Source organism: Solea solea, chromosome 2 (assembly GCF_958295425.1).
Source record: "Solea solea chromosome 2, fSolSol10.1, whole genome shotgun sequence".
NCBI classification, from domain to species: Eukaryota; Metazoa; Chordata; class Actinopteri; order Pleuronectiformes; family Soleidae; genus Solea; species Solea solea.
Window position 1 is genome coordinate 33,139,769 of NC_081135.1, and position 60,398 is coordinate 33,200,166.

Genomic DNA, 60,398 nt, shown 5'->3' on the forward strand with positions numbered 1-60,398 from the left:
ATTCCAATACATCTGTAGCCTCGCCACATAATATGCTATAATTTACACATAAATATAACGTAAACTTAAAAATAAACCTTTTTTTTGTGCCTTCAAAGTAGAACGTTTTTTATTTACTTAAGCCCCCAGGTGATGTGCGTACCTTCTCTGTTTGTTCAACAGGAAGCTTAATGAATGCAGTCACAGACCGAAATGAGGTGGACTTACATGATTTTTCAAAAGAAGAGTGACCTTTAATAGCAGTTATTGATAAAAATGTCCATTTTACTTTTTCCCAATAACACATAATCCCTTTCCACCAACAACCTCCAAAGAAAATGTCATCGAAATCAATTATTTTTCGTTATACTGCTCCCAGACAAGTTTTATACTAAACTGAATCAATACTCTGTGCTATCACATGATTTAAGACACAGAGCTATATTAGAGTTGATTTAATTCACTTAAGTCATTAGCTTTCTGGCTGTAGAGCAGCATCTTTGCCAATCTCACGGTGCTGCAGCCAATGTCAGCTGCCCCCATGTGGAAAGAATTTGAACTGAACAGTTGCCTATTGTGGTATATAATGTGTGCAGTTTTTTTAATGATATATATCATTTACCTTTCTTTTTTCTTCTAATAACTCAGCAAATATTCGCAATATTCAAAAAGTCTCCTTTAAAGAACTTAGCACTCAAATATCTTACTAATGTTTTTAGTGCTCCTCCATTTACAAATTAAACGTCATATTCCATTTTACCGGCTACTTGGAAACTGTGCTCGTTGTTGCTGGGTTGTGAATATCAAGAGTTTGTCAGTGCAACAACAAGCGAAAAGATATAGATTTTTAGTTTTGTATGAAGTTTATTTGACCTTATTCTGCACTTGCAATGCACAAAAGACTAATGGGAAAAAAAGAATATGCAACATAAGAAAGACTGAGGGGAATACAATGAAACTTTATTGTATACAATCTGACAAATGTAGTTCTTTTACAGTCGTAAAAACGAGACAAAAAAGCAAATACACTCCCAGACGAGCCTGTGCTGAAAATTAGACCTTAGACAACACTGTCCCCTTCTGTTTGTCCTCCTCCACAACAACACCATAAACATAATGGCAATGATGTATTATATAAAGCTGCACATATTGAGTTCAAAGGCAAACGCGGAAAGTCCATCACGCCCAATTAGTCGTAATTTGGCACAACTAAAGTGGTCGTTACCTTGTTCGCATTGATTAACAGACGCGAGGACACGATGCCTCTTGATAGATGTGTTTGTTTGAGAGCAACTCGCCGCTGTTGTCATTGATTCCACAACAAGAACCAATCCACCACTTTAATCTGCTCATGCTGCCCCTCTCACGCTGATGAACAATCGTGGCGTTTAAACAAAAACCACTGCGGCAGAACAAAAATCATCGTTTAACGTTGGTATTTTTTTTCTTAAAAGTCAGCTGTGCAACTGTAAAAATGAATATAGACATAAGATATTTGTACAAAATAGTAAATGGTAGATATGCAAAACATGCGTGTGGAGAGCTGCTATAACATGAGACAATCAGCAAAACATAATTATGTTTTTTGTCAGTGGGATATTGAAACGGTGTGGCTTATGATTTAGTCACTACAGAGTAATTAAAGTAATTCCACACACACACACGATACAGTTGCACTGTAAAAAAAACCACAACACACACACACACACACACACATAAGTAAAGCTGGAAATAAAATATGGACATAAATACAGTGACTCCACAGTACAGTGCAGGGATCTGTGTTCAGAAGGAGCGGTGGACAATGTTGCCGATGTTTTTCCGCCTTATTCGGATCATCATTTTCCCATGAGCTGCAACAGAGCAGAGCAACAAAGATCAATGACTTTTCCCACTTCTCAACGTAAATCACAATAATTGCGCCATTTACCAGAGACAGAGACAGAGACACAGTCATGTAAAACAAACGCACCCTTCCTCCTCCTGATGCACTTTCTGATGCAGTGCTTCCGGGATGTGAAGTTATTCTCGTTTCCCCCGCATCCACTGTAGTGAAACATCTGGCACCGCTTGGTCACAGGGTTGTACGCGAACCTCTTGTCCGCACCGTGACACGTTCCTCTGTCCACGACACTGAAGCACTCTCCTTTAGGCTTCAACTCTGAAACTGACAAGGTGTTAAACTGGAATTAAGCAAAGTTTGGAGTGAGACAAAACCCACAATATGTATAATTAATTAGTTAATTCAGACTCACTCTGCACTAAGATATTTATCAAACTCATCACTGTACAATCATATTGGATCACATTGGGGTTATTTTTACAGTATACAGTTTTGATTGCAAACTACAACAACTGTTAGACTTCTTATTAGTCCTGCTCATCCAACTGTCTTTTATTTTATTGCAAGTTCTTTCTGAATTTCAAAATACTACTTTCTCACGGCTGAAACAAAACAATTTTTCTGATGTTTGAATATTCTCTGGTTTCTTTGCTCCATATAACAAAGAAATCATTAAACCTGAGTCATTTTGGTTTGTGGGAAAAACAAGACATTTTAGCGTATCATCATTTCCAGGTTTGAAAAACACTGATCGACATTTTATGGACCAAACAATTACTAGATTAGATTAAGGTTAGGTTAATGGTTAAGGTTGGGTTTTAGTTGTGATAGTTAAGGTAAGAGTAAGGGTAAGTTTCCTCACTAAGAAAGCTTGTGTGAGGGGAGTTTTCCCAGCATGATGGCTTTGTCGATGAACATTTACCAAATGCTGCTGCTGCTGCTGCTGCTGTTGCCAGGAAACCAGACTGTAGAGTACACAATAGTGTGCTTGACTCAGAGTTGGTTATACAACGGGGAGTTATCTATGATATAAAGAGTCGAGGCATGTAGAGAAGACAGCAAGCATGTAAATAATGTCCCTGTGGTTTACACTCCAGCTGCTAAGCTGAAACAAACCGAATTTTGACCATTTTTAACTTTTATAATCCTCTGGTTTGGTATATATGAGAGGTCATGAAGGACATAGAGGATGCAGATGATGCTTTAATTTTTCCTGGTTCAAAACGACCTTCATGGGTTCACACACAAATCCAGCTTCAGTCTGTGTCAGGACAGATCAGGTCCAGAATCTCTAAGTGCTCAGTGTGATGTCGACGTATTTTAAAAGAAAAAGTATCTGACTGTGGCTTCCCATGGAGCTTTTCTTCTCATATTCCAAATTGACTTGTTGTTAGCACCTGTAAGTGCTCTTTCACAAAAGGGATGGACATTGATTTTTTTTTTTTTTTTTTAAATTCAAAGACCTCACCTCACCGTTGACTCTATTAAGCTTAGAAGGAATCAAATCGATGGGGTTTAAATTAGTCAATACATAGTGATAATATTACATAACTCATATCACCAATAAGATGGTGAGATACTGTTTTTATGGAGTTTATACAATATTAGTATCCCATAAATTAGTTCCCGTAAACTGCAAAAAAAATACATAACTGCATCCTGAAAAATGAATCAAAGATATTATGAACATGCATAATCCAAAAACAAAAAGATTCTGTATTAGATTATAAATTATAACAGGAACAGTATAAGACTTTACTGCCAAGGTGTTAATCTGCATGGAATATGGGTTAGTGTTTTCTTGCATCAGTCACAAGACAATAGGAGATTAAAGACGGCTAAGGATCAATAAAGATTAAAGTAGATTAAAATAAATAAGAACATCATTGTCATATTCTGGAAACGTGCTGAATGTTTTCAGCATTTCTGACATTAAGCTGATTTATTGGAGTTTTTTAATGTTACAGCCACAGGGTCACTCAAAGTGTCATTCTTCATATAACCACAAGATGTCACTGTATGCTAACAGTCAATAATAACATGCTGAAATGCAGCTGGAATTCAAAAACACTTTCAGCACAACTGATATTTATTAGTTGCAGCAATCATTACCAAATGTTATTTACTCATCATGACTTATTTAATCTCCAGAAGATCTTTGTTTCTTTAAAGGGATAGTACAGGTTATTGTTAGTGTAGCTGTACCTGAGACATTCAAGACTGCCCTCACTGAAAACATGGTTGCCAGTAAGGGAGATGGAAAATAGAAATACATGTCTGTTCAAGTCTAGGATATCATAATAATCTTTTCTCTGCTTCATATTGTACTTAGATGTCCTTTTATGATTCCAAACTAAAGTTTGTGCTGCCTCAGTTTGCTGCACCAAAGTCCATAGGGAAAATCAGTGATCTTACATCACAGCACACAGGAGTTGTTGATCCACTATTGCCACCATCGGTAACTTCAACCATGTTATTATGTGACTTTGGTGACAGATTTTCTCTATAGACTTTGGTGTGGGAGAATGAGCAGTTTGCAAACTTCCAGTTTCCGGCCAGAATACGCTGTCAAACAACAAGCTAAAGCAGCGGATGTGTCCTTAAGATATTGTAGACTTAGCAGACAGACATGTTATTAGGTTATTAGGTTTGTTATGTGGCTAATATCAGTTTTTCCTTGAGTGAAAATGTCTATTTTATGGTGGAGAAGGCCAGTAAAGTGTGGGCACTGCTCAGGCAGCCCTGACTTCAATAAAAACTTATTATGATACTTTATTACATAACAGAAATCCCCAGTCACAGAAACACACTACAAAAATAGGTGAGGAGGAGGCAGAAAGTACTGAGGCTAACACATCCTGAATCCTCCCCTCTGCATTTCTGACATTTAGTTTTTGAACACCAGAGTGCAGGAAACACAGGAAACCTCAGAACACGACAGCCATGATGTACATTACGCTCCCTCAGTGTGAACACACCATCATTACTGAGCGGTAATATGTAACAAATGGCCTGTGAGAAGGAGAGGCTGTCACACTTTGGTTCTGTCTGTTGCCTTTTTCTGCCAGCTGTCTACATTTATGCATCAATGCACCTTTTTTTTCTCCTTCTATTCCATAAAAAAGTTACTGACGGCAAACACTGGGTTTATAAATGAACTGGATAAAGGTTTTTAGCATGTTTCATAAATCATCGTGGGCTCTTTGCTACTCACTCTGAAGACACGATGGTTGATTTAATGATGCTTTAGATTAGTTCATTTTGTCCCAAAGGTTTCATGATCAGCAGTTATGTATAACGTACCTAAAAGAGATACTTGAGTAAAAGTATCTTAACAAAAAAATTACTTTTGTTAGAAGTTGAAGTCACCTTTTACAAGATTAGTACAAGTCTTAAGGTATATGACATTTACTTTACTTAAGTCTCAAAAGTAATTTTCTTCTTTTTAAGTTTTACAAGTAAAAGTAAGAAAGGAGTTAGATTTGAGCGACGGTAGAACGAGTTGTCTTTCAACTTGAAGGTTAAGGGTTCGAAAATGTGCTGCACAGCACCATCTGAAATCTGGGACACAAGCTCTACTCATCTATTATTATTATTATTATTATTATTATTATTATTATTATTATTACTATTATGATCATTAATTCAAAAGTTATGCTTTTGCAAACATACGCCATTTGCGAGGAAAATGAGAAGTCAGAATATGAACGTGTGTTATTAGTCTACTTTCAGTCCCATAGAGACAAGTGTCCGCTCAGTAGACATGGGACAGTATGAACATTTAATAATATATAACATAAACATAAAATATTTCTGATTTTACAAAATTGTTGCAATAATTGTAAAGAAAAATGACTATGCTTTCAATCCTAAAGATAAAGTGTAAAGATGCAGGCTCCCCCTTGTGGCACTTTCATATAAATGACTATAGGATTTTATTTTACTAAGCTAAACACAAGTTCCCCCATTTCCAATTATCCCACTAATGAAAATTCAGCTTGTTGTGATTGCACCATTAAATTGTCTATCCTCGTATACTTAGAGTTCAGTTGTGTGTGTTTGTTTTTGAATGATGTGGATGATTGTTTCCCTGAAGTTAAATCATCCCAGAAGTCTATTCTTACCCACTTATGTCTTTTTGGGGTTGACTTAATGTTTACAGGTGCACTATTTTTTTTTAAAATCAATGTTTTAAAAAAAAAAATGTTTCTTACCTCCAGTCGCTTGATGGGTGTTATTCATTTGTTGCATGAGAGGCTGGATTACAACGAGTTCCCCTGAGAAACATGAGAAAGCATTAGAAATCAGTCGTTTTTTGTCTGTAATGTGAAAGAATAAAACATGATTTGATGATAACAAGAGCTGAATCGTGGCTGTGCCTGATCAAAAGAACTGAAAAACAGGCTGCATTGACAAAACCTGCACAGCAACATCTGAAGTCATCTATTATTATTATTATCATAATGATCATTAATTCAAAAGTGATTATGTTTTTTGCAAACATACCATTTCATTTACAAGGAAAAAGAGAAGTCAGAATATGAACATGTTGTATTTTAATAAGTGTCCTTTCAGTCTTACCAGTGATGGTTGGCTGGACAGAAGCTCCTCTAACAGGCTGTGTGAGGAGATCTGGGGCCTCAGTGGTGACGGACACTGCATGGACAATTAGAAAAAAAAATGTGAGATGGTTTGAATGTGTAAATGACATCACCTATTTAATTTAGACCTCATCTCATTACTCCAAGTCCCTGTCATCAGTCATAATTAAAGCTCAATTTCATTAGTAGCAGTCTGGATACAGATAGAGTCATCTATCTGAAAATCCATCAACACAATCACAACCACAACAATAATAATAATGTCATCAGATTTAGCCTCGGTCGAGGAACTTGCCCCTTATTTTCTTTGACAATTTTAAGTATAAATGGCTCCCGAGTCCTGGTAATTGAGTGTGCTTTGGTCACTTAAACATGATTTAAACACTCAATCAATATGCAGTGTGATTTCATGGCTAGCTACAATTCATCAGAAAGTAAATTTTTGTGGTAGAAGTAGTTTTCATTATGTTGCCACAGTGGAAATGAGTTTGCACTTGTTGAGCTGCAGCAGCTGTGATCTGTCGTCCCTGAGCCGTCGTCTGTCAGCGCCGTCCTCGACCAGGACAGACAGAAATGACACCGCCGCGGGGCAAAGGCAGGGAAACTCATTATTTCTGTTTGCTCAAATTTATAGAACTTACAAGGCAAATATGGGCCAGATTACAAATATAAATGCTGTTGGACGCCTGCGTGTGGCGTATAGTGTGGAGCTGAAGATGTGTTCTTTCATAAGCCTCCTTCACACTAAAAGTGGACGATTTACCCATGAGTGATTAACATGGGTTTCACAAAATCGCCAGAACAAAACGACTGACGTCGTAAGATGAAATTAAAAATAATTTGCTAAAAACATCCATGGATAAACGGATATGCGGCATAAATTGTTGTTTTTCTTCATCCCTAAACTGAGCCTTTTATATTTACAGTGCTTAACAAATGTATTAGAGCACCTGTTTTAACCCATTAACACCTAACCCTCAAAATGTCTGGACTTTTTAAGTGTTAAAATAGCGTTTTAACACTTAAAATGAAGAAAACCAAAAAGTTGAATTAAAAAAACACAGTAAAAATGTATGCCAGGTTGTGCATTTTTGAGTGTTCTCAATTTTTTTCATGTATTTTATTCTTTATTTCTAGTCTATTGTAAACAACGTTGACTAAAATACTCACACTAACACACCTACGCACAAAAATGTCCTCATTGAAACCCATTCAAATCACTATCTTTGATGCATCATGACAAAAACTTGGCAATTTAAGGGTTAAAAACTGGTATGTATGAGGACTGTTGCTGTTTTAAAAAAAAAAATTGTATATTTTTATAGCTTTATTTTTTATGAACACAATTGGGTGCTCTGGGTGTGTTAACTTTTTTGAAGGCGCATCTAAGAGTTAACCATTACAGAAACATAAAAAATGATTTTGATAAATACCAATGCTGTTAATTTAGAGCAGCTGTGGCTTTGGGTGGTTTTACTCACACTGGATTTTGGCTTTTATACACTGTACCTTTAAGTGGGCTATTAGACCAGTAAATACAGTCCATTCCCACCAAATGCCAACATCAGTCACAGTGGCTGAACAAAAGAGCCTTTTAAATTTATGTGCTTTTGAACAAGAACTGAACAGTGCCGCCACCACCATGACAGCTCAGATGTTTCCCAGCCTTTTACAGTAAAAAAAAAAAAGTCAATAGTTCAACACGGCCCACCTGGGTTCTGACATTTGGCCTGGCACTCCGCCATGCTCCTGAAGTTGTTGGCGTTTCCAAAGCAGCCGCCATAAAAGAAAGGCTGGCACTGCTGACTCCTGCTGTCAAAGAGGTAGCGCTTCACCAGCCCTCGACAGGGACCAGGAGCCTCTGCTAGATGACACGGGTTCTTGTCATCTAGAGGAAGAAGGAGGTAAAAAAAAAAAAGAGATGTTAGAAGCCAAGAGAAAAAAGGTTCAATGTGTAACATTTAGGAGTACAAGGATGAAGTCGACCTTCTTGTGCTTCCCTGTTTCTACAGGAGCCTAAATGGACAAACTAGCCAGAGCGTGAGTCTTAAAAAGGAAGCTGAACACTCAAATGATAAAGAAGAACATTCTTTCTGGTCTGGAAAGGCCACCGAGTTGTTGAGGAGTCATCTTACTCTATTTCTAAGTGTTTTGAGTAACCATGGCGACAAAAATCGCAAAGAAACTGCGAAAAAAAAATGATCACAAGCCAGCCCACTTTGGAGCCTCACAGTGTTGTCACACTTTAACGCAGAAACGTGGTTGAACCTTTAAACGGGTCACAAGACTTGACACTTCTTTCACCAAATTTAAAGTTTTGATACATGAATACAGTTTAAACAATCACAGTTTAAGTTTTTTCTCTTTTCCTGCCCACAATTTCCAACCTACACAGATTTTTATTTTACATAAAAACATTGCTATGTTGTTATAATATTTTATATAAATATAATAAATATATTGCTATATACCTCCTATTGACTCCCATGTTAAAACTCTAAAAAAAATGAAGACAAGGGTGATTTTAAAACTGTAATTTCTCTGTCAATTCATACCCCTTTTTCACAAATTTAAATGTGGGAGCTCCTGAAAGCCTCCTGATGCTCACAAACCAAAAATTCTGTATCATCAACTGGGGGTCAGAGAGGGGGATGGGAGAGTCAGTCTCTCTCTATACATTTTAAAGGTTCAATCCATCCAAATGTTACTCCACTGATACTCCATTACCAGCTCACATTGGCACCAAGAAGCAGGCACGATAAAAAAATTGCCACAGAATTTTTCTAGTTTGGTCTAAAAATAAGTATAAACCATCAAATCTTGAAATTCCATTCCATATCATTATAATCGCATATTATGTGATTTAACATTTTTAACTTTGCATTTTTCCTTCTTTGTGCACGTGAAATGAATCACGAACAAGTAAAGAAAGGAACTTAAACTGGGGGTTAAATAGGATTTTAGTTATATGAGATGGATTTATTCTGTAAAGCCTGTGTAAAGTGGTGTGTTGTGTTTAGGAGGAGGGGAAGACAAAGCAATCTAAAGCCCGTGGAGCGTATAGACTGCAGTATATGAACACTGTAACCCAAAGGTTACGCTGACATTTTCACTGCAGTCATGTTCTCAGACATTCACTCCCACTCTTCCTCTGGCAGCTGAGAAGTCAACTAGTTCCCAATGTTTTCCCTTTTCCCCAGTGAACCACATCTCCTCCTCCTCCTCCTCCTCCTCTGCCAGTGTTTGTTCTCGTCTTTTCTGTCATGTCTTTCCCACCTCTTACCTCAGCCGCCTCCCCTTGCACGTCACATCACATATGGGTCATCCCTCTGTATTATCCCTCTTACAGACCCTGTTGTGTTTCCTGTGTGTCTGCCCCTCTGTGAATACACTTCTTATCATTTGTCAACATTTGTTGCTATAGAACATTTTTCGACTTAAAAGCTATTTTTGTGCGTGTGTGTAGCGTTCTCTTTGATCAGAGACGAGTTGCTTTGAACGTTGCCACCTTCTGCGTTGTTGTTTGACGGAGCCCCTCCTTTGAAAATCATCACAAGTGCTAAATAGAGCTGAAACAATTACTCGATTAATCGATTCCTATATTAATCATCAACGATTTAGACTTTTTTAATATAGGAGTCGATTAGTAACCGATTAATTTAGAAATTGTTTCAGCTGTATTTATTTATTTTTTTTTACGTTTTCTGATATTTTATGGACCAAACCATTACCTGTCAATTACAATAATCGACAGGTTAATCGATTATGAAAATAATCGTTAGTTGCTGCTCCAGTGCTAAACAAATTACCATTACTCAAGCAACGGGATCACACTTTACTTAAGTCGGTGATGATGCGTTACTTCCTCATTACTTGGTGACCGGCGCTGGTGTGAACACAGTGTGTGTGTGTGTGTGTCCTTAACAAGTAATTTACAGTGTAGAACAAGTTTTAATTACAATTTCTTTTAATAATTCCATAAGTAGACCGAGTCATTGGCCAGTTAATTAATCATGTCCCTTTTCTCGGCTAAATTTTCTCCACCAGTGTCGTCTGATTTTACTTTAATGAATCAGCGGATTATAGCTCATATTTATAAGTTTATGTGTTAACTTGATAAATGCAGCAAAGTCAAAGTTTCTTTCATCCCCTAAAACCTCTTTTACATATAAAATAATTAGTTTATACATCATTTTAGACTTAAAATAAATAAGTGCACCGCAGTGCAGACACAAAGTTAAGTTAAGCAATTTTGTGTCATTTGTTATATTAAACTTATACTGTATATTTTAAAGATTTCTAAAGATCAGTATTAATTGTACTCTCTAACTAAAGTAAAAACTAAAACTAAAACTGATTTAGAGGTTGTTTTATTTTTTTACTTTAACAACAGTAACAGTGCAATGAATAATAACGTAATCAATTAATCTTGATCAAACTGTATTTATATATTGTATAGGGCGTCCTAAACTTTTAACTTTACTTATATATAAGTGTATATATGTATATATATATATATATATATATATATATATATATATATATATATATATACTGTGTATATATATACTGTATATATATATACTGTGTGTATATATATATATATATATATACTGTGTATATATATATATATATATATACTGTGTATATATACTGTGTATATATATATATATACTGTGTATATATATATATATATATATACTATGTATATATATATATATATATATACTGTGTATATATATATATATATATATACTGTGTATATATATATATATATATATATACTGTGTATATATATATATACTGTGTATATATATATATATATATATATATGTTAGTTGGTTAAAACAACTTAACCAACTAAAGCCAACTAAACAAAAAGTTTGAAGGACTTGTGTGTGTGTAGCTGTGTAGGCTGTATATGTGTATATTATGCTGTTTATGTCTGTGACTTTCTATCATATATAATAATATATATGTTCTATGAGATAAATGATATAAAAATATAAACCTCAACAAAAAATGGCAAAAATTAAAAATAACATTTTCATGCTTTTACTTTGAAGGCTATGCAGGCTTTGCTTTGAAAAAAAAGAAGGAAAAAAAGTAATTCCCTGAGCAAATTGCTGCAGTGATGGAGATCAGCACTCATGAATAATTAAATGTAAATATCCAATTATTTTCTGATATTACTGCCGATGGGTCACTTTTGGACCACATCCAACTTTATTTATAAAGCACTTTAAAAACAACAACAACCGCAGCTGAAACAAAGTGCTGTACATCAGAGATAAAGAAAATAAACAAATAAAATATTTAAAAAAAAACGTGCAACCTTATAAACCTAAGAAGAAACAATAAAACACACAATAAAATATAATCAAATGTCACCTTTTACCCGACACTGTTGTAGACATGCAGCATCATCACTGGTTTTCAGTCATAAGACCAGACAGTGTGACTGTGTCACATACACAGTCACACTGTGACGAGAAGCTGAATCAGATATCCCTGTGACGTGTTTGACTAAATGCTGAGGATGTCTTACACCAAATCCACACCCATCCATTTGTTTAGTTACTTTATCTAAACTTGTGAATAATATTGAACGGAGGTGACTTTGACTTAAACACATGGCGGACGGAGGAGCACGTGTGTCAAAGGCTTGGTCCCGCACACACTCTCTCTCTCTCTCTACCAGATCAATGCGGTGATGAATAATTCAGAAACACAATTCTCTGTTAATGCTGTGAAGGTTTTCAGGGGAATTATTGGTCACTCCTCTTTGGCCGTGGCCTCTGTGGTTTTGTGAAAACAGACGTCAATGTTTTCTTTCATGACTGGAGACGTCGGCGTTCACATCTGTGAGTGAAACAAAAATAAACACTCGTACCTGCTGCTTTCACATCACCATCCTAATCATGTTTATCATGAATCTTAAGCCAGTGGGGAAAAGCATTGGAAAGATGGTGTAAAACGGGAGATAAATTCTTTCATTCTTGAACGCAGCAACAAATTCAAGATTCAAGATACGAGTTGACTCGTTGACTTGTTTTTATCAGTTGTTCCCACTCTAGTCTCAGACTATTAAACCATAAAAGAAGCCAGACCATATCATTAAAAGAGCACTACAGTCGGAAAAAATACAAGGGTGGTAAAATTTAAAGGTAATGGTGCTGAAAATATGCCGTTAGGAAGTTTAATGAAATGACACGACTGTGTTCAGACGTTTTTGTAATAACTGTGACGGGCCCAGTTACACCCAGACTCTTTTTGGAAACAACAGTTGTGTTCTCACTGCTTAGTGTCTCACTGCAACGTTCCCCTCCACATGTTTTTGTTGTTCTGCCTGTAAAATGTGCTGATGCAGACTTGGAACGAGATGGAGAAGAAATTGGAAGATAAACAAATAAATAAAAAAAACAAACAACAGCAAGTGGCCACTGGATGGAGACACACATCCAATCCTGTAGATCCAGGCAGACACTGACATCAGAGACGTCACGCCTATTACATGCTTCAAAACAACTGTTTCTACATTTCTGATTACGATGTTATGATGCTAAGTGCTACATAAATCTGCAGTTTGTTGTGGCGTTAAAGCAGCAGGGTCAAAGGTCGATGTTTATAGGCTGATATCTCCAGTGTGCAGAGAGAATATAAGTGAGGAATTGGCTTTATTTAAGGGCCATTTTATCACTTGAAAGATATTTTAAATGTATTGTCACAAAAATAAATAAAAAAGAACCTGGAATGACCGTATGGGGATTGTTTGGTGTTGTTGCTCGAGAAATCACTTTTGGTAATCGATCTTTTGTGCAGCAGCCCAAACCGCAGAGCCGAGGTCAAGGGAAAAAGAATTCATGCATTACAGAGACAAACTTTGTGTCTTTGACCTCTCAGAGCAGAGTTGTGAAAATGGAAACCGGACCCAAAGTTGTAGGAAACATCACAGTCGGAAGGCAAAAAGATGAAAAAGTGTCCGTCGTAGACAAGCCGGCGTACATCATCTCATATTTGGTTTATGACCTTTTTTAAACAGTCTTGTTAAGCTGTCACTTGCTGTCTTTTTTATTGGTAAAAAACTGCGGGAATGGGGGTTCCGTGTCCAAGAGGTAATAATTCTCCTGCAGAGAACATGGCTTGATAAATGCACTCCACTGAGGAGCAAAGTAGAAAGAGATAGTTTGGGATGTTTTGAAGTTAGCACAGTTCCACTTCCCTAAAACTGTTGCAAGTACAACAGACATGTTTGCACTTTCATTGACTTTAGACTGTGACATTGATTTGTCAAAGTATAAATAGTTCAGATTAGGATTCAACATAAGTACAGTATTTATTGTAGAAAAGGTAGGAAATGGTGAGACAAAAGGATGATGCTATAGTTAGAGAACAAAGCTATAAACTAAAATAGTACATGTGTACACAATATATAATATTAATATGTAGTATAATAAAATGAAATCTTAACAACACTATTATGATTTCTTCACTGAAGCGGTTTCAGACTATAGCCATAAAAAAGCCATAAAAAAGATGCTTTACCTTTTGCTTTTGTTTGTTTGTTTGTTTGTTTTTCAGGATGTGACAAACAGACTGTGACTCACAGACCTCAGGGTTTCTACTGCGATCACACTGATACCACACATCCAGTCTGATGAAGGTAAGGAGCTTATAAACATAAACAACTTTCTTCTGAATCAACTCTGAAGTGCACAGGCACATTTAAAAAAACTGTGCGTGTGTGTCTCTGATTTCAGTCCCCACACACACACGAGCAGCTTCAGTCGTGAAGCGGTTGTAGTTGATTTATACTGTGTTTTCTACCCGAGTCCAGGGAGCAGAGCATTAGTCAGTCCTGCGAGATTATAACAACATCTATAACCTGGTTTGACTGTTTGCAATTTTCCACAGATGGTAAAACTCATTCTTAGTCATGTTTTTTTTATTATTATTTTTTTTTTTTACCTCGGTGTTCAAAGAGCTGAGTCAAAGATGACTGCAAGCTTTTCCACTTGTCAGCTGTGGTTTAGTGTTATACTTAAAAATCAGCTCGTGTTCTGTATTTCAAACGTTTCTGCTCACAGAGTTAGTAGCAACAAAGCAAAATAGACCTTATTCTCTTTTTGAAAAACTACATACTTATAATCTGCTTGGATTAAAGTAGGACATGAAGTCACGTGTGATTGGGAACAACTATAAAAGCAACTGTAGACGGTGTAAAGCTAGAGTGGAATATGTGAAAAGACGTTTTCCTATAACTTACTACCATTAAATATAGTTGTCATGGTACAAATGTAATCAATGTTTTATGTGTTTAATGCACAAAACCTATTTATTTGCCTAAAAGCCGCCTATTTATATGTTATGGCTTTTAATACCAGTTGAGCTTTTATCCTTTTTTTTGTCTTAATTTCGAAAAGGTCTCAAATTTGATCTCTAAACGTTAGTGAAAATGGCCGAAAATTGGCGTGCAAATCAGAACTGGCAGAAAGTTTTATATAATAATGGAACTGCGAAAAACAAATGCAAAATGGCTCAGCAGCGCCCCCTCAGGTCCAGGACCCTGCTGGTGGGGGGGTGGCTGCGAGGGCCCCACACAATTCGGCTTGCAGCTTTAATTGTTATTATTATTACAATATTTTTATGTGCTGTTGCTGTGTTTTTACTCATTTTTATTTGGTAATTTTACTTGCTGTATTACTGTATTTTATTGCTTAATTTTAACTTTAAATTTAGCATTTAAAGCACTTTGGGGCAACAGGGCTTGTTTTTAATAGATTTTACCTTGTCCATGACAGTACTATGTGCTTTATGATCAGACAGACATTTTTCACACATTAGTGAAACCTTTTTAACCATATTAAAGAAGATATCTACATATCTTTACATGTATTATGAAAATAGTGAGTAGTGTTGAGCTTAAGTTATTTGGTTTTATTTTGTAGACAAAGTTTCAAGTCATACTGCCCTCTAAGATTGACACTCATTTGGTGTTAATAACACAATTATAATTAATGCAATTTATAGTTTGTTACATTTGTATTAATAACAGTCAAGCACCAGCTATTGAAGATGGGACGGGGGAACCCCCTCAAATCAAATTCAACCTAAGGCCCCACAAAGGCTTGTGCCGGCCCTGCCCACACACACACACACACACACACACACACACACAAATCCAATGATTGTATTTGTCCACCTAAAACTGTACCCTACATTCAAAATTGTTCCTAAATTACTGTTACATAATGCATTTGTATGTTCAACTGGACCCAAACTGTCCAAAGTCCCCTGTGCTTGTTCCTCATCTCCAGCCCCTGGGCTTTGACCCAGAAATAATAGAAGAAACTGATACACAGAAGAAGAGGAAAACCGTTTTTGGTTTTTTTTAGACAAAAAAGGAGACAGAATGTTATGCTCTGTCGGCTTAAGAATAAATATTCTAAAGTTAATGAACGGTAGAAAGACACGAAATGGAGCCCGACATGGTACAAACTATCCGCCAGCTTAAGTTGTTCCACTCTGTGATGTAATAGGTCAACTGGAAACAGTCTCAATAATAATAATGATAATAATAAGCTGAAAGGGGACATATCGCCACCTACAGTTGCATAGCGGAAGCGGACACACTTCATTTGATAAATGGATTCTTGTTTTCTGGGACAAGGATAGTCGTCCAATTAAACTGCACGGCTCATGCTGCAGCTGAAACACACAGACACACACACACACACACACACTGACAGTACACATCCTGTGCAGTAATTGCCTGCACGATGCGAGTTTATTCGCGAACCCTCGTCATACGCGTCCCACAATAAGAAGGTGAAAGTTAACCGGCGTTGGCCAGCGCGAGCCACAGAGCAACACGCCATGACTGAACGTTGACTGATGTGTTATTGCAGTGCATGCAAGGACATATTTAATGATGTGCAGACAAGCCTGAGAGTTAAAGGCGTGTTGCCTGCCTGTAGTTGACAGACAGCATTACATAATGTACATAGCTGTTAGGGTGTTCCACTCTGCTGTTCTCAGGTTTTTGTTTTGTTATGTGTGTGTGTGTGTGTGTTTTACATATCAGCCGCTCCACTGAGGACCACGACAAAAAACATGCCAGGCATCTATGCCAGATTTTATGTTCTCTCAACTTAGAGAATTGGGTATTTTTCCATTTAACAGAACAATGAATGGGGTTGTTTTGCCCCTCCAGTAGAGTGGAGGTGGATACACTCCATCCAATAAATCGATTCCCCCGTCGTGCTCGTGTTCTGGGAGAAGGGCAGTCGTCCAACTGAGTGGCAGCCGCAGTTCGACTTGTCTGTGCACGGAAAACGCCCCGGCTGTCGATTACGTGAAAGGTCTAATTGTTGTAGCTTTGATTGCTTTTCAAGAGCAGCGGCGGCGGCTTTAACGTTCGTTACTGACACGGAACACGCGATGACACATGACATGACTAAACTTGCTGGAGTAGGTATGGCCCATCGTTTCACAGTGACCTTTATCCGTGTGCTTTGTCATCCTCGGGTTCCTTGGTGTTGCTATAAAACACCACATGCTGTGAGTCATGCTCAGTGTAGTGTTGTAATCAGGCTTGTTTTGGTGCTACGAGAGGTCATAAGAGTTGTATTTTTGTATTCCCCTCTGTTTAAGCTTAAGCTTCCATAGAAAGATATGATAACAACATAAATATTGGCAGAGATACAAGGGACAAAAGGGTAGCTCTATTATACTACTCTACTGTACTACTATGTTTTATTACTCATTATTACTCATAACCGCTTTCATTGTGCTTGTTAGTATATTAGCATGTATGAAAACATCTTCATATGACTGCCTCTCTTTAACTATTGGTACAGTAAAAATAATAATAATCATCCACCTTCCCTGGAAATGTCAGACTGGGTTTTTCCTGCGTGTTTAAACCACAAACCAAAACTGGGAGCACTGCCACCACCCACCCATTATCCAATTGAGAAATGTATTTCAGCAACACTTTCCATTTCACTCTAACTGAACAGAAAGAAAAACAAATCCAGATTTCCACCTAAACGCTGAGCCTTTAGCTCATTATTTAAACAGCACAAACATAATTACAGACACAGTAATTATGTTTGTGCTATGGAAAGGCCATAATATGGCCTTTCCATTTGATTTGATATAAAATCCTCCCTCCTTTTTAATGTTTTTTTTTTTGGTTTGCCATTGATAATCTAATCTGACAGCAGGATAAAACTTGATATTCTTTGTTGTTGGGATGTGTTTCATCCTGTTTGTTGAGGGTGACGACATACTGATTCCTCTGAAAGTTGAAGCGTCAGTTTAACACTTCAGAATAGTATTTTTACAGAGCTGCTGGATCTTTCTGACACGATGTCAAATACTTTCAGTCTTAAATTGGATTTCACTCTCCCACCCCGCAGAGATATGACACAGATTCTGGACTGTGCAGGATCATGTACCTCTGTAATGTTCTGTCTTGGCTACATGATGAGGGAACATAACATTGACTATTGCTGCTATGCAGATGACTCACTGCTGCTTATCTCGCTATCTATCCTTCAATGAATTATATCCCTATAAAACAATCTCCACAATCAACCAGATGAGACTGGATGATTATAAATGTCCAACAGTGGAGAAAAAACTGTTGTTATGTTGTTGATGCTAAAGCTTGTGGGCAGCTGGTCTGTGGACACTGTGAGTCACAGTCGTTAAAAATGAGTGAGCAAACTAACACCAGCGATCGGTGCCCTTTGTGTGAGGTATTGGTACCACTTAACGATTTTATTTTATTTTTACTTAGCCTTCACTTAACCAGGTCAGTCCTGTAGAGATACAGTTAGAGAATTATTTAAAAAAAACACAGAAAAACACTTGTATACAGACAGCCTAGACTCCAGAGGTTTCACCAGATCCTTAAAACAAGTCAGGTGTACTAGATTTTGAAGATAAAATTCAGATTGAAGATTGTTCCAACCAACAGGTGCTGAAAACACTAAAAAGAATAGCTTTATAGATGAACATACACCAGTGACTGAGTGTAGTGTAGAGAACGCAGTGATGAGTGAGACAATCTGTAATAAAACGGTTGATCCCACCAGTTTCTATTTTACATAAAAAGAAAAACGAGATTTGTTTGTGTAAAAAAAATCCTAATAAGAGCTTTAGCTTTTTCACAACACACTGAAGTGGTCATTAATTAAATATCTTAGATATTTAAAAGTAGGTACCAACTCGCTTTGTTGACCTTTTCTCACAAGTTTTGTGTTCTCTACGTTTAAAATAGTTGCAGATGACAAAGCTGTCGTAAGTGTGTTGAAGAAGACTGCCCTCAAAAGGGATATATAAATGGTTTTTACAAGGTTGTCAATTAAGTTGTGAATATCTTATAAATAATTAAGAGTCCCATTTCAAAGCATTCCTTTTAAACATTTGAAGCACTTAAAAAACAGTTGACCAACGTACTGTACAATTACTCAACAATTAATTGTATTTTAATTTTACAATAAAAACAAAAAACATGAGAAAGTATTCTTTTTGACTATTATAAATGGTAAAATTGTGCCAAATTGTGAGACTGTATCAGTGTAGAGACTTGTCTATAATTATGTAATAATTACACATTAAGTGGTAACAAACAAACATAAATGGGTTTGAATTAAGTTATTTTAAATAAGCATTTATTGTAAAGTGGTACTAAATCATTTACAGGCTCTGACATGATTCATCTGAGTAAAACTGTAGTCACAATGTAATATTTATGACTCTTGATCACCGCAGACATCGGTTTATATTCTCAGGTTACATACTACAGCTTTAAATGAATAGTTCCTACTTTATCACGCTCAGTTAAAAAACACTATTTTCACTCGGGGAATCCTGACATGACAGTTTAGGAGATCCTATTATTTAGTTTAAACAATTTCTTTATAAGTTGTGAAGAATGACTTCCTCTTTATCATCAGTTTAGCAATCCATGTACAGTCCATAAATAATATGATACTGACTGCTTCTCTTTAAAGTGCTTTTTCTTTTTTCTTTTTTTTTTTAATAACGAAAACGCCTTAAGGAAAACAGCTGAGAATTAATGTGCTGGCAATGTTCCACTTTAGTCGCATGCCAAAATGACTTTGTAATAGGATTTAAGGCCCAAGGTGGCAATAAAGTCTAATGAAGAACACTCCTTATAAACAAAACCGATTTTCGTTTTTTCAAACAACATAAGATATAATACGCCCTCATTATTTGTATAGTGAATATAAATATAAAAAAATAGTTTTATCCCTTTCTGTCAACAACATTGATGTCTCAAATCTGCTGAAAGTCAGACTCACCTGAAACGACACACATCTCCTCACACGCTTCCAAAGTCTCAAAGTTGTTAGCGTTTCCCCCGCAGCCTCCGTACTCGAACAGCTCGCAGTGTCCCGAGTCGACGTTGAAGAAGAACCTGTCCTTTATGGCCTTGCAAGGCCCCGGGTCGTCCTTTAAGGCGCACAACTCGTTGAAGATGAAGAGCTCGGGTTGCGCTCCATCTGCAGAGACACGAGCGAGAGAGAGACAACATTCAGTACCCCACTTCCTGTGCATCTTCTTTGTATGCGCGTGTCTCTGGAAGAAATGAGGTCACTGCATCAAACTCTAACCGGCTTCAGATAAGGTGAACTTGTGTAATTTCCATAAAAATGGATTGACAGCTCTTTGAATTGGGATGCGGTGGGAGGCTGTGTGGAGGATTTTGATAAATACACAAAATGGAGCGGTGTGACTCAAACGCTTAATGCAGTAATTCAAATGTGATACTGACAAATTTTAAAAAACAAATATTTCATAAAATAAAATAAAACTCCTGCAGGCACAGAACGGAGTGTGACAGGTGTTTCTGTTGTACTTTCTATTTCAAAGAGAATAAGACAGCAGGGATCGTCTAAATCAACCCCCCCCCCCCCACCCCGTACAGATCCAGGCATGTGGCAGTTGGCAGGAGAGAAGTGAGTGAAAGCAGTGGAAATCTCACAGCGAGCAGCTTTACACCGCACGGCAGCGGATCAAGCAGCTTATTGTGGTTTGTGTTTTAAATTGTGCGTCTGTTTTGTCGGGAGCGTGTCCGATCACTGAGCGCATGTTGAAAACACACGACGACACGAGTGCAAGGTCAGATTTTTTTGGAAGGTCAGTTAGGCGACTGTTAGTTTCATTATCATTCATAAGTCTGGGTTTGTCAGATCATGGAAGAAGGTGACATAAAACCCCTTTGAGAGCGACTAACTTGTGCCAATGTTTATTCACTATGTCGGTATGCTGCTGGGAAATGGCTGCCTCTGTCCTCGACCCTGCTGTGTTCAGGTCAGGTTTATCTCCGTCTTGTCAGGCTGCTGCTTCAAAAGACAGATAGAAGAAACAGAGAGGAGTCATTTCTGTCCAAGCGAATGAACAGATGGACAAACTATTATTAGATTTTCCATTTGTGCTTAACAACAAACCAACCCTGTCTCACAAAAATTCTACTCTTTTAGGGGTGGGAATCACAAGGTACCTCATGATACGATGCATGGTCCATGATGCCAATAATATCACGGTACAACAATTCTGTCATAATCAATGTATTACAAGATGACGATACATCACGATATCTCCGTTATCCCGCTGTTAACTCCCTCCATCATTTATTTGAGCAGTGCCATCAAGTAGTGACAGCCAGCTAATGAAACTACTTTAGTGCGCAGTAATTTGTCAATTAAAATATTGATATTTGCCCTGGCGTATTGTTTATCGTGTTGCACGAGGAAGGACGACAATATGTCACCAAATTGATGTTTTGACCATTCATTATTCCATCTATTATTCTTCTGCTGCCGTGACAGCAGAATTCATTTGGGCACCAGCTGATATCTTAAGATTGGCATCAGCCAAAGAAACAGCCGACTTTTACTTTTGATGTAGTTTAATGTCTTTTCCATCTTTTCCTAACCCTAACCGGGTGTCAGTAAACTGATACACGTGTTATTTTACTTTACTTACGACATGTTCAAAAGACACATACATTGAAACTGTGTCGACGCCCAGTTTTTAAGTGTCTGTTACGTAACTGCTGTGTAACGTGTAACTGCACGTGGAACACAGGGAAAATACGTTGCACGTGCAGTTTTAATGGAAATTGTTTATCTGTTGAAGAGGCGCCCTGCAGGAAGAAGTTTGCTTTTCGAAGAAAGAAAGAGACATAACACTCTATTTCCCATAGTGTCTAATAGGAGCCATTCTGCCCTTTCCTCTCAGCACAGCAGTCAACAAACTCTCTTTGTGCCAGACGCCATAATTAGACTGGCTCACTGCTACATCTCTCTACTCATCCACAACTTATTACCAGGGACTGGGGGACAAAAATCAAATACTTTCAATCTCCTACCTTACACCTGATCTGCGCTGTGGTTGTTTTTTTTAACATGGGAGGAGGTGTGAGGGTAATTTTTTTCTTCCTGCCCTCTCATTTCTTGACTCGCATTTTAAGACTTGTTTCAATGACTTTTTAATTTTACTTTAAAGTGTGCAAAAAAGTGATACAATAAATAAATAAAATCTTCTGACTTTGTCACCCCACAGGAAAATGTGTTATTTACTAATAACCACCTTGCCAAAAACTCTATATCTACAATTTCTGCATTTGCATTTGCCCTTTAACACACAAGCCTCAGAATTGGGGCCAGAAAATGTCCTGTAACTAAGTGCTGTTGGCCATTTTTCCAGAATAACTTCCAATATCTGGCAGTTATTTACAATTTACTGCATGTTATGGTTTTAACAATTTAAAATAAAGAAAAACAAAAAAAAAATATTCAGAAAGAACACTGTAGTTGTACATGAACACCAGGTTTTACGTGGTATATTTTAAATTTGAACAGTATAAAAATTGTCCAAAATGGAAACTATGTACAGGCGTTTTTTTCTCCACTTTTTAAACACGCTAATTCGCCGGCTTCTTGCAACAGCGCGAGTGAAATTACCGTAATAACCACATGTTGATTGTAAATGCATAGTGTGGTTGTGTGAACATGTCGTCAGCGATACGCTTGATGTAAAAGGGTTAAAGCCTTTTCAGGATGTGTTTCTACGCATTAGTAAAACACTTTAAATTGCCTTGTGTAGAAAAGCAGTAACCATATATCTGTTGGCTACGTATTCAGCCAAAAGTAGTAGTTTGCTGAAGGTACAATGTTAATACCAAAGAAATCTGACAAACCTCCCCATGAGCAGACTTATTCCCATAGTTTCCCTCACCACATGCTCATTGTTGATCCTTGCTAAACAAACTTTGCAGAGAAATAGTGAGGAGTTGAGATTGTTTGCTCTTCTCTCTCCGGTCACGAGATGCCTCAAGCTTCCATGGCTGTGGCAGAGAATCACTCTTTTTTTTGGAGGAAAAGAAAGCACGCAGACGTGACGTGCACTCGTCTTTGTGCAACACAATCTCTCTCCGTTATAACAGTGTTCAATAAGTCTTAACTGGGCTGCTCAAGAAGATGGAGGAAAACAGGTGCTTCATATTGATTTCTGCTCCTCTTGTCTGACTCGGAGCAAAGCACAATAAGACGTGTCTCCAGACGGTGTCACGGAGGCAGTCAGAAAGAAAACTAATGGCAGATCATGTAAGGAGGAGGCCAAAGAAAGCTTTTCATTCTGCAAAAAAAACAAGAAACTGGTACTGAAGGAATATGAACATGTGAACATGTGCATAACAATACAAACTGCAACTTCAGTAGAAATAAAAGTGTAACTATAGCTTTGTGGATGACATCTTCTGAACTGAGAGTTTCTATTAACACACCTTCACTGAAGGACATAAATTTGGCTTTTATAATACACACAAATCTATTTGTTATTATACTTAACTTTATTGTATTCTTAATACCATTATTTTACATTGCATTTGGTTATCAAATCATGAATCAGTCAAACATAAATCCGAGTAACTTCCTTATTAAATTGAATCTAGATGATGACGATACAAAGCACAAACCTGTTTAAATGAGTCACTCTCAAAATGGATAAAAAGGTGTGTCATTTCACAAACTAAGAATGAAAAAAGATACTGGAGAATTGTGACAAATTTCACGATGACCCTGAAAGTTTCTTTCCATCTCTTAAAATGGCTCCACAAACTCACCGACATGATTTTAACTCGAATTTTTCCAATTCATGATTAACTTATTGTGAGTCTCAACATACATTTATATGACTGCAGTGGGAAAGCCTTAATGGTAATATTTTACAGAACAGATCTTTGTTTGGGTCAGACTTGCATTAAACACAGGCCTTTAAAACCCCCTATTCCTCCATGTGTATCTGTTGTTAATGCAGGAAGAATCAAGTCAGGGATTCCTCTGACAAATATATCTCATGCTTGTGCTTAATTATTAAATAAAATAGTAAAAAAATTACTAAATTCTAATACAATTGTAAACAAAATGCTTTAAACTCTTTAAGATTCTCTAAAATGTACTAAAAACACTCAACACAAGAGACAAATAATGTGTTTTTGCAACCTAGAGGGACACATGTTGTTTCCTGAACATTTTAAGCAGCCAAAATATATAACTATAAATGGTTTTCCACATTCACAATGATCTTGATGATGAAAATTCAACACAAACAACGTGGCACGTTTATTTTTTGCACACCCTTTGCGATGAACTGAGCAATCCACAAATCCATCCAAAGCTCCAGATATTGTCGTCGGGAATCCTTCATGTTGCTCAACAGACTATACAATAAACAAGAAAAAATAAATGCAGTCCCAGACATACAAAGCATTCCAATCATTGGAAGTCGACCAGCAAGTCAGCCAGCCTCATGAAATATGATGCCTTGCATCTGATTTTCGATGCATCAATTTTCTGCTGGCAGATAGCGCTCAGCCTGGCCAAGATTTACACACATGCACGCACGCGTATTTGGATAAAGATCTGAGTTGCTCAACATGTGCACGACACCAATTGCCTTTGTAAATCCTCATATGGGCAGGTTGATTTGTTTTGGTCCCAGCTTGTTGTCGTGTACCAGAAGATTATCCTCTGTCCTCATATTCTAGATCCTCTAAACCAAAGGTGACTTAAAGAACCCAATGTGCAGCAGCCCTGTAGCAGCAAACAACAACAAAAACCAGCCTGTAATTGATGAGTTGGATGGTGGCGAAACACCAACGAGCACACACACCAGCTTCAAGATAACAGTGAAGCAGCGGTGTGCCAGGAAAGAGAAAGTTAGACAAACAGAAATTGAGAAAAACAGCAGAGGGATTTTGTCATCTTTGCTGCAGCTTCACGTTCACGGCATTTGGAAATGTAGCAGTAAATGAGCAGCTTGAAACTACGGACATTATGAAACATTACGGTCAGAAATAACCCACAACAAGAGCGTTATTCTTGATTATATATTATTATCTGTCACACCTTTGAACAGGTTGTGACTCGGCCTCGGTCTCTTTTGTCCACTGGTGTCAGGGCACGGCTCTGATGAGGACACTGTTGTAAACGTCTTTTCACACTCTAAAGTTCTTTCTAGACTGGCACTTTCATTGCACCCTAATGGTTTCTTCACCAAAGCATGTGGAGCATATTGTTCTGACCGAGCGTTGCAATCAATGAATTTATTTTCGCTCCATAAACCATCGAGGAAAGTGGGTCAGAAAAGAAACAAAGCCTTCAAAATCAGCGAGGGGATGAGTCGATAATTAATCGATGACTAAGTTAGTCGTCAACTATTTTGATAATCGATTTGAGTGTTATTTTTAATAACAGATTTTTCAGCTTCTTAACTGTGAATCATTTCTGGTTTCTTTGCTGAAAATGACTCCTTTCGGTTTGTGGACAAAACTATCGACAGATTAATCAATTATGAAAATGATTGTTAGTTTCAGCCCAAATTAAACGTATTGAGTTCTGTACCCAACCATAATGATATCACAGGAGATTGTCAAATCCAATGAAATAAGTAAATATTATCACAGATTACTTTGTTCCTTTGCCCTCATATCTCTTTTCAGATGCCTTGGTGTCGTGATGCTTGCTCGTGCAGACTATTTAGCTCGATAGTGTCCTCCTTTCTCATGGCAAAACAACATAACATCACTATCTTCATTTTCTGATGGATTCAAAGTGGATCCAAGGCCATATTGCACTCAAAGCGCCCTCTGCTGGATAATACTGTAATTACTTCAGATTGTAAGATGTGTTTCTAGGCTGTATATTTTGAACTCAAATTCAAGTTCAAAAGAGTATCCGAATTTCAGGTAAGAAGTGATCGCGCCAATAGACACTTAGGAAAACAAGGAGCTCAATATTTGTAAAGATAAAGTGTGTATTGAGGAAACTGGTGTCCCACAGTGACCCACGCAGGTAATTTCAGATGCAGCTCATTAAAGGAATAGACACGGGCCTTTGGGCAGCTATTTCCTATGGCGCTCCATGTGGGAAGATCAAAGTGGGCTTCAAGCACCTCCTAAAAGTTCCCCCCCCCCCATCTGATCAAAGGAGTCTTACTGAAACATAAACATGTTATTAGGAATCTGTTGCCATTTCGACAAACAATAAAAGCTCTGAGCGCTCCCATGTGGTTGGGAAATGACCTAGGGGGCTGATCTGAAGCCTGAGGGGAGTAATGAACCAACTCATATTCTAACAGCAGCAGCAGCAGCAGCAGGTCTGGTCCTGTGCACCTCGGTACACAGAGCATGACACAAACGCTTGCCTGGATGGTTGGTTTGATCGTTGGTAGGTGGAAAAATACAACAGACAATATATTGCACAGAAAGGTTAGGCCTGTGCAAGCCCCTGCAAATAAATATGTGCTTTTTCTTTCATTTTCGCTGAATGGCTTCACTGCATTGAAACCTTCCTTATCTAAAAGGCGTGTGAGACCCATGCATTTGTAATCAGAGTCTGTGTGTTGGTATGGCAGGTGGCGAGAGGGGAGGGATGCAATGAGAGAGTTAATTGTCGTTCCACAGCTTGATAGGGTCTGTAGAGTCATTAATCTATGCGGTGCCAGGTTTAACATTCATCCCGGCTTGCCTTTCCCCTCCACACGTTTCTGTTGTGTCCGTCTTCTAAATAAAATCCAGGACAAATTAAACAAGGGGGAAAAAAATCCAGACTTTCTTGTGGATTTAGCTGTTCCCTATCTCTAGCAGCAGCAAATTTGAACAGCTGCTTTTGTCAAGCCAGCCGTCTTTTCCCCAATGTCAGCTCAGTGGTGGAAATCTCCACACCCTCCCATCTGCAGTGGCATTATCTTTTCCTGAAAATGTCTAATTTGAGCCTGTACCTGTTTCCCCACTTGGTCTCAATAACAAAACAACAGTGGGGATCTAGAAATCCCTCTTGCTCCAGTGATTCTGCTGAAATCCCCTCTCTGACATTTGCAAAGTCCAAGGTCTGCCGAACCAAACAATCCCACTCAATGAAATTAGAGTCTAGTCTTGGCCGATTCTCAGACAATCAATTGGACAAAGTACATTTCCTAACCTCGCGCTCTCTCTCTCTCTGTTTGTGTCATCTCCAACATCTCCAGCTTGCATCTGCAGGAGCAAAATTATTGTCAAGGCGATTTTAATTTAACAGCTGCTTCTCAGTCCAGAAGGCACACATGGCAAACAATGATGGGGACATATGATGCCATGATGTGAGTTTGCCATAAGAAGCACAGGCCTGCAGGGAAGAGAAAGAGAGGGGAAAAAAAAGAAAGAAGCATGGCACCATCTGCCAAACTGTGAATTATTCATCCCTCATCTCTCGCAATAACAACCAAATGATGATTCACAGAAATGAAGGTGATTCAAACCTACGACCGCAGGGAAAAGCGCGAAAGGCTTTTACTTCAAAGAGAACGGGCGTATTGTGATGTTTATATAGATATAGAAGATAATGTCAAGAACAGGCTTCTGGACCACTTACTTTGGAGTCATAAAGTTGTAATATCGCATGAAATACAACTACGTAATAATTCTAATCTCAAAGTGAGTGCTGTTCCATAGAGCGATCTGTTAAATTGTATTACAATTATGTGGAAAGTAATAGTCAATCATCCTATAGTGTATATTTCTTCTAAATAGTGACACGTAAAAGTGCTTCAAGGGCTAAAATATAATAGATATACAAACTAAATAGAGAGTCCGAATTTAGACGCTAAAATGATTAAATAACAGATGAAAATGTAAGCGTTACAATGTTAGAAGTAAAATAAATACAATTTAATTATAAGCAGACATGGATAAAATGGTGTTTCAAACAGTAAAACAAACTGTTAAAGCTCCATTAAAAACCAGGTTAAAAATCTAGGTATTTCATGTGCCTGAAGCCCTCCAAGTGACGTCTGCTTTTGTCTGAATAATTTGATCTCAAACTAATTACACTGTTTGTTTCCGCCGCTCCAATATTTAGCTCAATACTAATGGCTATAATTTACACAAACAAAACTTTCTTGTGAGTTAAATAGATAAGATTTGATCATTCATGCCAAACATCCAGTGTAATTTCCAAACCCCTGATGTCCTGCTTGTAATTGCAGCATTAAAAAGGAAACGGAAGCTTATCAGCTACAATTTGACTGACGTACTGCAAAATTGAAAATCAGTCAAGCCACTGCAGGTGTTTCTTTCCACGTATAGTGGTATTGTGCCATCAGAAACCACCAGATTGTTCATGCCCCACTGACTGTTCTCTGTCCAAAAGAACAGGAACCCTCCTCTTGGCAGCGGAATGTGCTGACTTGAACACGTACGCAGTCTTACCACACCACTGGATTTGCAAGGTCATGCAAAAGTCCTCTCATTTTACGCCTTAACAGGCAGCATTAGTAAGTGAAAGAGTCAGTCACACTGAAACTTATCGTCCTGTTGTCATAGCGGTGTTTAACAGCAGTTGTTAATAGGGGACCAGAATATGTGAGGGCAGTTTTGATAGTGACTGCATGTGAGATCAGTGAATACATAGGACTTTGCAGGTATTTATTTACTGATAAAAAAAAAAGATGCTATGTATTGGTAAGAATCTGGTGATACAACGCTAAATATTGCATTCATTTTCCCCCCAAAAGTGTTTATTTTAAGAAAAGCTCTTACAGTAAAAAAAAAAAAACATGCATAAACAAATGTACAGTTTTATTTGACGGCCTGCTGCCAACTACCATTGAAGGCTTAAATACAACGCTAAACACTGTCATAAACATTTCTGATATGTCCATACAGCACTCCAAATAACTGATACATAATCATGCCATGAAATATCACAATATTTTAGTACAGGTGTTTTCCTACACCCCTAATAAATAGCCTGTTTCAAATAAATGGGTGCTTATCTGGCTTCTGCAGAACTTGATGACAAGCTGGCCGTATGCATCAGGTGTGTTGGAGCAGGGCAACATCTAAAACATGCAGGGCAGTGACTCCCCAGGACCAGGGATGAGAAACACTGGTTTAAACTGTATTTACTGCTTTTATATTTATATCTACGCTGCTAAAACCCAACTCTCTGCTCTCTAGTCAAGAGCGTCAACATCACTCGGGCTGAATGATATGGCCAAAATGGTTGTCACGGTATAAATAAATTAAATTAATAAAGTGAGTGAAGGTAGAAGAAACCAGTTGAAATATAGGTAAGGGAAAGGTGAGGGTGTAAGGAGGCATAATGCAACATCCAATCATAAAGAGCTGCTTATGACGGCAAATCCACTCTGACATGTCCATTGCGTGTGAGGCAGACACATGGAACCATCACGCATACGAGTATAAACCAGGCTTCATCATCAAAGAAGTAGAGTGATGGAGTCATTCCTTTTTGTGAGTTCTATTTCCTCCCTGCTCAAGTCTTGGAATAAGTGCGCTGAATACCTGATCTCTGATCCCTCAGTCAAATCTGAGTCCAGGGTGACTTGACAAGCTCACTGGTTTGTGTCGGTACATAGGTCCAACCAATCATCCATTACAGATCCTGAGTGCACAAAACAAACAACTCTCTACTTGACAAGCTCCAGACATTTTCAGTGGGACAAAGTCAAACCTTCCACAGAATCAGATCCCTTCTAAGACCGAGGGAATATTACCTGAGTACTCACAAGGAAGTTCTGACATTATTTATGATCCACGCTTGAACTCTAGTGAGCATGAACCCTGTAAGCAGTTAAAAAAGAAAAAAAGGCATATAAAGTAAAGACTTGCCATTGAATATGACACAATTTTAAAAGCCGTCCACTCATCACAAACACAAGTACATTACCTCTGAAGACATAATTCTAAACCAACCACTTGTACAATATATATATAAATGTTTATAGCGTAAACTGAGGAGCCCTTAATGTTTTACAAGGACGTAAAGCTCAGCGCTAACTGCCCGTAAAGCAAGAGCGTGATGGGTCGATAATATCTGGCTCCATTCATTTGGAAATACTAATCAGAGATTGTACTTTATGCAACATCGTAGCATGCAACAGCTTTGGTAGAGAACGCTGGCATAGATTTCTGCTGAACAAAGTTCAATTTCCACCTCTTCATACATTCCCCCAGAATCCACCATCTGTCACTCAGTAATATTATTTATAGATGGTTTGAGGCACAGCAGAGATAATGTGCATGTCTATGTGAAGATGAAATATTGATGTTCCTATCATTTAATGGAGACACATATGCTGCAAGGTTTGTTTTCTTGAGTGTTTTGTTTTATTTTATCGTATCATTAATATTAAAACGTATTGCAGTCTTTGCAAAACTGGGACAGCGAGTTATCTCACTTCAGTGTGAATTGAATATGACTTCAGTAGGAACCTGTTCCCCATTTTTAATATCACCATTGCTGTATGTGTGAACAGTGCTTCTCACGTGTGCCAACTGCCACAAGGCAACATCATTTTCTGTCAGAATATCAGCGAAAGACAACATTTCAGATTAAGAAAGTCAATAACTCCCACAGATTAGAAGCCTGCCACAGGCCTTTCACCACCAGCCACTGCTGCATCGACCGTGTGGAAATTATAACAACCACTTGTGCTGCACATTTGTCATGAGCTTTTTAGGTGAGCTAAAACTCTGTTCCCCTAAATCATCATCAATACACAGCAGACAATGAAGCACTGAGCGTTCAAATGATGCCACTGAAGAATGAACTATGCCTTCACTGACCAGTTCGTCGATTCAAGATGTTTCTCTCGACTCACAAAACATTTGTTGACTTAAAGCTTTTGTTTGATGACCCCGCACACAAGGCACATGTTCTGTCACCCTACCCAGTAACCCGGGTCAAAAAACACTGACCTGTTGCAAATCTTAGTCTGTAAATCAAGTGATTTCTGCCAAATTCTAAAATAATCTAAAATAAAATAATACACTTACACAATGTTAAAAAAAAAAAAATGGTTGTAAGGCCACAGAGACATTGCACTTTGACCACTAAGTTCTCGAGTGGTCAGGTCTTCCTCGAGTCCAAATAAAATCTTCCTGCCAGATGTAGTAAAATTGCCTATGTGTGTTCCATGATACCACATTCATACATGAAAACATGAGGTTGATCTTTAACCTTTGTACACAAAAATGTGTTCAGTTCTGAGTTAAAGTTCACTTTTTTTTTTCCTTTTTGCCAAATGTGAAGAACATTTGTTACAGCATTCTCAAGATATCATGTTCACAAAGCCAACAACATTATACAACCACAGTCTGCACATTTCCACTACACTACACACTTCAGTTGGACTGCTGTATCTGTCCACATGCATTGATTGACTAGTGAAACCTAGCGACACACTACCTTTTCAGCTTGTTAGCATTTGGCAGTTTAGGGTTTAGCTTGCCGCTACTTGTTAGCATATCTTCGTACCATCCATAAACTAAACACAATATTGAATTCTTTGAACTGACTTTGAATGAATGAATTTGGCCATGACTATGTCACTGTTATCTTATTCTTCGGTGTCATGGCTTCTATTATTTCCGTGTTCTAGCCAAGGCTGGTGTCTGTGCAGGCCAGTTTGACTCTAGTCCGACTGACAGTGCAGTATAAATTTGACTCCCCATCAGATAATGTGGTGTTTTAATCTCAAAGATTACTTAAATTCATGTACACGTTTGCCCTAAATGTGACAAACAAAACAAAGATGTCTTTCAACATCCCTCAGGAATTAAATAATGTGATTAATAAAAAATAGAAAAGGTAGTATTTATGTGTGTGCATGTAGTGGGTGGGGGGGTTAATGTCCAATGTGGCTTTAAGGTTCCAGTGTGTGAGAAAAGGTGTCACTCTTCTTTCTTTGCATAGTCAGTAGATGGCATTAGATGGCAGCCATTGTACATACTTTTAAAGGCCTTACTTCAGCGCAACCAAAAACAAATGGTTCTTATTTTATAACAACAGTTACACAAACATACGTATGGGTAGTAAACTTAATGTTTGTCAATAAACTGTGCTAAATATTACACACTGGACCTATAAACAAGCAAACACGCACACATACTGCATATATATAGTGGGTTTAGCGCTGATGTCCAGCAGTGATTGAAAAGGCAATAAATAACCCACAAAATTATAAAGAGAACTTCTTTAAGCCTTTTAAATAAAGTCTATTGTCTTGCCACTCTTAGTGTTTGTGTGCAGCTTTGTCCTGCCTTGGCAACATGACTGATCAGGACTTGTGTAGGCTGGTTATCATGAGACATGGGTGCTTTCATGGGTGCTTGTTTTCATTATTAACGTTATCATTATCAGCAAGTTTCAACATCCAGCTGGAGAGGCAGCTCCTGAGGGCACATTTAGTTCATCTCCCTCACCCTCCTTTCATTACCATCCTCCCACAGCAGTTTTCCCACACAGTGAACCCCCCCCCCCCCCACACACCGGAGTAAAGACACACACACACACACACACCCACACCCTAAAAGCCACTATGAAGTTTGATTCTTGGAATGTCAAACACTGAATGGACCTTTGAGGACTCAACAGATTGCAGCCATTAATATTTGTGTTGTAAGAGTCCTCCTCTGTGATAGGATCTGATTACACAGCTGAATCAATGGGACAGACAGACAGGGAGCGAGCGCAAGTGGCTCATTCTGCTCATCTATTGAAATGTCATTTTCAAGCGATTGAATTGTAGATGCCCTCGGGATTGGAATGAGAGGATCGATACGGTGGCTCTTCTCTGTAGAGAAGATTATTATTCAGACAGTACAAATGAGAATATACTTCTTTCAATAGCAGTTGGTAAGTTTCACTGATACCCAAAGTTGAACTTGAAAGAGTGTTCTCCTGGAGATGAGGTTAATTAGTGTTCGAATTGGACTCCAAATTGACAATAGGTTTAAATGTGAGTGTGAGTGGTTGTTGGTGTGTAGGCATGGTCGAAATTGACCTGCTGAAGTACAAATTGAGCGTCAGAGTGAGTAAGAAACTTAAAGTCACCCCTGAATATTTCAGAAACTGCTGATCTTAATTTTCATGCACAGCGATCTCTGTGGTTTACAGAGAATGGTCCAAACAAGGGAAAATGATTTAAAACAGTAACTCAAATAACCATCACTACAACCTAGTTATACAGAAGACCATCTCTGAATGTCATGCATCAAACCATGAATCAGAGGATCACACTGGATGCCCTTCCTGTCACTTAATTAAGGGTCCAGTGTACCTACAAAACGTAGCAAGTGTGTGTCAATCTGGTACGCGGCCATGTGAATTAAGGTATTGGAATACGGCTTTTTGCTTTTTCGTCATGGACCTGGAAAGATGGGAGAGAGCAGTGATATCATTCAGCGTAAAGATGTTGAAATCGATGACTCTTCATTCATTCATAACTTCACACATAGCTTCCGTTTTTGAATCGTCTTGATGACTCAATCCATGTCGGTGATGATGTGCACATTAGTGCACAATTTAAGAGGAAAATCAGATACATGACACTTGTAGTTATGGACCATCAAATCTGATCTGTATCATATGAAAACTAGGTTGAACTGAACTGGCTAGTAAATTGACCTCATTTCCATTCTGTCCTCCCCCAAAACAGTCACCGCGGTCCTGCCATTACTGGAGGCTTTAACGGAAAATGTTAACAGGATTCACTGGAGCGAAACCTGTAACCTCTGAATACCCACAGAACTGGAACTAATAACGTTTTGTTGATTTACTGTTTAAAAGAGACGGTGTGTTCTGTCAGCAATGGAGCACACAATGTCAAAGATTAGGAAAAACATTGCCAATGTCATTAGACATCCTTCTCTGGTGACCACAAAATCTCTGTTTCATATTTTCCATCAATCAATCAGATATACTGGCTGCATGGAAATCATTTAAAAGATATATATATTTATTTTAACAACTGGTGGGTCGCTCTATATGACTGACATTTAATTAAAACCATTCAATGCATTAGTTTACGGTGAAGAAACAAAGAGCTACTACAATTATATGGGTTATTCAAATAGAATATATAGCTTTCATGCAACCCATTAACAAAACAACTGTCATAATCACACAGTGGGGAATCTAAGAAACAATATGTGTAGTCTACAATTTGGGATATTGAAATATTCCACTTGCCGAGAAATCCAGAAAAGCCTGCTGTTACTGTTGTTCTTTTATATCTCATTAAAAATTCACACACTTTTTCAAAGCATTCTCAAGTGCCACATAGCTTCAATAAAAAATACACAGCTCTTATTTTTGTGCTTCCATTGGCAACATTTGAAATTAATTTATTTGAATTTATGTGATGGATGACTCATACAGTTTTTCACGTGTTACCACGTGGAACCAATTATGATGAGCTGCACTATTTTCTGCGTAAAAATCCTTGGAAAACTGTCAAAGAGAGTGCTTGTTGACGTTCTTTGAATACCTGCTCATATGCTTTTCTTTGTTGAGTTATAGCCAGGTTTGCAAAGAAAAGAAAGAAAGCTGAAATACTTAGTACCTTACATACCTAATAAAATAGTGTGGTGATGAAAAAGCCATGGAATGTGTGTATTTGTCCTCAAATTGAACCTCAACACGTTCTCAATTTTGAAAATGTTAAGACTGAAAGTAAAGACAGACAGAGGTGAGCACATTATATCTATCAATACCCATTTTCAGAACATTGTCACCTATAGCCCACACAGTTCTTCTGTGGACAAATATCTGAGTGCTGAGTGCTCTTTTGTAAGCTCAATTTCAACGATCATCAAGCAGTCAAGCCACCCGAGGTCCACTCCCACTTTGTCTGAACTGGCACAGAGTGAACACAAGACATCACTTGTTCATTACCTTTGAGTGCTACTTCAGCAAGTTCAGACTTGATTCATGTCTTTCTTTAATCTCTTAAACCTTTAGTACACACTAATGACCTCAGTTGCTTCGGTTGAGCGCAAGGCTTAGTTACACTGCAGAACAATCCTATGAGGCGAGGTGGGACATTTCAATTACATCAAGAAAAACTGGCTCAAGATTTACACAGTAAGAATTCAGGCCTTTGATGTACATTGGACATTGTACATTTGTTGGATAATGTTGTCCTTTTGCCTTAATCTACAAACAGATGGAATATGGCTAACAATGCCAGGAAGTTCCCACAAAAGGAGGAACACATTGGCAGTGTCTTGGTGATTAATCAGACTTCCTTATGGCGTAACAGAAATTACTCACTGGAGCTTTAATACTACATTAGTACTCACCAATTTAGTGCCATTGCTACGTTAGCTTACTTCATCAGTCAAGGTGTGATTAACTGTGGTCAACATGGATGAGTGACTTCATGCATGCATGCTTACATTTTTCTCTGTGTTTGCAGTGGACAATACTTGAGCAACACAGTCTAGCATAATTCATTTCACAGAATTCCTTACGTCACTACCCTGTCTATAAGAGTCAGGCTTGATCCATAGCACTAATATGTGAGTGTGTTCTAGTAGCAGTTGACTACCAAATTAATTGGAATTAATAGGAAAATAAATGTCAAACTAGTCATCAAATTAATCAAAAAATATGTTTTGTTAAATAAAAAAAATAATAATAATCTTTTGGAACAGCCCTAGTGAGGTGCATGTTGTTCGCTTCAGTTTTTTCTCAAGATGTAGGTGACATTTTAAAGAACACTTGTAGAAATGTGAATTGAGTGGATATGGTTTGGAAAGGCACACACATTCCCACAAATTCCACTGATTGCTGTCCAAGATAGAATCTAAGACACTTGACGGAGAGGAAATAATGAAAACAAACTCTGAGTGTTTCCAAGTGCACGATGGCCTCAATAAATATGAAATGGAAGATCTTTTGAACCAACAGGAAATACTTAATTTGGGCATCTGGGCATTCCTCATTTCACTGGTGTGACTTATAAATAACGTGTTATCTCCCACAAGTTCAGTATCCTAGAAGACACATCACTTCCTGGAACAGATGCTTAAATAAAGCCCTCTTATTTTCATTATTACTATGACTCATGGGAAACCCTTCCATAGCCTTATCTGTTTGCAGTAACCAGTCCAACTCTGCTGCTGCAGAAATGTTTAAGGATTGGACACGATACCACTATCTTTTTAAACAAAACAAAGCGAGTGAGTCATGGAGACATGCGCAACAGAACCACATCCTTAATTGGTATCCCTGTTGGTGTCATTCACCCTCATGCACCCTGTGAAAATGGCAATTACCCGTCCCAATTTTTTATTTATTTTTTTTTTTTACATTAAATCTTCCTTTAAGCTACACTAATGATGTATCCCCATGGCAGACTCTGATGTCCAAACACTGCACTCATTGTCATCTAAACTGGACCACATCTATATTTTTGTTACCGCTGTATTATTAAAGGTACAGGCAGGATTTTTTGGTGTTAATATATGAATCATTCTATATAAAGCTTTCAGCATCATTTAATTCATGTGATCTGAAAGATTATTACAGTTCTGCAATTCCTCTGGACTGTTACAGACTCTTAACTAAATCTGTAACCTTATGGGTCATTTTGACAAAATCTCAGCAGAGTTCAGAGTGAGAACAGGCACGCCTATAATAATGTGGATAAAGGTCCCTTTTGGTCTGGAGTAACTATGCTGATAACACTGCTAAAAATATTTTAGAATTTGACAATAAATCAACTGCAACAAACACAATCAAGTCAGTTCTTTCAATTGGGTCGTGATCCCCCATTTCTTTGCTGCAAGGCAACATCGCTAACCACTACACTGTGTGGTTAAATTTTTAAACCCAACTCAATGCAGTACTTTCAGAGACTTGATAAAAGTACTTTATGTAAACTATGATGTGTTCTGAGGCAAAGTTGTTTGTTCATAACCACAACAATAGTAAAAAAAAAAGAGCTCGACTTTGCAGGAGTTTCAAGATGCCATTAAATTGATCATTGATCATCAATTCTTTCATTTATTGATTTATTTTGCAGTGCAGGAACATGCTCAAACGAGACACAAGAATGGCAGTAAAGATCATAGAAAATTAAACTGGCAGTGCTACAAGACATTTGTGGTATTAACTGAATTTACATTAGCCAACCAAAGACATTTTTTAAACAGGTAAATATTATCTGGGGATTGTTCATGTCATTCTAAACGTACCAACACAAAGTAGTCATTTAGTAACATTATCTGTCAATAGTAGTCACTGTTACTTTCTGCCTCAATTGGATCAGATTAGTTCAATAAAGTAAAGGTAGAGTAAGGAAGATCTCTGGTATAAAGCTACAGCATGTCAACTGGAGGGATTGATGGGTTAAAGATGGGTTAAAGATAAACTGGAACGCATATGAACAAAGGCGGTGCGCATCATACACAGGTCCACCCGAAGAGTCTGGTTCTCTGGGCTCGGATCGTCTTTACAGTGTAGCAGCTCGCACAGCAAGCCCTTACTCTTGCCGACAGACACTTTAGCAAAGACAGCATGTGACACGATGGCTCTCTTTATCTCATTCTGTATCTCCTTGATGAAATGTTGCTGCAACTGGGGCTGAATCCAATTAGGCTTCTTCTTTGCTCCTCCTGGTAGATGTTTTCCCTCTGTGTTTCACAGAGTTGCTGCAAGGTGTGCTTGGTCTGCCTGTCAGAGTGTTTTTGGTCCTCCTCCATATGCATCTCTGACAACACATTCTCGCTACTGTTAAAAGCAACCAAGGAAGATATGGCTTGCGAGATATCTGCACTCTTCGGTTCGTCCTTCACACACTGGTTGTTGTCACTTGGTACATCATAGTGCCCCTCAGAGGAGACTGCAGTTGTCTGGTTTTGAGCTCCCCCTTGTCTGCACTGTCCCTGCTGAGGCGCTTGGGAATCAGGGGCTTTGGAGAAGACCTTAACAGGAGCTATCATAGTGGAGTAGTTAACATACTGTTGTGGTGATGGCGACAGACCCTGGGAAGCTAGCATGCATCTAACGGCATACTGCTGGTTTAGAACCTGACTCGTAACTGGCTGCTGGTTATCCATTTGGGAGCTGAGAGGTTGGGTTACCAGCCCAGGAGGGTACATACTGCTGGTTGAGGGAGAACATATGGTGGCTTCTCTTTGAGAGAAAAGAATGGTTGACCTTTGCTCAGGGAAACTATCTGTGATAGGTTGCTGGTTGAGGCTCACATGTACAGAATGCTCAGGAAAACTGCCAATCTCCTTGTTGAATTTGGTCTTCATAAAGAGTCTGTACCATCGACCAAACTCATGACACTTGGCAGCTGAGACATTTGAATAACAAGCACAGTTTTTAATTGATGATATCATACTTTGAGACAGTGGGCACTTCTGAGCCAGGGAACTCTGACTCATGTCCTTGAGGAGATCCCTCAGAGCGCTTCTCACTGTTAAGTGTGTCCACTGCTCAGGTGGAAGGTCTTTCAATTTGGGGCAGCTTTGTAGCTGTATTTTGAGGGTAATTACATGGTGAATATCATGCAGCATGTCTGCTACTGTGGCATCAGGAGCATTTGTTACACAAGACAGAGGAATTGGGTTCCAACTGCCAACCTGAATCAGACCTTTAGCCTGTGTGGCAGAGCTCTGAGAGTAGCCCAGAGCAAGCAGGGCCATCTCTATGAGCTGATTAAACAGCAGATCTTTCTTGACCAACACAAACTCAGCATGTACCTTTCTTCTGTCTCCATCTAACTGATTTTGACTCTCCACCACACAGAAAAGCGGTAGCAGGCTCCCTGAGCTGTGCCAACTCTTGTCCTTGTCTTTAGTCACGGGACTCTTCATCTTGCTCCTATCCTGGGCCTGATGTATTGCTTTGTTTTGTTTCATTCGAGCCAATTTGACAGAGGGTGGTCTGGGGTCTACATCTGGATCATTTCCCTTTGATTTCTTGGCTCTTTCAAACAGAGAGTCAGCCTGAGGCCTCTCACTGTTCTTGACATGGATCTTGCGTTTGCGTTTGACCCTCTCTGTGGCACCCTGGGTGGGAAGGGCAGAGGCAGAAACCTTCTCAGGGGCAATCGTGCTGGCAGGGGATGCCTGACTCTGATATGCCTGGATCTCACCAGAGGCAGGTTGGACTACCACCTGGTTTCTGTGAGGATCGCTGGTCTGTGCATCCTGAATCATACCTCTAGGCTGGGCCGCTGCTTCTACATTGGTCATGGTTAGAGTTTTAATACCCTGAACCCAGTTTATCATATTACTATGAAGAGCCTCCTCCTGTGTTTTTGCAATGCATTGGCTGCTGCTCTCCCCATAGAATTGTGTGGGGACAGTAACAACAATTGTGGGTGTGGCAGCCACAACAGATGAGTCCTCCTCCACGTTTTCCTCCTTGATATGAGGGACTGCTGCCATGTCTGATAAAAGGTTGTTGAGGATTTCCGAGTATGAAGGGCTTTGTGACAGAGTCTCTCTGTGGTACTGAAGGTCAGTCCCATTGTCTGCCAACTCTTGTGAATGCTTATTTTCTACTAGGGTGTAGATCTGTACATCCTGGACCTCTGGGGATTGGATAATAGAAGATTGTGCAGCCTGTATGGCGCCATGGACCATGGTCTGTCCATTGAGATATTGGACCAGCCTGTCTGTGGGAGCTGTTGCTGAGGTGAGACCTGCCATTAACGCCCGCTGTTCAAAAGTATATGGGCCAACCAGTGGATTTACCAGGTTCACCTTTCTCCATTGCATTTTCTGGCCCTGCGACTGCTTTCCCCTCCACGACATCTTCACAAAGGATATAGAGTATACACTTATCTCATTCCTTTCAGCCTTCTCTCAGTGTTTGTCTTCTCCGATAATCGCCTGTGGTGCAATTCCTTTGCATCTTCAAAATACACTCGCTTCCGCTGTATGTAATGCCAAACCATACAAGTGGTTGCTTTAATGTGATACTCTCCTAATATCCTTTATATTGTGACTTTGATATACCAGTTGGTATATAAAACCTAATTATTTTGTTACTTCCTCCTGAGATCAAAGGTCAAAGCAGTAATGTTTCCACTTAGGCGTATTTTCTTCTTTCATCAGATTGTTTTCCACAAAAACACAACCTACAGCTTTAAAAAAACCCCGACTAGAACCCCTACTAAAACTACAATATTTCCCCATAAAATGCAGGTGGAGATGCCAAGTACTCTTGCCGTGTCTGTCTGTCTGTCTGTGTATTTATTTTTAATCAGTAATGTTGCCTTTGATCTGCCTTCACCATTAATTTCCCATAGGAAAAAAATACAGAAAGGAGAGGAGCTGTAAGAGAGAGGAAGAATCCAGATGGATTAAGGAATGAGTATGAGGATGAGAATGGAGGAGAGACTGAGGAGACGAGAAAGCAGTTGGGTGGAGTATTTTGAGCTATGTTGAAAAACATTGAACTGCTATTAAAAAGGATGAGAATAGGATGACACTGCGGAGATGAAACTGGGGTGAGAAGAACTGTGATAAAGAACTTTGGAGGGCAGCATTACACCTCTCAGAACCAAAAGGCAGGTTGACCTGGGTCGTCGTGGTTCCCTCCAGTTTATTGAGAGGTCCTTTACATTATATTCATTCACAGATGACTCAAGCTGAACTTCTGAACTCTTTTGAAAATTACAATATGCCTGCAACAATTATAGTAAATATGTAAGCCACAGTATACACCATATTACTTACTCGAATCTATTGCCATGTGACAAAGACAACTGGAAACATTATGTACACAAGTGGAGGAAGTCGGGAGCGCAATGTATGTGAGGGTGGTAGAGGACATGTATGAGGACAGATGGGTTCAAGATAGAGGTGGGATTACATCCATGATCGGCTCTGAGCCCCTTCTTGTTTGCAATGATGACTGACAGGTCAAGCAGGAGTCAGCAAAAGCGAAAGGGCAGGTCTATAATATAGTCATGAGGCCAGCTATGATGTATGGCTTGGAGACAGTGGCACTGTCTAAAAGACAGGAGACAGAGCTGAAGATGCTGAGATTTTTGTTGGGAGTGACCAAGTGAGCACATTTGAGGGACAGCTCAGGTTGAACGATTTGTAAATAAAGTAAGAGATGAAAGGTTTGGTCACATACAGAGAAGAGACTGTGAAGATATTGGACAAAGGATGTTGATGATGGAGCTACCAGGCAGGACAAAAAGAGAAAGACCACAGAGAAGGTTCATGGATGTTGTGAGGGAGGACATGAGGACAATTTGTGTAACAGAAGAGGACACAATGGATAAGGAAAAGTGGTGGCCGATGAACAGCTGTGGTAACCCCAAAAGGGAGAAGATCTCTACACAAGTAATGTATGAGCGAGAGGCTCTCCTTGGGTGAAATTCAGTTTTATTATGGTGATCAACAATGATGCTGTGTTGGGAGCAATCCATTTCACTTTTGGGGGTGGTGTGAAAAGGCAACAGTGATCAGTAAGCTGAAAACTGATATTTACAGGAAATATCACATATTTCATGCAGTTATAATGGCTTTCTGAGACAAAGACAATTCTTGTTCAGGTTACATGGCCACATATCGGAAATATATCTGATCTAGGAACACAGTGTGAATGAGTACTTGTGTAATATGTCAGATTGGCAGGGTAGTGTCATTCGTCCCATTAGTGTGACCTTCCTGCTCCTGTTCCTCTATAGACTTGTCTGCTTGGAAGGAGTTTTTGTCTGTGTGTTGGTTGTTTGAACTTTCGCTTCCTAAAACACCCTGACTCTGTCCTTGGTCCTAGCTGTTGAAGAAGCTGCATATGATGTGCTTGGGCAGGCCCAGCTGAGCTGACAGAGCTTGGACTGCCTCTTCATTTGAGTTAAGGCCTACACTGCAAAAATTGATTTTCAAGGAAACAAAAGACTTGTTTCTGGGATACTTATTCTGTGTCTAAAAAGAAAAATTATCTTGGCAAGCAATTTTTGCACTCAAAAAAATATCTAACTTAATAAGATATTGTACATTTCTGGTTCAAATTACCAACAAGTCAAGGATTGAGATGGTCCTGAGCAAGGTATAAAACCCCCAGTGCTCCCCAGGTGCAGATGTGAGTTGCACTTTTCCTGCACAGTTTGAGTTTACTACCAGTGAGGGTAATGATGGGTTGAATTGGTTTGTGTGCAAATGTAAGCAATTCTAATTCAAAGGTATACATTCTTAAATTTGCTTTAAAAGAAAAAAAAAATATTCGCTTGTGATAAAGATCTTTGGCCAGTTTTGTCAATTGTTTTGCCATTTTTGTCTAGTTTTAAGGCACACTGGTGCAGTACCCTTTCAATATGGGCCTGTTTTTCTAACCTTGAGGGTCATCTATGCTTGAGTAAAGTGCTGTACAATACACAGTGATGAACAGGGTTTGTTTTAGCAGCTAACACCTAAAACACCTGACGAAAGTGTGCTGTAAGCTTTGTGAGAGGGAGCAGAAGTGTTACTGTTGGCAAATAATCACGTTTCTGCCAAAATCTCTTGCATTTTGCATCCTAACAACATCAAAGTCGGGAATGCACACACTGGTGCCCTTAGAAAGTCACCTGCCAATTTTGAAGCTTGTCAAGCACCCTGTCAGACATTAACAAACAGACAGACATTAGTTGTATGTGTATAGATATATTACAGTTAATGTAGCTAGATTTACACAAGCAAGCAAGAACATTTAGATGGATAGATAGATAAATACGTACTTTATTCATCCCATTTGCACAAGCAACTCACAATACAAATCTCAGCAACAAAAAGAGTCCCCCACTCCCCAAAAAAGGGGAAAACATAGGACATGCACCTGCTAGGGGAGCTCATTCGTTGATTTCTCCTTGAGAGAAAATAATGGTTGAGTTCTGCTCAGAGAGGCCGTCTGTAATTTGCTCTTTGTTAGGGGTCATTTGTGCAGACTGCTCAGGAAAACTGTCAATCTCCTTGATGCATTTGGTCTTCATAAAGAGCCTGTACCATCGACCAAACTCATGACACTTGCCAGCTGAGACATTTGAATAATGAGCACAGTTTTTTATAGATGATATCATACTCTGGGACAGTGGGCTCTTCTGGGCCAGGGAACTCTGGCTCATGTCCTTGAGGAGCTCCCTTAGAGCCTTTCTCACTGTGAAGTGTGTCCACTCCTCAGGTGGAATGTCTTCCAATTTGGTGCAGCTGTGTAGCTGTATTTTGAGGGTAATTACATGGTGAATATCCTGCAACATATCTGCTACTGTGGCATCAGAAGCCTCTGTTACACAAGACAGAGGCACTGGGTTCCAACTGCCAACCTGAATCAGGCCTTTAGCCTGTGTGGCAGAGCTCTGAGAGTAGCCCAGAGCAAGCAGGGCCATCTCTATGAGCTGGTTAAACAGCAGATCTTTCTTGACCAACACAAACTCAGCATGTACCTCTTTTTTGTCTCCCTCCAACTGGTTTTGACTGTGCTCCACCACACAGAACAGCGGTAGCAGGCTCCCTGAGCTGTGCCAGCTCTTGTCCTGGTCTATAGCCATGGGACTCTTCTTCTGACTCCTATTCTGGGCCGAGGGTTCTGCTTTATTTTGTTTCAATCGAGCCAGTTTGGCAGGGGGTCGTTTTGGATCTACATCTGGATCATTGCCCTGTGGCCTCTCATTCTCGTTCTTAAAAGGGACCTTTCGTTTGCGGGTAACCTTCCCTGTGGTACCCTGAGTTGGGAGGGCAGGGGCAAAAGCTCTGACCTCTTCAGGGGCAATTGTATTAGTAGGAGCTGTCTGGACCTGAAATGCCTGGACCTCTCCAGAGACAGCTTGGGCAACCACATGGTTTTTGGGAACATTGCTGGTTTGTGCATCCTGGATCGTAGCTCTAGTCTGCGCAGGCACTTCTGTGTTGGTATTGGTCAGATTTTTAATGCCTTGGACCCAGTTTGCACTATCATTATCCATGTGAACAGCCTCTCCCTGTGTATTTACAATGTATTGGCTGCTGCTGTTCTCATAGAGTTTTGTGGGGACAGTAACAGTGGTAATTGCCGGTGTGGCAACAGCAACACATGAATCCTCCTGTACTTTTTCCTCCTTGATATGAGGGACTGCTGGCATGTCTGATAAAAGGTCGTTGAGGATTTTCTTATATGAAGGACGTCGTGACAGGAGCTCTCTGCGAATCTGAGGGTCAGTCACACTGTCTACTGAGTCCTGTGAATGCTCACTTTCTACTATGGTGTAGAGCTGTAGATCCTGAACCTGTGGGGACTGGAGAATAGAAGATTGTGCAGCCTGGATTGTGCCATGGACCTGAAATGTCTGTCCATGGAGAAACTGAACCAGCGTGTCTGAGGGAGCTGTTGCTGAGTTGTCGTCTGTTGCCATCAATACCTGCTGTTCAAAAGTATATGGGCTCAACAGTGGATTCACCAGGTTCACCTTTCTCCATCGCATTTTCCCAGTCTGGGTCCGCTTTCCCTTCTTTGGCATCTTCGCAAAGAATAGAGTATACACTTGTTTCTTTCCTTTCCAGTGTTTGTGTCTGCTCTGATAATCTTCTTCTACTAATAAAGATAATAATTATTATTATTTCTGGCAGGCTGTACACCGAGAGGTGTAATGCTACTCTCCACAGTTCTAAGTTTGTTATCCCAGCTCAAAGTTCTCCATCACAGTCGGCATTCGCAATACACTCTTCCTCTTCTTTTCGGTATTCTAAGAGGCGCTTTCATGTGATGTTATCCTTGTATCTTTTTGAAAAGTGACTTTGATGTAATAGGTGGTATTTGGAACCCTACTGACAGGCTGTAGACTGAGACATGTTCTCTCCCCCTGCCCTCCCCCAGAACAAAATGTCTCTGTCTCTTTATATTCTTACATATCAAGTAGTTGCGTGAAGGAATGGTAAAACTGCCTTAAACCAAGGTGATGATTCTTCAATATTGAAAATTGAGTTTAAGGAAAAACATGAAAGCTCCAGGTCACCCCCTTCAATAAGGCCATGGAATTTGTGTTTTACAGTTGGAAAAGTGTTCCTGTGGAATCTTAATTGGACATCCAGAATGATTAATCGTCTAGCTGGTATGGGAACATGGTATTATTTGTTGGATGATGGATGGATGGTTTTGTGGTCCTCAAAGATTGCAGAAGTCATAAAATAATTGCACGTGTTGACGTAGCGAGCAAAAACTTGCATTTAGTGAAAAATATTAAAACAGGAACATTAACAACCTGACATACATGACACAGCGAAAGCAAAGAAATGACATCTCAAATAAGAAATGACAGTGTGCAAACAGACAGAGAATTAGGCACTGCATAATTGTATGCACTCTTTTCATTAAGCCTTTGCATATAACACCAGAGTAAGTGCCCAGTGACAGCTAATGCTTTCAGTCCAGAAAACATTAGCCTACATCTAACAATCACTGCACTTTCAGTATGGTTTCCAATGACCAGTTGGGTCAGTGCTTTTCTAGAGCCTCTCCACATAAACATTAGGATAGCACACGCTACATTTTCCTCCCTCTCTGTGGCCCGAGGGTTCCTAATAAAAAAAGGACTACTTCAAACATCAAGTGAGCATCTAATTAAATTTCTCCACAAATTAATGAGACAAGAGTGTTTACGCCTCCGCAAGACCATTAGTGAAGCTACCAGGACTGTGCACCAGTGATACTGATGTTACACTGCAAAGAGGCTCAGTTAGTTAGTGTTTCATTGTCTTACCTCTCACAAGCAACTACAGCAAGATCATGTGCAAATAATTAAAACTAGTGTTAATCAATATGAACACAACCTATCGCATAAGATGTACTTTCTTTGATACCCAGTAATGACGAATTGTAATGTGTTCTTGTCATACCATTTTACTTTGTAGGATATTTGTTGTTTGCAAATTCCTTAATTAATATCAATTTCTGGTTCAGGTCAGCACCTTGATGATAGAAAAAGAACTACAAAATTCTACTTTATGGCATACGTCACAGCCCCCAGTCTGAACGGGGTCATTCAGATATGATAATATTCAGGGCTGCAACGATTAATCAGTTAACCCTCAACCATGTTCAGCTTCTTAAATATTAATCTTTTCTGGTTTCTTTGCTCCATATAACAAAGAAATGGTTAATACTGAATAATATTTGTGCACAAAACAAGACATTTGAGAACATCCTCATTTTGAGCCTTGGGAAACTTTGATCAACATTTTCTGATGTTTTATGGAGTTCATCAAGAAAGTAATCAACGGATTAATCAATTAAGAAAACAATCATTGTTTTCAGCCCCATATATCATTACAATATACATATAATGGCAATTTTACCCCTGCCAAACCAATTGACACAAGTTGTGTCATTGGTAATTTACTGTGTACTTGGGTGTATGTGTGATGGAATGCATGTGAATAACTTTACAGTGTATGTTGGTTAATAAATAGTGTTTAATTATATAGCAGTGCATCAATATCAAGCTCTTTTCTCTCTTTCAGAACCAGCGGAGTGGAGAATCTAACCCTTCACCTTCCGCTTCAATGATGACACTGAGCCACTATCACTTTGACCTTTCTTACCTTAATAAATTCACTTGATCTAATAGTTGACATTATTAAAACAGACCATAATCCCAATCTAAATATAATTAACCAAACTTTACCTCAAGTATACAAAGACCAAAAACAGCTGCTAATCTGCTCATCAGTATTTGCAATAATTGTCCTGAAGGCTCAGAATTCATTTGGTCAGATCGGGGATGGAGTGGGACTCATTTTTGGCCAGGGAATTTCCATGCTTCAGATCAGCCCAGTGAGGCTAATCAAAAGAGCGGGAAGAGTCGGTGGGCCGTGGCTGATGGGCCACAAGGGCCGGTGACTGATGCAGGCAGATGAAAAGAAAAAGAAAATGAGGGAGCTTAAAAAGAGTCCAAGATTAAGAAGAAAAGCTTAAGGAAATCAGGGACTAAATGTGCCAAACTCAGCAACTTAAAACATGTAGCAGCTCAGTGAATGTAAAGAAAATGTGCCAGTGGTCGATGGTGATAGTCAGACATCTTAAAATACAGATAATTATAACAAATGTTGGTCAAATTTGGGTTTCATTTGTCTGGTTTTTGGCCGTTGGATATTTATTTATCCTTAATCAGGAAGTCCATCGATATAGATATTTATTTAATGAGGGAGACCAGGCAAAAACAGCTCACATTTGCAGTTCTTTTGGAAATGGCTGATTTATCTATTTTAGAATAATACTTAGTGTTACAGGAATGGTGGTAAAAGCAGTTGGGTACTTTATATTGAGTCGGTATTTGCTCAATATAGTTTGTTAACTTTAAACAGTGGGTCCCCATATACTGTAGCCATAACATAAAAACATACATAAAAGGAGAGATCAAAACCAACTCAGAAAAAACAGCTGCAGCTTTCTATTACAATGCCTTAAGCCAAGATTTCAAGTCTGCCAAACAGATTATATGCTCAAATTTTTAAGTGTTCTGCACATTAGTCCATGAACATGAGGCAAAGTATAAAAGACAGGCTTTTTTCCTTCCAAATGGAACATTACACGGTTACCATGTGCCGACCCTAACCCTAACTTTTGTCAGGTCATGGTGAACATTTACAAACGGAATGCTGAAGAGAGCCTGTAGTTTTAAAAACAACAACAACAAAACTTTGGTTTACTTAAGAGGTGTGCAAGATTGTTATTGTTTTAAAGACATGTAAATTGACATTATCGAGTATTTAACTTGCTTTGCAAAAAACGCTCTGAAACTCCAGCAGAAGCCCTCCTTGCTGCAACAGTGTCACATGACCACTAGTGGGCCTACATGATCACATCACCTCTCATTCACATCCTCCCTGCCACACAGGTTAGCCATGTGTCTTTGAATTGTTTGCTTTAATTAGAACATCTGAATGTTTACCCAGAGTTCACTGTTTCTCCTCTGTAGTTCAGTTATAAGTACAAGTGGTATTTTTCCTTGATAGAAAATAAGAGGTGTTTTCCTGAACCATCATAAGCAACAGTTAATGACTTCATCCAGTGGTCCTTAAACTTTTTATACCAAGTACCACCTGAGAAAATATTGAGCTCTTAAAGTAATGCCATTATCGGCAACGTTAAAATGCAGTGGTGTCAATAGGTCGAGCAAAGTCAGCTACAGACTTTTCACAGTAGGCTGATTTATTCCTAATAAGATCATTTGCTCTCTAATCATCCATTTATCATTATTTCTTTGCCATTAGTTTTTTCTACACACTCTGGTCAAATTTCCACTCCGATCACATACCCTGGTAGTTGACCAGTATTTCTGATTTTCCTCCAAGTACCAAAAGAGGAAGCTCGTGTACCACTAGTGGAACACATACCACAGTTTGAGAACCAATGACTAAAACAATTAAAATTAAAATTAAAAAAATAAAAGGATATTGAATAAATATTATTATATACTGTCAAAGTCCAAAAAAGTATCAAAATATTATGTTTTTGCCCATATTGCCCATCCCTGGTTAACTTTCTTTCTACATATGTGAGTTTCCCAGGCTTATTACAAATTCTGTTGGTGGCCTGGAAATGTTCCCTCCATCCTGGGAAATGATGCACAAAACAAGCTGCATGTCACCAAGAGATAAGAGAAGAGAGAAACAGACACAGTGTGAATGTTGCAGTTCATCACTGACTTTTTTCCCTCTGTCTACAGCCACTATCTAACCCAACACTCATGGAATGACCTTTTCTGAACTTTCCTCTTAACTGTGTAGCTTTCATTAGTGAAGTGAGAGCAGCTCAGTAATTGCCCTTTCCTGCTCTTTGGAACCACAGCTGCTTCTTCCTTTTCTGAGCCCTTTTGCATCTTGTTATGTTTGTGACACATAGCTCCCAACAGGCTCATCAGCATCTGCAGGCTGCTGTTGCAACATGACAAGACAGGAGGAGGTGCCAGGCGATTCAGGTGTGGGTCGTGGCCGTCCTGAGAACTGGACTTTGGCCTCATGACGCCACATCTCTCCCCACAGTAGTACAGATAATATAAAAGGGCCTCCACCACAACAAAGCAAAACAAACCGAGCCCTGCATCATTAGCAGTGGGAGTGAGTTTCACTCGACATGTATTAGTCTGTGAAAGCTGTTGCGTGTAATTGTCACTTAATTAAAAAAAGAAAACTACATTATATAAATGTCAAGTTTTAATGAGGAGTCATTCAATTTCAAAAAGGACAAAAACGAAGTAATGCCACAGCAACCACAACAAAAATAATAATCATAATAATCATAATAATATAAACTGAGATGAGAGACAAGAAAAAATAAAAACAAGGTCTACTCCGTGCGCATTTACGCACGAGCTTCGCGAGTGAAACTTTGTCCCACTGCTGCAGCGCAACAGTTCAGTTCAGTATACAAATATAAACTTCACAAATATTTATTTATTCTTTCTATTTTACCATCTTACCTTGTCTTTGTCTTTGGCAAGACCCAAAACGGGCGACGCAGGAGAGCGAAGCTGCGCACAAAATCCACCAACCGCTTGACAAAGACATTCTTCTTCTGCTGCTGCTGTTGCTGCTGCTGCTGACGCTGCTGACGACTGGTCCGCGCTGAAACTAAAGTTAAGAGGGAAACTTCATCAAGTTGAAGGGCTGGTGCTGTATGTGCGCGAGCCCGCGTGTGTGTGTGGGAGAGTGGGTGTGTACTTCCGTTTGATAACAGTGTGCGGTCTGCAGGCAGAGTGAAATTGAAAGTCCCTTTTTTATCTTAACTTACTGAAATGGAAATTTCCCCCGAGTTATAGCTTTTATTGGAGAATTTAATGAAAAAGAAAATTCCAATAAATTGAAAGCTCATTATGCTCAACAAATCACCAATATTCACTGTTCATGAACTTTCAGCAAGTTACTCAGGCAGAGTTTTATTATTATTATTTAGTAATATTACTTATTTCTTGGTATGAAAAGTTTAAAAAGAAGTTCCATCTTTTGGTTTCAAAAAGTGGTGAACAACACGTTTTTGGAACTGAATCATTCAATGTTTAAAGAATTGTATGGCAGCCTATTAAAGCAAAAAGAAAGGTTTTGCCCAACTTTTACTGTGTTCTACATGTGGTAGCCTCTAAAACACTAAAGCAAATTGTGTTCTAGTAACTTGGGATAATAACAGCAACAATAATAATAATAATAACCATAATAATCATAATTACTATTATGATTATTAATCATAATAATAACAAGAATAAAAATAGACATCAAAAACATGTCAGGAACAAAACAAGGAGGAAGGAAGGAAGGAAGGAGAACATTGTCACTGAACATCATGGAGCTCAGGGACAGTGTCACGGTGCCTTCTGTTTCGTATCTTTTATTAAGGTATTTCATTCACTCAACGCTTCAGTGATTCACACTATCAGTGATGATATAAATAATATTAAGCACTTTCCCAAGTTGTAAAAAGTAAGGTCCACCACAAACATTCATGTCTCACAGCCGCAGAATGACTATGTGTTGGCTGATTGAAGCCAAAGCTTCTAAAAACACATCATGTATTGCACTTATTTCATTTTATTTCTTGGACTGTGGTATTATAATATTACAGTAAAATATAACTGAGTAACACATTTCTGCTTAATGCTGTTACCAAATGAGGATGATGGAAAAAGTAGCATTTAATTTTACTTCACCCTCAAAATGTCCATCTGGACATTTTTGCTTATTTTAACCATGAGGACCAGGAAAGTGCTTTTGTCAATTTTTCCAGAATAACTTTCAATATCTGGCAGTTATTTATAATTTTACTGCATGTTAAAAAACTGTTTTAACAATTTAAGATGTAGAAGAGCAAAAAGGTTTATTTAGAAAAACACTGCCGTTGTAAATGCACAGAACAGATGTTGCGTGTTAAATTTGAAATCGTAACAGTATGAAACATATTTACTACAGTCTTTGTCTCTCGATGTGCAAAAACAGGCCAACAAATGGAAACTATGTACGGGTGTTCTTCCCACTCTCTCTTCTCTGTTGACAAAGACGCTGATTCTCCAGCTTCCTGAAACAGCACGAGTGAAGTTACCGTAATAACCACACACTGCATTTGACGTGCAACTTCTCAGCTTTCAGAAACTGTTACGTAATTACAGTAATGCAAAGTATCGTCTACGATATGCTCGGCGTTAAATACTTAATAACACTTTTGTGTAGTAGTGTGCATCACCTGACTGTATGAATTGTTACAGTGAAGGGCGATATAGTGAGGGATATTCAGCTGCTACAAGCAACTTCACCAGTACATAATGCCACATTCCACAGTCTGTCTCCAAAAAAGACTGGAGAGCATGTGTAAAGGCCGGCTGTTCATCAGGTGCACTCGCTCCCGCTCTTCACTCTCTGACACGCTCTTGGGAGCTGATGAAATGTAGCGAGCGGGCCCCAGGTTGCATCTTCTCAACCTCTCCACAAACACTTTCAGTCGACAGTGATTCATCCCACAGTGATGAGAAATTTTCATGAGAAGCCCATTATCCAAACTCAGCTGTCAGATCCATTCAGTAAATCCCGCAGACCAGAGTAATGGACTTTGAAGAAGGTCTGAGACTCCTTTCAGCTCCTCTGGGCCTCGGCTCGTGACACACACACACACACACAGTGTCATTTTGACAGCGAGATGGCATACACACACACACACACACACACACACACACACACACACACCTTGAAGTTGCAGTTTGCCAAAACTGTGGCAGCCTGCACTTTCTGACTGGGATTAATTTATTACACTATGCTAATAAGTGTGACAGTGATTGTAACACGTTATGCTAATGGTTGAGGAAAACTATGCATGAAAAATAGTAATATGCGTTCTTCCGCTTTTAAATGGAGATTAGAGATTGGTGTCATCCTGTAAAGCCCTGATGTTTGTGATTAAGGATTTATTTTTAAATACCTACTTAACTGCTCTTCATATGAAGGCAAAAGAAGTGCATATTATTATACCTCACATTGTGGAGACTTAACATGGCCACAGGCAATTTAAACCTTTCTAAGCCTTATCAATCAAAGTCTTTACTTGGTTTTATAGTTGATCAATTGAATAATATTTGCTTTATGCACTTATTGCAAACCACAGAAACGTTTGAGGGTTTTATGCTACTTCTTTACTGTTTGTGGAAGTATTCAATCACATCAGAATAAACGTTGTTTGGTTTTTCAAAGCCTTAAAAAGCCTTGCTTTATGAAGCCAGTTCCAGAACCGATTAAGAAGATGAAGAAACGTGATGCCTAGACCTCGCGAGAGTGGAGAGCGTTCTGCATCCAAAAGCCATCATTTAGTTCCCTGATGCACTTGGGAAAGGGACGGATGAGCGGAGAAGTCCTGCATGTGTTGCAGTTTGCAGTCTCACCATTAGGTGTCACTAGTTCTAAAACACTTGATGTCACAACATTAAAACAAACATGAGCCTAGTCTCAAACTGTGGACGCTTTTGCTCAGTGGTAACATCAGTAACATGTCACCACCTCCAGGTGAACAAGTTCCCTCTAAATCCTTGAGAGCTACTCCACTTACCACGTGTTGACAGGACACGCACGAAGCAACAGGGCAAAAGGTTAAATTCATCATTTCGGTCTCCATAGTAATATACAAATGCAACATTTTTCATGGCTTGCGGAAAAACCAATTTGTCTGGGAGAGCGAGTGGCCCCTGAGATGGTGCCACAGATGGCAAGGTGAGCTCTCGCCAAGACGAGCTCTTGGCATCTGGACAACACTGAGGTGGTGGGGGGTGGAGCGTGGTCCTGGTTCCTCACACCAGAGCAGCTGTGAAAATCTGAGCAGGGGAAGATAATATTTGTTTCCTGTCCCCGAAGGGGAATCAGCTTCCTGAACCCCAAGTGTTCCCATGGAGTTACACACAGCCAGCAGCGATGGCCCGTGGTCACACCGGTCACTTACTTTGTGGGTGTGATGCAGAGGAGGAAATGAGTAAAGATGCTCAGTCCAACCTTCCTTTGGCTAATAAAGATTTGGAATAGCTGTAGGCTTTAACGCTTAACGTCTTTAGATCAGTGATATGATACTGTGCTGAGTCAGTTTGATCACGTCGACCGCCCTGAGTAAACTATGACTGTTTTATGTCACTTTGGACAAGGGCAAACGGAGCAAAGCGTGTCATGCGCGACGATTACACCATTTTCTGAGTCGTATCTGAATCCTGTCGTTTGGTGTTTGTACAGCAACACAAATGCACTTTAACAAACAGCAACACCAGTTTCCTGCACTTGATTTCCATTTGGATTTACGCAGCAATAACAAACAGCTTTGAATTAATGTTTTATTCAAACTTTTTGTATAAAGAGATCTGGGAAAAAAAGTCACAGTGCAACCACCCACTTGGCACCAAACGCATGCTGTTAGCAACAGAAGTAAACAGAAAATAAAACATTTGACAACTAGAAAGCAAAATATTGCCCTCCATGAATTTGGAGGAGAGCAAAAACAGCAGCATTTTATAATAAAACAAGCATAAGAAAGGATTTATAAATGGCTAATTAGGCTGGATGATATAAATAAGCGACAGTATTTTTTTAATAATCAAAAATTAGATGATTGATACACTTCACATTGTCTCCTTTTGACGTATAATGCATCAATAATAATCAAATAACAGCCAAATTGTAAAGTTATTTATAAAAGTGTTTGCTAGATACTCAATTCAGGTTAAATCTGCATTAATCATAATGTAATTTATTGATTTGTTAATTTAAACTTAAATAGGCTTTAGTTGCTTATATTATACAGTGTTTTCTTTAAACACTTAGTTTTAGAAGGGGCGAGGGTCGTCTTTGCGATCATAAGTGATGTACGGCACAAACCTACTTTGAATGTAAATACATTCAATCCTCGTTTCAAGATTGGAGAAAATGAAGAAGCCTCACATTAGAATTAGAATCTTTATTGGGAGATTCTGCTCCTGCAGGGTGAAAGTGACCCTGAACACACCAGTCCACAGTCTTTGTTAGTGTGTGTATGTGCGCACATTAGCGCACATGTGCGGGATGTCAGTCAGACAAGAATGTAGCCGTCTGTGAGACTAATCATGTACTCACTTTTTTTCAGGGAAACTGAGCCCCCGTGGTCTCCCCCACCTTCCCAGTGGAAAGCCCGGTGCTACATTTTTTTCCCATGATATCATGCCCCCGATATTTCTCACCCCAAACCATGTGTAGAAAAGAAAAAGAGTCCCGACACTCGGTGGCGTATGAAATGAAGTTATTGTCTGCCGCCTGTGCTCAAGGACTGTCCTGTCCCGGGCAACTTCAGAGATAAATGAGACTCCCGGCGTTTATCTGTCTCCTGAAAAGAAGAGAGATACAGAGGCACCGAAGACGCTCATTCATTATTTACATAAATATATTACACTGTTCTTCATCGGCAGACGCGTGCAATTCATTTCCACTGTGTGTAGGAAGGTAAACAAACGCTGAACTGTCTCGCAAATGTAAACATTTGGTGATAAATGTCCATTTGTCATTTACTGTGACACGTTTTTTTTATTTTATTGTTTTGTCTTTTAGCTGAAGGATGATTTATTGCGAAACCTCAAACATGCATGAAAAGCAGCTGTAGAGAAAACAGTGGTGCAACAGTGCAACTTGTAGCAGCTCATACCGTGTTCTTTTTAAGGACAGTGGATATTTGAACTCAGAATTGATTACAAAATCAATGTTAGGGGCCAGTTATTGATCATTTTAGGTGGTTTTCCAGTTCCATGCAAACATTAGGAGTTGGGGATCTCTGGATAATATGATGCATCTTCTGCTATTACTTTCATCTCCAGAGGGTGGCGTAGGTAAGCACGTGTGAGAGAGCAGCAAGGTGTGTTTAGTGAGTAAAGAGTTGTGGTTTGGTGAGTAATTTACAAGCCAGAAATACATTTTAAAAAAAGTAGGCAAAGGGAAATTTAATTCTGAAAGCAGAAGCACGTCCAGCTGTTAAAGTAGTCATTCTCTTTCTTAGTGCAGCTCCAAACAAAAAGCTTTCATTAAACTCTGCTCAGAGCCACTTCAGTCTGTCGTACGGGGATAATACTCGCCGTTCATTTCCACCTTTAGAAAAAACTCTCTGCTCTGGCTGAAAAATTTTTCAAATAACAAACAAATATTAATAAATGAAATAATAATAATTAGTCACCTTATCTCTTACTCCATCTTAATCTAATGTCACTATACCAGTGTGTGAAGTATATGTGAGGAGGATGATGAGAGAGCAAATGATCTTATTGGATCTAATAAATCTGCTCGACCACTGCTCTAATGGAAAAGCCCCATAAATTGTTAAATATAAACAAATGTCTGTTGCCTTCAAACACGTGTCACACGAGTTCACACAGTGCTGATGAAGCCTGTCGGCTCCACATGAACCTCTGCGTTTTTCAGTGTACAGGTGTTTAGATACTGAGCTGCAGACAGACGGCGTCATCAGCAACGTCGTGCGAGTAAAGCGAGACAACTGCAGACACGACGGAGTACGAAGTGTCCACAAAACACCGTTTCAGGAGTGAATTCTACTGCAGGAAATCTCCCTCAAACATAACAGATTATTTTCAGGCCCGTTTCCAGATTATTGCATCATTTCTGTTTTCAAAGACCTGTCAGAGGCAACACAGTTCCATCGCGGACAACAGCAACTAACGCACTGCAGCTTTTAAACTATATAATTGTTGTTGAACAAAGCAGGCAGCACTTTACAGAGCACTCCACAGTGAGCTAATCCTCAGATCAATAATTAAACCAGTGAATCAGTGTGACTCTTTGTTTGACGAAGGATTGTCCTTCAGTGAAGGTTTGCAGCGTGAGCTAAAATACTGTATGTGGCCTCTTATAAATCAAGGTACAGCGGATGAGTCACAGCCGTCTCACCTGCCGGCTATAATGTGAACACTCCCCCCTGCTGGTTTTCCTGTGACCACCTGGCCCAACGCCTCGGTGGAATTTTAATACGTTCTCCAAGGCAAAGAGGCAGGGTGAAATTGACACTCGCTTTGAGGTGCGCTGTCGCCATGACGACAGTCCAAACAATCATTTGCCTCAGCGTTCCGAAGATGTGTGAACACTTCTTCGCGTCCCACCGCTTGCCTCGAGTCAGATGAGTCAAAAAAAAAGGGGGGGGGCATACAAAAGCTTTGTGTTCGCACCTGTGTCTGAGCAACGAGCCATTAAAGACGTTAAGAGGAAATAACTCAGCGTTATTGTTCATTATTGTTTATAGCCCAGTACATCTGTTCCTTAAGCCCTGCCAACACTAATCACGAGTGTCATTTAAGTATATGAGATTGCTTTAAGTGCATCAGTAGAGATAGTGAGTCATTTTGCTTGGACAGATACAAAGACCTACTTTCATTGACGCTAAAGCTGGGAAATGTCGTGTTACTGCAGCTCAGTTTCAGGCACCTCGCAACTCCTTAAATGTAAAATGTAGAAGGATATGGGAGATGAAATGTACACAAGAATACGTGAATATAATATAGGATATAAACACTGATACAAAGAAAATAGAGGATTTAAAGTAAGATAATACACCACAGCTATGCAGAAAATAAGGGATAAAATATTAGAATACTACTTGATAAACCAATCAACAATGATGGATTACTGTAAAGTGCAAATGAGCAGTTGGTGCAAAGTTATGAAGGATCGGTAATTTGCATGTTAAGTAATGTAACAGAGGTGGAGAACAAATATAATATTACACTCCTGAATATATTTATACAGACAAATAACTTAACATGGAAATGGGTTAAAGTGCCTTTTTAATTTCTTCTGTTCAATTAGCACAGTCAAATCAAACCCAGAACCAAATGCAGGACAAATCAGTGGTAAGTGCAGGTACAAAAATCTGTTTTAATGAATTAAACAAAGTCAGATTCAAACCAAAATAAAACGACAACACAGTTAAGTGAAGCAAGGCAAAAAGGCACAGGGGTTAAGTAAAAAAAAAAACAACTTAAAGAGCTCAAAAAACAACAGGGCGGACGGGACACGAGAAACACACCAGAGTCTTTAATGCAAAACCAGGGAGTGATAAAGTGACATGAAAAGATAAGAGGCGAGTATAGGAAACACAACAGCATGTGTCAAAATAAAACCGAAAAAAGGACAAAAACACTCCACCAATAACTACAAGAAGATAATAAAACTCAAACCGCAGCAGGAAAATGAAAGTCCAAATAAATCAAAACACAGGTCCAGGTTAGGATCGGGACATTTCCATGACTTCAGTCCACATTACATTGACTTGCATTGATTTCATGTAGAGTTACTCTAACTTTAACCGTAACTAATATTCACCTAACCCTTACCATAACTTAACCCTAACCATACAACATGTCTTCACTACTATACTATAATACTTTACTTTATAGGGAGTCCCCATAATGTGACTGTGTAAACCAGGGCTCTCAAACTCCGACTGTCTTTTTGGTGAAAAAGCATGTGTTTAGTAGGGCTGAGTAATATGAGCTTAAAATAAGATCATGATTTTTTCATCAAAGATATAGCAATGACCTTTTTCTTCTGATGATATTTCACAGATTTCAAAATAAAAGCATTTGTGTTGACATGGAACCATGTACCGTTTACGATGAAATGAATCTAAATGGGGAAATAAATCATTATAACTTGATATTAAGGGGCGGGCGGTATGAAATCAATTGGAGGGCTGCATGTGGCCCACGGGCCTTGGGTTTGAGACCTCTGTTGTAAACAGATTTCGGTCCCCACAACATGAGTAATACCTGGAACACACACACACACACTGTCTAAGTAGGAGCATATTCCAAAGTAGTTTGCAGAGGCTTATTAGGCTTGAAAGCTAAGCTTCAGAATTCAAAGTAGTGATCTGTAAACACACTCCTACATTATTTCTATAATAGCTAATGACAGGAATCCTTCCCCTTTAAAGGTGGAAGGTTTAAAAAATGCTATGAAGAAAATAAGTTGTGTGCAAATTGTGGGTGAAATTGAGTCACACTCTGAATAATGCTCTCGTTTGTAGGCACAGACTCTCTCCAGCTGTACAGCGGATGTTTCATAGACGTGCTCACTTTCTGGACCTTTAATTAGATTTTTAATTTTTAGATTTTTTTTCAAACATTGTACAGTACACTATCAGATATCAATGTACGCAGTACTTTGTACAGATGCTTTATGTCTGATTAATAGGTGACTGAAACATAGCTGTGAGGAGATGTGCTTTCAAGTGTCTGTCTGAGTGTTTTATTTTGAAAACGGAACGTCCATAAACCGTAAATCCCTTTGTAATTCAGGCGTTTAAATTCACTGTCAGATTTTTTATTAGGGAGAAACGAGTGTTGAACACCCTTGTGCCTCATATACCTGTGCTGTATGGCAGCATGTCCCTTCAGAAACATAAATGAGAAAGCAGCTTAATCTTTGCCAGACAGGGTTGAAGAACAAATATGGAAAGACTTTCTGCTATAAATATATATATATAAAAAAACATGAGCATAATTTTAGTCATTTAAATTCTCTGCTTTAATTAATTCCAGTGCACTTCTGACAAAAGCCGTCTCCACTTGCATGTGGACCAATGGAAGGAGGAAAAGCCCCATTTCTCATTGTCGAGTCCATTTCATCATGAATATACTGCGGGTCACTTTGCACATTGACATAAAAAGAAAAGTCTACTAAAACTGAATTAGACGGGAATTATGTCCGAGGCTTATGTTTAACACAGGAGTCCACCTCATGTCTGTCAAAGTAGGCGTAAACGGCCGGGATTTGCTCCGTAATGAAGGTTCTTGAGTACGTGAGTGTGGTTTCAGATGTGAGTCAGAGCTGGTGAAATTGATCAGTTTTACTCCTGAACTTAGATTTACGGACGTGCAACAGCCTCACCTGGAAAAAATCTAGACCCTGACCTATTTGTGATCGTAACCATGGCAACAAAAAGCATCTACTAGATATTCCTGTGCGTATGGACAAATGACTCATATGTACAGTATATGTTGTATGATGGTAAAACAACCTCAATAAACAGGTTCAAGTATGTTCCTTCTGCAAGATGATAACATAATTGCCTTACCCATAATCATAATAGCCACTCTGCCATTAAAAAGTTTTACCCTGCTCACATATTTCTAACACACCTTGTGTTCAGAAATGTTTTTTCGAACAAAACCCTGTATTCTTAATAATAGACGGCTATAAATGGATCGAGAAACGACATAGAACAAAGGACACATTCTTGCATTCTTGCATTCTTTGTAAAGTCACAGTAGACTCATCCTTTGTCAACGTATACATGGATGGTTGAGGAACCTGTGACCCTCGGATTTATAAATACAGGCAAAAATGAATATGTTCTGTGATTTAAAAAAAAAACAATTGTCACTGATAAAGTTAAAGGCAGAAGATGCTTTTAATCACATAAAAGACAAGAACAGTGTGCATAGTTGCTGTTGATGAAAAACGCCACTCTTATGAAGCCGTCTCATAGTTTAAACCAAGAGTACAATTTGCCAAAGAGGCTTGTTGCTGCTGTGGAGCACGGAGTCAGTTTGTGTTAAAGAATTGTCAAGAGGCAGATTACTGATCAAGGACACCAAAAAGCCCTTTTTGTGTGTGAAATCTATGCAGACACGGAGGACTTACTTGTTTTTTTGAGCTTGGTATTGCACTTAAGCAGAGGTCAGAATTAGAGGGAAAAAGTCACTCAAATTCTTATTTTGCTCACAACTCAAAACGACATTGAACACTAACCATCGGTGTCAGCGTCGGGAGGTGACATCGTCAGCGTCGTCAAGGTGATTTGTGACTATGACCATTTTCATTCAAGACTCAAGTGGTGTCCCTGATCTGGGACTTACAAGTTGTCCATTTTGACCAATTTCACTTCACTCCTTTCTTCAGCTGTGTCGAGTACCAGTCCCTGGTGAATGCCTTCTTGCTCGCCGCTAACAGAACTTTAAACCCTTCACACTTGTCATATATACACAGGTATAAAAATCTCACATGACGGTGTTGTTTACAGTCATTCCAGTATTTTCTCACATTCGCACAGTCCCATAAAATAACATGAGCGAGTGTGACCTACATTTTGCTCCCCACACCATGTTTGTTGTGTAGGTAGAAACCTGCTGCTTTTTAATCTTAAGGGTAATGAAGCACTGGATTATATTTTTAGAGCGAAATTCTTTGTGCTTCTCCTTTGTGTGTGCGCGTAGGATTTCTCTCCAGGTGTTCCAGTTTCCTCCCACAGTCCAAAAACATGCAGATTTAGGGATTAGAGAGTGAGAGTGGACGGTTGTTTGTCTGTATGTGTGTGTGTGTGATCTGTCCAGGGTGCACCTCGCCTTTCACGCTGTCAGCTGGGATTGACTCCAGCGCTCCCCACGACCCCTCATGTGGAGGATAAAGTGGGCAGAAGATGAATGAATAAAGGAATGAATGAATGAATGACTTTATGAATTCCTTCCACATCCTGGAGCTGGTGGTACTTTGTGCCTACTGTACTTTTAAATGACTTTGGTAACCTCACAACTTATTTGAATAGAGCAGATGACTCGGTTGCTTAGTCTTCCGGAGGTGCTCAGAGAGTTCTCGCAATTAAATGATGAAATTTTGTATA

General features: G+C 39.0%; 2 protein-coding genes across 2 annotated transcripts; both read right to left on the minus strand.

Moving 5' to 3' along the window:
- Positions 1 to 918: 918 nt before the first annotated feature.
- tfpia (tissue factor pathway inhibitor a) lies at positions 919 to 49,353 on the minus strand. Its single transcript, XM_058616268.1, has 7 exons — positions 49,216 to 49,353; positions 19,761 to 19,961; positions 8,135 to 8,311; positions 6,404 to 6,478; positions 6,037 to 6,099; positions 1,952 to 2,146; positions 919 to 1,832 (listed from the first exon to the last, which is right to left on the minus strand). Exons 1-7 carry the CDS (start codon positions 49,301 to 49,303, stop codon positions 1,765 to 1,767), a joined length of 867 nt encoding a protein of 288 aa, XP_058472251.1. The 5' UTR covers positions 49,304 to 49,353; the 3' UTR covers positions 919 to 1,764.
- Positions 36,800 to 44,463, minus strand: LOC131442722 (uncharacterized). The gene is given in 3 exon segments (XM_058612452.1): positions 36,800 to 37,381; positions 37,384 to 39,628; positions 42,619 to 44,463. Coding segments are annotated over 3 exon segments (4,101 nt in total). The 5' UTR covers positions 44,257 to 44,463; the 3' UTR covers positions 36,800 to 37,163.
- Positions 49,354 to 60,398: the final 11,045 nt, after the last annotated feature.

Excerpts from the sequence above, each read along its gene's own strand:
- tfpia (XM_058616268.1), bottom strand. The coding sequence starts at position 49,303 with ATGTCTTTGTCAAGCGGTTGGTGGATTTTGTGCGCAGCTTCGCTCTCC. Across the intron at positions 19,962-49,215 it reads TTGCCAAAGACAAAGACAAG|ATGGAGCGCAACCCGAGCTC; the intron begins GTAAGATGGTAA and ends GTGTCTCTGCAG. Across the intron at positions 2,147-6,036 it reads CACCCATCAAGCGACTGGAG|TTTCAGAGTTGAAGCCTAAA; the intron begins GTAAGAAACATT and ends ACACCTTGTCAG.